The sequence below is a fragment of the Triticum aestivum genome, chromosome 4D (genome assembly GCF_018294505.1).
Source record: "Triticum aestivum cultivar Chinese Spring chromosome 4D, IWGSC CS RefSeq v2.1, whole genome shotgun sequence".
Taxonomy (NCBI): Eukaryota; Viridiplantae; Streptophyta; class Magnoliopsida; order Poales; family Poaceae; genus Triticum; species Triticum aestivum.
In genome coordinates, this window is record NC_057805.1 from 117,131,984 (window position 1) to 117,204,072 (window position 72,089).

At 44.3% G+C, this 72,089-nt stretch overlaps 1 long non-coding RNA gene across 2 annotated transcripts; it reads right to left on the reverse strand.

The window, feature by feature from the left end:
* Window positions 1-30,082: 30,082 nt before the first annotated feature.
* On the reverse strand, window positions 30,083-33,305 carry LOC123096670 (uncharacterized). Of its 2 annotated transcripts, XR_006446688.1 has the most exons (3): window positions 32,804-33,305; window positions 31,776-32,736; window positions 30,083-30,615 (listed from the first exon to the last, which is right to left on the reverse strand). It is a non-coding gene; the product is annotated as an uncharacterized lncRNA (long non-coding RNA). The 2 variants fall into 2 exon arrangements; XR_006446687.1 differs by having other exon boundaries at window positions 31,776-33,305.
* Between the last annotated feature and the right edge of the window lie 38,784 nt (window positions 33,306-72,089).

Below are 72,089 nucleotides of genomic sequence, written 5' to 3' on the forward strand. Positions count from 1 at the left end.
AATAACACAAAGTTATTCTTTCCGTTCGATCTATCCTAGAGTTCGTACTAGAATAACACCTTCAGACACAAATCAAACAAAACCCTAATGTCACCTGGATACTCCAATGTCACCTCAAGTATCCGTGGGTATGATTATACGATATGCATTACACAACCTCAGATTCATCTATTCAAACCAACACAAAGTACTTAAAAGAGTGCCCCAAAGTTTCTACCGGAGAGTCAAGACGAAAACGTGTGCCAACCCCTATGCATAAGTTCACAAGGTTACTGAACCCGCAAGTTGATCACCAAAACATACATCAAGTAGATCACGTGATATCCCATTGTCACCACAGATAAGCACATGCAAGACATACATCAAGTGTTCTCAAATCCTTAAAGACTCAATCTGATAAGATAACTTCAAAGGGAAAACTCAATCCATTACAAGAGAGTAGAGGGGGAGAAACATCATAAGATCCAACTATAATAGCAAAGCTCGCAATACATCAAGATCGTGCCAAATCAAGAACACGAGAGAGAGATCAAACACATAGCTACTGGTACATACCCTCACCCCCGAGGGTGAACTACTCCCTCCTCGTCATGGAGAGCCCCGGGATGATGAAGATGGCCACCGGTGAGGGATCCCCCCTCCGGCAGGGTGCCGGAACAGGCTCCGGATTGGTTTTTGGTGGCTACAGAGGCTTGCGGCGGCGGAACTCCTGATCTAGGTTATGTTCTGGAGGTTTCAGTATTTATAGGAATTTTTGGCGTCAGGAACAAGTCAGGGAGGTGCCCGAGTCGTCCACGAGGTAGGCCGGCACGCCCGGGGTGGGGGGGTGGGCGCGCCCCCCACCCTCGTGGACGGCCCGGGACTCTTCTGGCCCAACTCTTTTACTCCGGGGTATTCTTTTGGTCCATAAAAAATCATCAAAAATTGGCATGTCCATTGGACTCCGTTTGGTATTCCTTTTCTGTAAAACTCAAAAACAAGGAAAAAGCAGAAACTGGCACTGGGCTCTAGGTTAATAGGTTAGTCCCAAAAATCATATAAAATAGCATATAAATGCATATAAAACATCCTAGATGGATAATATAATAGCATGGAACAATCAAAAATTATATATACGTTGGAGACGTATCAGCTACCAGATCCGCCTCGTTCTCATCATCAAGAACCACTGGATGCGCCTCCACCGCTGTGAGACGCAGCCGTTCCATCATCTCTTCAACCCGATCAGCGGATGGCGCGCCGCCCCCTGAAGGCGACGCCCCATCAACCTCCGCCTCTTTCCCCTTGCTGCGCAGCACCGGAACGGGCGTACCACCACTGCCGCCAAGCACATGAGGAGCGCCCAACATGACATTAGACCTAACCCCGTCACACTCTGCCATCAAGAGCCGATGATCCTCAACCAGTCCCTGCCAAGGGTGGGTAGCGGTCCAACCAGCGCCCCTGGATCAGCCCAAACAGTGACAAGATGAGGAAACACCAGACCCCAGATGAGACAGGAGGGATTGGGAGGACAGGGAAGGGAGGATTGGATCTGGGAAGCATGATCACAGACCCATACAGCGATCTAGCCCAAGGAACCGCCCATTGTAGGTGTCAAAACCGGCGGATCTTGGGTAGGGGGTCCCGAACTGTGCGTCTAAGGCTAATGGTAACAGGAGGCGAGGGACACAATGTTTACCCAGGTTCGGGCCCTCTCGATGGAGGTAATACCCTACTTCCTGCTTGATTGATCTTGATGATATGAGTATTACAAGAGTTGATCTACCACAAGATCGTAGAGGCTAAACCCTAGAAGCTAGCCTATGGTTATGATTGTTGTTGTTGTCCTACGGACTAAACCCTCCGATTTATATAGACACCAGAGGGGACTAGGGTTACACAGAGTCGGTTATAGAGAAGGAGATCTACATATCCGAATCGCCAAGCTTGCCTTTCACGCAAAGGCGAGTCCCACCCGGACATGGGACGAAGTCTTCAATCTTGTATCTTCATAGTCCAACAGTCCGACCAAAGTATATAGTCCGGCTGTCCGAGGACCCCTTAATCCAGGACTCCCTCAGTAGCCCCTGAACCAGGCTTCAATGACGATGAGTCCGGCGTGCAGATTGTCTTTGGCATTGCAAGGCGGGTTCCCTCTCCGAATACTCCATAGAAGATTTTGAACACAAGGATTGTGTCCGGCTCTGCAAAACAAATTCCACATACCACCGTAGAGAGTATAATATTCCACAAATCTAGTCTGCTGACACTTTTCATAACGTGACATCCTGCCATGGTCCGATCATTATGAACCGTTTTTCCCAGCCTGCCACTGCACGTGTTGCGAGACGGTTTTATTGGCACGTCTTGTCGAAGCAGAGATCGTGTTCCCCTTATCATGGGATTCTCATCAATACGGGTGTGGGTAACCCAATTGTGCTTGTTAGTATGACTCCTCGATTTTAAGCAAGTTCCAAACGGCCACGCGGAGGACGCTTGATATCCACCCTCTTTATAAAGGGGCCAAGGCCCGTCCTTTTCTTCTCACGCTCGATCCTTCCCTTCCCCCACCTCGAGTTCCAACACCCAAGGTTCAGGCTAAGCGCTTCAGACCTTCAACCATGTACGGATCCAACCTTCAAGGTCAGTGGATGGCCTCCTCTGTCACAGAGGAGGACATCAAGAAGCTAAGGGAAGCCAGGTATCTGACTACCGAAATCCCGCATAGGCTGCCTGCTCAAGGGCAGGTCATCCCCACTCCCGAACCCAACGAGAGTGTCATATTTGTTTCGCACTTCCTCCGGGGGCTAGGCTTCAGCCTTGATCCCTTTGTTAGAGGGCTTATGTTCTAATACGGGCTCGATTTCCATGATCTAGCTCCAGATTCCATCCTTCACATCTCGTCGTTTATCGTCGTGTGTGAGGCCTTCCTCCGCATCACCCCACACTTCGGCTTATGGCTCAAGACCTTAAATGTGAAGCCGAAGACGATCGATGGGCGACACACAGAATGCGGAGGTGCCATAATAAGCAAAGGCGCCGATGCTCTATGGCAAAAGGGTTCCTTCCCGGAGGTGTCCAACTTATGGCAGCGGGAGTGGTTTTACTCCACAGCTCCCCGAGGTACAAAGTGGGCGGCTGCCCCCGCCTTTCGCTCGGGCCCTCCACCGCAACTAGCGTCATGGGTCAACAAGGGGCTGGACTGGGGGCCAGTTAATGACGTGCTGACATTGCAAAGTCGCATCTGAGATCTCCTCAAGAGGGACGTCAGTCTTGTCAAGGTAATGCAAGTTATGCTAGTTCGTCGGGTCCTGCCGTGCCAACGTCGATCTCTCCGTATGTGGGAGTTCAACCCGGAAGGACCGCGAACTATTCAGCAATTCTTCGGCATGACGCACGAAGAGATGTATGGATTGTTCTTCGGATCACGAATAAAGTGTCCGGACACCACCGAGGATGCGGGTCTCAACTGCAACCGTCTAGATACCCACGTAAGTAATTCTGCGGCCGAACATGCTGTCTTTTTATTTGTCACAACATCATTATGAAAAAATCGCTCTCAGCCAGGACTGCATAAGAAAGACGGAGAGGATCAGGTGTTCGGCCCCCCTTCCCGAAGGCTCACCGGATCCTGTACTAGCCAGGATGCTTGAGCACGCACCTTATCAAGTGCCATCATGGGAAGATAAAGGGAGGAATAAAGAAGCCGAAAGCGGGCTTCACACATTACACATCCAAACCGGGGGAATTAGTGTCTCCGCGAAGGAGGATAATCGGGGAGAAGAATCTAGAATCCCCTCTCCCCAAGGAAGGAAAATGACTGCCTCTGAAGACTCGGAAACAAAGGTTTCCAAATGAGGGAAGAAACCTTCGCCAGGGGGCCCTGCCCCGGAGGGAGTCCTTACCGCACAGCGCCCGCAAGGGGGCCAGCTCTCCATCGAGCTGTAAGTGAACAAGAGTACTTTGGTAAATATATCCTGTTGTATCTCCGAGGACAATAACTGAGACATATATCTTGCAGTCCGGCTTGTAGCCCTTCTCGACAGAGTTCGTCTTCGGGGGATCTTCTTCCGGTGATGATGGAGAGCGAAACGCCTCCCCCTGTCTCCCCGCCTCATGGGGCGGACGACCCTGAGGTATCGTCACGGAGGATTTCTCCTGATCCGCCAAGGCCAGAAGGTAACCCTTCGGCCACCCGAAGTCTGGAGTATTCGGCTCCTAAGGAGAGCAACAGAAAGAGTCCGGGACTGTCCGGTGCACAACCGGACGCACTGATGGGTCTTCTGGAGCAAGCGGCTATCTCAGAGGCGCATCGTACTTTAATGGGTACGGTGGTTGAGAGGATTTCATCCGCCAAAAGTGGGTTGCATGAAGCGTTTACGAGCCTACTAAGAGGCTTTGAGGTACACAAAGTAATATATATATATTTTGACGGTACCGCACACGCTAGGTGTGCTCTATACATATAGTAGCCCCTGAGACTCTGGTTGCTGTCCAGAGGCGGCAAACAGAGGATCATAGTCCCAGGTAATGATCGCGTTGCTTTCATGTGCATGCGGCTGAGGGTCCGGTGGCTGGCCGGACTGCTGAGTTTGCCGAATTGAGGCGGCAGCTTGATGCGGCAGATGCTGACATCGCGCTTGTAAAGCGGCTTGACGAGGCACAAGGTATGTATTTTCGGGTGGTCAGCAAATATTAAGAGGAGCATGATGCTAGTATCTATAATATGCTGTGACTGCAGATGGAGCTGCCGCCGTGGAGACCCTTCGGGCAGAACTTGCCCGAGCCAAGGAACAAGCCAGGAGAAGTGATGCGGCCGCCCTAAAGGTGGCCGAAGAGTTAAGAGCCGAACAGGCTGCTCGTCGCCAGAGCGAAGATAAAATAGCCAAGATGGCTGTTGAGCTGAAAGATGCCGCCGGCCGGTATGAGCTTCTTGAAAAGGAAAGCCAAGCGAAAGCGGCTGACCTTAAGAAAGCCATGGAAGCAGCCAAGGAAACCTGCTCTAAAATCAGAGCGGCGAAGGAGGAGCTCCGTCAAACCGGAGATATCATGGCTGGGAAGCCCTTTTTGTTGCGGACGAAGTTCGAAGATCCGAAGTATGCCCCTCTGGATCAATTATGGAGTGCTGCAGACGCGTACTTGGACTTGGCAATGAGTGCCGCTGATGGGACTGAGTTTTTCAAAGATCATGAAGTGGAAGGGTTGTTCTGGTCGCAGTTCAGTGCTCCAACGCGTCCGCTGCTGTTAAATGAACAAATGGCCGAGTGGGCCGAGCTCCATAGGTTGTCCGGACTTGCCATGAGGTCTGTCGTGGATCATCTTTGGCCGAAGGGACCAAGGCCGAATAGTTATTTTGGTTTAGTGCAATGATTCCTTGGTGCTGTGCCGCATATCAACGCTGTAAAGAGGTTGGCGTGCATAGAGGGTGCGCAGATGGCTCTTGCCCATGTTAAGACATACTGGGCAGAGATGGAGGCCACCGCTATTGCAACCCGGGGTCCGGCCGTAGGCCAGGTCTCGGCCGAGCACTATTTTGAAGAAGTCCTAGAAGGCGTTCGTTTAATAGAGGCTCAGTGCTCGAAGAGTATCATGTTCGAGTGACATGTATCCCAATTGTAAAAACAATGCTATTTGGATTATAAAGGCCGTGTTTATACTTTTGCCTGAAAGTATTATGATGCCTCCTGTGTGGCCGTTTATGTATGTATATAACCTGAAGGTTTGTAGTCGTCGGCTTCAGCCCCCACGCATATAATGCGGGGGTGTTCAGAAAAGCGCGTATTCACACTTGATCCAACGTTTTGGTCCATTAAGGAGGTGATAGCGCGGCGAACAAGGCAATCGGACTATATAGCTTTAACACTTTCACTTAGCCATAGGAGTTTGATGGTGGGGCTGCTATATAGCCCCTGGTACTTCCGCGCTCATCCGAATACGGTGCGCGTACATACATGACCGGGAAACCGGTCCTTCATTAATGCGGAGGAATCGCGAAGATTTCGCTGAGTCATCGAGTGGTTGACCAGTCTCGCGCTTTATCATGACAGTCAGTTTTCGGCTTTCTCTACTGAGGTGCTCATCCAGATGAACCAGGGCACAATCGCAGTAGTTCTCCCGGTGCCACCTTAGCCGACAGAGCGGAACATAAGGTAGCAAAACATGGGAGCCGGGCAAACCCAACTATTGACCAAAGACATGATTCGGAGCTGATGCATATAAGGCCAAACTCGCGACGCTGAACACTCCCTAAGGTATTCGTACTTTACAACATATACTGGGCTGAGTAACGCCCTCGATAACAAGCCCTGAATTTCCATGTACGTGCATTAGTCTGACGTGATGAAATGCCAATAACGCCAGCATCCCTCTCGGTTGTGTTGAGTATACAGAGGGTGTGAAGCAACAAGAGAGAGTAAAAAAGGTTTACACATGGTCTTAATCTAAAAAGAAACCTTTGAGAGGGCCCCTGCTACACGTCTGCGCCTGTGTCTCCGTTGTGCTGTATCCTGGAAGGGTGTAGCACGATGATCATCTGTAAAAGAGAAAAACCCAGGTGAAAGTCTTCGTGCGAAAAATTGGTTATTCTTAATGAACCATTAAAATGCAATCTAAATAGGGTCAAGCCGAACTGTAGCCCCTTTTTACATGCGGGAAGCCCCTAGCACCACCTATGGGGTATATCCATCGACCCAATCTCAGGTTTATCGGAGCTGTTACAGCTAGTGGTGCGCCGGACTCGTCTAACCGTGTCCGCGGTCTTGACGACCGATCATTTATTCTGGTTAGAGAGGCCGTTCAGTGTTCGGCTACTAGAGCCGCCACATATTCCTCCGCACGTAAGGAACGCTCTGTGTTTCCGCTAACTATGATGATGCCACGTGGACCGGGCATCTTAAGCTTAAGATAGGTGTAATGCAGTACTGCATTAAAACGAGCGAAGGCCGTTCTTCCGAGTAGTGTGTGATAGCCGCTTCGGAATGGAGCGATTTCGAAGGTTAATTCTTCGCTTCGGAAGTTGTCGGGAGAACCGAATACAACCTCTAGTACTAGAGAGCCCGTGCATCGGGCCTCTGGGCCTGGTATTACTCCTTTAAAGGTAGTATTACTTTGGCTGATTCTTGTCGGGTCTATCCCCATTTTGCGGACAGTGTCCTGATATATCAGATTAAGACTACTGCCGCCGTCCATAAGGACTCGGGTGAAATGGTATCCGTCAATTATTGGGTCTAGCACCAAGGCAGCCGATCCTCCGTGCCGGATACTAGCCGGGTGATCCCTGCGATCAAAAGTGATCGGGCAGGCCGACCAAGGGTTGAACTTGGGGGTGACGGGCTCCACGGCGTATACGTCTCGGAGTGCGCATTTGCGCCTCCTCTTCGGTATGTGAGTTGCGTAAATCATGTTCACTGTTTTGACCTCTGGTGGGAATTTTTCTGTCCCCCAGTGTTCGACTGGCGAGGCTCATCCTCGTCTTCACTTGGTATCTCCCTCCCCTTTTGTTCGGCGTTTAGCTTGCCGGCCTGCTTGAAGACCCAGCATTCTCTGTTGGTGTGATTTGCAGGTTTGTCGGAGGTGCCATGAATCTGACATAATCTGTCTAGAATCTTGTTTAGGCTGGACGGTTCATCTCTGTTGCCTTTAAATGGTTTTTTCCGTTGACCAGGTCGAGAGCCCCTGAATCCGGCGTTTACCGCCGTGTTGTGTGGGCTGTCTTCATTGTCTCGACGCTTGCTTTTATTGCGTCGCGGTTTCCCGTTGCCATCCCTGACTTCGGATGTGCCTGGGTTGCTGGTGCCGCTACGGGCCAGCCAACTGTCTTCGCCCGCGCAAAAGCGGGTCATAAGGCTTGTTAGGGCTGTCATTGTCCTCGGTTTTTCCTGGCCGAGGTGTCTGGCGAGCCATTCGTCCCGGACACTGTGTTTGAAAGCCGCTAAGGCTTCGGCATCCGGGCAGTCGACGATTTGATTCTTCTTCGTGAGAAATTTGTTCCAGAGCTTTCGGGCTGACTCTTCGGGCTGTTGAATTATGTGACTTAAATCGTCTGCATCCGGAGGTCGGACATAGGTCCCTTGAAAATTAGCCCTAAAAGCATCCTCAAGCTCTTCCCAACTTCCAACTGAGTTTTCGGGGAGGCTTTTCAGCCAGTGCCGAGCTGGTCCTTTCAACTTGAGGGGCAGGTATTTGATGGCATGGAGATCATCTCTGCGAGCCATGTGGATGTGAAGGATAAAGTCCTCAATCCAGACCCTAGGGTCTGTCGTTCCGTCGTATGACTCTATGTTCACGGGTTTGAATCCCTCTGAAAATTCATGATCCAGCACCTCATCGGTGAAGCATAGGGGGTGCGCGGCACCCCTGTATTTGGATGTGTCATGGCATTCTTCTGACGGTTGTAGTGTTCGGTTTTGATTCCGAGCTGTTATTCGGTCAGTATAGTCGTTTGGGCGGCCATGATTCTGTGCCGGAGCGCGCTTCCTAGATCCATAGATGGACCTGGCCATACCGGCTTTTTTGTGCAGGTCCTCACGTAAATCGTGCGCTGACTTGTGTGCGACGTCGTTAGCCGCCCTATCGCGGCCACGGGGTGGTCGATCCGGCTGATCGGCCGTTTTATTTTTCGGCTGAATGGGCTCTAAAGCCTCGTCATCGAATTCAGGCAGCAACTTGCGCTTTGGATACCTCTTTGTGTGGCGACTGCCACCGTACTTTTCTTCAGTGTCAAGCACTTTGTTCCATCTGTTGTTGAGCGTACTCTACGCGGCCTTAAGCCTTTGCTTCTGCTTCTTCAGGCTCCTCGTGGTGGCAATAAGCCTTCTATGGAGGTTCTCTTGTTCCAAGTGCCTTTCCGGGATGATGTGTGCATCGTCGTCCGGACTGTTCTCCTCTCCAGAGACAGGTTGATGAGCTTTACCCTCGGCATCGCCGTGATCGGACAGCGGCTCCGTACTATGTTCGCCGTCTGTTGGCTCATCCTGCTCCATTGCTGGGTCCATGTGGTCGTCGTTTCCTTTGGAGTCGACCGGGGTATCATTCTTTCTTGCGCTGTTATTGCTGTTTTTCCTGAGGCGGGATTTGGAGCGGCGCCTACGTCGTCGCTTTGGTTGCTTCTCGAGGGGATTATCCTTCACTGCATCCTTCCGTTCCTCGTCGTTGTTTCCTTTGGGTGTATCCACCATGTATATATCATATGATGAAGTGGCTGTCCAGTGCCCTGTGGGCGGTGGTTCCTGTTCCTCTCCTGCATCGTCGTCCATACCGTCGATGTCTTCGGAGTCGAAATCAAGCATGTCGGTTAAGTCGTCGACAGTGGCTATTAAGTGGGTGGTGGGTGGGGAACGAATTTCTTCGTCGTCCGCTTCCACTCGAGCCGGACATAGTTCGGCCGAGGGTCTCCTGACGAGGAGAGAGACCTCAATGAATCTAGCACGTCACCCAAGGGCGAGTGCTGAAAAATATCCGCGGAGGTAAACTCCATGATCGGTGCCCAATCAGATTGGATAGGCACGGACGCAAGCGGTGCGGAGCCTGTGGCCGGGGACGAATCCAAGGGTCCGATAAGATAGGTCTCATAGGGGGTGAAGTCAGTATTCAGCTCTATCGCCGCTGAGTGTGTGGCCTCCATGGCGGGGTCCATCCACCCGTCCTCGGATGGCATGATCTGCTCCGGATTGAGGGCCGGAGTAGCCGCAGGTGTGATCTCCCGAACACCGTCCGATGGCAGAGCTATGTCTTGTTCGTCGTGACTGTGCAGCGCACCTGACATGAGCTCGAATCCGTCGAAGATCAAGTCTCCGCATATGTGGCAGTATAGTTCAAGCTTCCAAATCTGACCTGATGGCCAGGGGCGTAGCTATCGATCTGCTCCAGATGGCCAAGCGAGTTGGCCCGCAGTACGAAGCCGCCGAGTACGAAGATCTGTCCGGGGAGAAAAACCTCACCCTGAATCGCATCGTTGCCGATGATCGAAGGAGCCATCAAGCCTTACCGTGACTGTATAGTGGAACTCTCAATGAAAGCACCAATGTCGGTGTCAAAACCGGCGGATCTCGGGTAGGGGGTCCCGAACTGTGCGTCTAAGGCTAATGGTAACAGGAGGCGGGGGACACAATGTTTACCCAGGTTCGGGCCCTCTCGATGGAGGTAATACCCTACTTCCTGCTTGATTGATCTTGATGATATGAGTATTACAAGAGTTGATCTACCACGAGATCGTAGAGGCTAAACCCTAGAAGCTAGCCTATGGTTATGATTGTTGTTGTTGTCCTACTGACTAAACCCTCCGGTTTATATAGACACCGGAGGGGGCTAGGGTTACACAGAGTCGGTTACAGAGAAGGAGATCTACATATCCGAATCGCCAAGCTTGCCTTCCACGCAAAGGAGAGTCCCACCCGGACACGGGACAAAGTCTTCAATCTTGTATCTTCATAGTCCAACAGTCCGACCAAAGTATATAGTCCGGCTGTCCGAGGACCCCTTAATCCAGGACTCCCTCACCCGTCGCCAGTGGGTCGCAGGAGCCCTAGGAGAGAGAACATCCCATCAGATGATGGACTTGTGTAGATTGTGTGTTAGGTTTTGTTTTTTCGCTAGCGTTGTATGGTGTGTCGGCTTCAAACATCTCGGTGACATGGTCGACGGCCTTGGGGAGCCAGTGAGTCGGCATTGTCATCGAACATGTGCTCCGATGTTGTGTGATGTCGATTTGGTTGTCGACTTGTTGCCAGCGGTTTCATCTTGTGTGCGGGTTGATACCGTCCATGGACAACCGCGGTTCAGGTTGTTGGTTCCTTCAATGTCGCTAGTGTGACCAATGGCACAGTAGGGACGTAGCCCCCGCCTATTCGGTTTGTTCCCCCAGACCATGTCATACCCGACGGGTGGCTATTGCAACGACATTAATGAGGAGTTTCACTTTATAGGTTTGTTAGTGAGTATGAATATCCACTTAGAAAGAGAAGCGATATGGCTGCTCCTGGACCTGGTTACCAACTCACGTGTGACGATGAGCATCCCACTGACATCACCATGGACCATCTCTAGGTACAAGTGGACTGATGACAAGGGCACATTCAAGAGATGTACAATCTGAGGTGACTTCTTTTCTCTTTGAGCTCCCTATTCATTCATATGAGAACCTGAGACCTTGTGCATAATTAGGTGTGAAGGTAATTGATGGCCTGCAAGACACACATGGTATTGTATCACCTTCGTGTAAGTATCCCAGTAGTAGTCGTCCCAACGAAGAGCAGAGAGAGTGTTTATGAGCGGCGTTTTGGTCGCATACAAGTTGTCACAGGTCTTGTGTGAAGTAACTGTTTGAGAATCTGTAGACAATTTTAGTGTTCCTTCAAACAATATACTAGAGTGGTAAAAAGGAGTGTAGTTATCGCAGCGAGAGTCGTAACAACTTAGAAGTAGAGAACATGAATTAAAAGACTAAAAATAAAAGTGGTTTCTTTTAGTAGAGAGAGTAGGCACGGAGAGACTTCAAATCATGGTGTACATCAGTTGTGCTAGTACAACGATAATATCAGTTACCTTGTATAGAGATTCTGGTATATTGATTGTTTGGTTAGTAGGCGGATCACCGTTCGGTTGTAGAACTCCTCCATGCAGGACTCCATTCTCCTCTATAGTCCCGCTTCGACATCCCCACAGCATGATCGTCTCCACAATTAAGGTTGTTAGATCGGAGCCATGTATTAAGTTACGTGGATCACCGTTATCTCATATTTACTTCGCTCCCCGTAGATATCTCCACCTGTCACCTAGAGGTCACGAATTCACTAAACAATGCGTGTTACCTGCGTAGATCTTTGGATCATGTTGCATGGGCCCCTAAATTAGACAACATGCATTATGTTTATCGTAGGATAACAGCTTACTAAACAATCATACAATTATAACCACAAATGATGACATATAGGATAGGCACAAATGGCTACATGCATCTGTCAGATGCAGAGGCCGGGGATGATCCTCCTTCTCAACAAAAGGATAGGCACAAATGAATTTTTATCAATCACCTACATCTCCCACGGCTATGGATAACTACTCACACATGGGGGAAGAATCACCAAACATCACAAAGACTAAATCAAGGGAAACCATTTTGATAATATCGTGAAGATCCACAATAAGATGAATGATTAAACAAGTCTCAATCTCGGAATGAGTATGAATAGGGTTATACACCCTAATCTTACAACTTGGAATTCCTCTCCCTATGGTGATGATGCGATGAACCAAATGGAAATGGAAAACAAGAAGAAAACACTACTAGAGATAAGCCTAGTAGTGGCGCGGGGTAAATAGCTTGCAATAGCGCAAGGGGGGGCGCTACTACCAGTGCACTGCAACTAACTTTCTAGCAATAGCGCCGGGATACCTGTTGGGAAACGTAGTAGAACACAAAAAAATTCACCCTACGATCACCCAGGAACAATATGAAGATGCATAACGGATTGTGATCAACGATCGTTACCGACTCCGAGAGTGCAACGGAACTAGATGAGTCGGTGTAGATCATACTTGGAGTCCCTCAAACATTGGTGAAGATCCTGCGAACCACCCTCGAACGATCCCCCAAACAGAAGACCGAAAGCACGGCCTCTCTACTTGGTTGCAAGCGTACGGTCTTCACGATCCGGCAGCGCTTTGCCGTCCAGAGCTAATCGTCGCCGAAGAATTAGAGGGAGGAGTTTAGAACCACATGGGGATTCTAATTATGAGGATTAGAGGTGGCTAGGGCTCGCTCTAATTAGTCAACTAGGACCAACTAGAACATGCACTAGATCAACTAGAGGAGGCTCCAAAACTTGTGTCTCAATAGGGAGAAACCCTCTAGTATATATAGGTTAGCAGGGGAGGAGAGGGCAGCCACCAAGGGAGTAAACCTCCCTTGGTGCGCCAGTGATGACCCACAAGTATAGGGGATCAATTGTAGTCTTTTCAATAAGTAAGAGTGTCGAAAGCAACAAGGAGCATAAGGAAATGACAAGTGGTTTTCTGCAAGGTAATGTCTGCAAGTGCTGAAATTGTAAGTAGCGAGTAGTTTGATAGCAAGATAATTTGTAACGAGAAAGTAACGATAATAGTAACAAAAGTGCAGCAAGGTAGCCCAATCCTTTTGAGGCAAAGTACATGCCAAAACGGTCTCTTATAATAAGCAAAGCGTTCTTGAGGGTACACGGGAATTTCATATAGTCGCTTTCATCATGTTGGTTTGATTCATGTTCGCTACTTTGATAATTTGATATGTGGGTGGACCTGTTCTTAGGTGCTGTTCTTACTTGAACAAACCTCCTACTTATGATTAACCCCCTCACAAGCATCCGCAACTACAAGAGAAGTATTAAGAATAAATTCTAACCATAGCATCAAACTTTTGGATCCAATCGGTCCCTTACGGAATAGCGCATAAACTAGGGTTTAAGCTTTTGTCACTCTTGAAACCCATCATCTACTAACTACTCCACAATGCCTTCCCTTAGGCCCAAATAGGGTGAAGTGTCATGTAGTCGTCGTTCACATGACACCACTAAGGGAATCACAACATACATACTATCAAAATATCGAACACATATCAAGTTCACATGATTACTTGCAAGATGATTTCTCCCGTGACCTCAAGAACAAAAGTAACTACTCACAAGTGATAAACATGCTCAAGATCGGAGGGGTATTAAATAGCATAATGGATCTGAGCACATAATCTTCCACCAAATTAACCATATATTCCTCCGTCCGGAAATACTTGTCGCACAAATGGATAAAAATGGACGCATCTAAAACTAAAATTTGACTAGATACATCCATTCCTCCGACAAGTATTTTCGGACGGAGGGAGTAGTAATCAACCACAAGATGTAATCAACACTACTAGTCACCCACAAGCACCAATCTATAGTTCCGGTACAAAGATTGAACACAAGAGATGAACTAGGGTTTCAGAGGAGATGGTGCTGTTGATGTAGATTGCCCTCCCCAAGATGGGAGACTTGTTGGTGATAATGATGACGATGATTTCCCCCTCCGGGAGGAAAGTTCCTCCTGTGGAATCGCTCCGCCGGAGGGCAAAAGTGCTCCTACCCCAGTTCCGCCTCGAGACGGCGGCGCTCCGTCCCAAAAGTCCTCTCGTTATTTTTTCTAGGTCAAAATGACTTATATACTAGAAGATGGGCACCAGAGGTGGGCCGGGCTGAGCACAACCCACCAGGGCGCCCCCCCCTCCGGTAGTTATTTGCTCCAGTATTTCTTATTTATTCCATAAAAAATCCTCGTGAAGTTTCTACGCATTTGGAGTTATGCAGAATAGGTAGCCTGACGTAGCCTTTTCAGGTCCAGATTTCCAGCTGCCGGAATTCTCCCTCTTTGTGTGTACCTTGCATATTATGAGAGAAAAGGCATTAGAATTACTCCAAAAAAATTATTATTGATAAAAACATCATAAATAACAGTAGGTAAACATGATGCAAAATGGACGTATAAGCCAGCCATGGGGGGGGCGTCCAACTCCCACCCCACAATAGGAAAGGGGGGCGCCACCTCCACTTGGGCCTTCATGGCCCAAGTTTCCTTCCACCTCTTTGATGTCGCTTGAAGCTACGTCGGTATTTCCCCAAAGAGGAAGGGATGATGCAGCACAACGACGGTAGGTATTTCCCTCAGATATGAAACCAAGGTTATCGAACCAGTAGGAGAACCAAGCAACACAACGTAAACAGCCCTTGCACACAAATAACAACACCTCGCAACCCGACGTGTTAAAGGGGTTGTCAATCCCTTTTGGGTAACGGCGCCAAAAATTGCGTGTTGACGGGAGAAAGTTGTAATAGATTGAATAAATAGATCACAAATAAAATAAAGTGCAGCAAAGTATTTTTGCATTTTTGGTTTAATAGATCTGAATAAAAAGTGCAAATAAAATAGATCGCAAAGCAAATATATGAGAAAGAAGACCCCGGGGCCGTAGATTTCACTAGTGGTTTCTCTCGAGAAAGATAGCAAACGGTGGGTAAACAAATTACTGTTCAGAAATTGATAGAACTTCAAATAATTATGACGATATCCAGGCAATGATCATTACATAGGCATCACGTCCAAGATTAGTAGACCGACTCCTGCCTACATCTACTACTATTACTCCACACATCGACCGCTATCCAGCATGCATCTAGTGTATTAAGTTCATGGAAAAACGGAGTAACGCAATAAGAACGATGACATGATGTAGACAAGATCCGTTTATCTATGGCGGTAGATATAGATCCCATCTTTTTATCCTTAGTAGCAACAATACATACGTGTCGGTTCCCTTTCTGTCACTGGGATCAAGCACCGTAAGATCGAACCCACTACCGGGCACCTCTTCCCATTGCAAGATAAATAGATCAAGTTGGCCAAACAAAACCCAAATATCGGAGAAGAAATACGAGGCTATAAGAGATCATGCATATAAGAGATCAAAGAAACTCAAATAACTTTCATGGATATAAAAAGATATAACTGATCATGAACTCGAAGTTCATCAGATCCCAACAAACACACCGCAAAAAGAGTTACATCATATGGATCTCTGATAACCCACAAGTATAGGGGATCAATTGTAGCCTCTTTCGATAAGTAAGAGTGTCGAGCCCAACGAGGAGCTAAAGGTAGAACAAATATTCCCTCAAGTTCTATCGACCACCGATACAACTCTACGCACGCTTAACGTTCGCTTTACCTAGAACATGTATGAAACTAGAAGTACTTTGTAGGTGTTTTTGGATAGGTTTGCAAGAATATAAAGAGCGTGTAAATAAAAAGTAGGGGCTGTTTAGACGAAGACACAACTAAGTTAGTTTTAGTAGAGAGCTTTTTGTCACACAAGAAAGTTATTTGTCCCTAGGCAATCGATAACTAGACCGGTAATCATTATTGCAATTTTATTTGAGGGAGAGGCATAAGATAACATACTTTCTCTTCTTGGGTCATATGCACTTATGATTGGAACTCTAGCAAGCATCCGCAACTACTAAAGATCATTAAGGTAAAACCCAACCGTAGCATTTAAGCATCAAGTCCTCTTTATCCCATACGCAACAACCCCCTTACTCGGGTTTATGCTTCTGTCACTCACGCAACCCACCATAAGCGAATCATGAATGTATTGCAACACCCTACAACGGGAATCCCTCACGCTTGTGCGACACGGAGAGCACCATAGGACAACACCTATAATAAAACATGCAACTCAAACCAATCACGATCATTAATTAACCCATAGGACAAAACGGATCTACTCAAACATCATAGGATAGCCATACATCATTGGCAAATAATATATAGCATGGAGCACCATGTTTAAGTAGAGATTACAGCGGGTAAAAGAGGGGTTACACCGCTGCATAGAGGGGGGACGAGTTGGTGATTTTGGCGGTGAAGTTGTTGGTGTAGATGGCGGTGACGATGATGGCCCCGGGGGCACTCCGGTGCCACCAGAAGCGAGGGGGAGAGAGCCCCCCTCCTTCTTCTTCTTCCTTGACCTTGCCCGTAGATGGGAGAAGGGTTTCCCCTCTGGTCCATGGTCTCCATGGCGTGGGAGGGGCGAGAGCCCCTCCGAGATTGGATCTGTCTCTCTGTTTCTCTCTGTTTCTGCCCTTTTACCGTTTCTTAAATTCCCGGAGATCCGTAACTCCGATTGGGCTGAATTTTGGACACGATCTCTATCCGAATATTAGCTTTCTTGCGGTGAAAGAAGGGCACCAACCGCCTTATGGGGTGGCTATGAGGGCCCAGGGCGCGCCCCCTGCCTCGTGGCCCCCTCGGGCATCGTATCGCGTTGATTCTTCTTCCCAAAAATCACATATATTCCAAAAAAAATCTCCGTCAGTTTTTATCCTGTTTGGACTCTGTTTGATATGTATTTTCTGCGAAACAAAAAACATGCAACAAACAGGAACTGACACTGGGCACTGGATCAATATGTTAGTCCCAAAAATAGTATAAAAAGTTGCCAAAAGTATATGAAAGTTGTAGAATATTGGCATGGAACAATCAAAAATTATAGATACGACAGAGACATATCAGCATCCCCAAGCTTAATTCCTGCTCGTCCTCGAGTAGGTAAATGATAAAAAAGATAATTTTTGATGTGGAATGCTACCTAGCATAATCTCTATCATGTATCTATTCATGGCATGAATATTAAGACATGAGTGATTCAAAGCAATAGTCTATCATTTGACATTAAGACAATAATACTTCAAGCATACTAATAAAGCAATCATGTCTTTTAAAAATAACATGGCCAAAGAAAGTTATCCCTACAAAATCATATGGTCTGGCTATGCTCCATCTTCACCACACAAAATATTCACATCATGCACAACCCCGATGACAAGCCAAGCAATTGTTTCATACTTTTGATGTTCTCAAACCTTTTCAACTTTCACGCAATACATGAGCGTTAGCCATGGACATAGCACTATGGGTGGAATAGAATATGATAATGGGGGTTGTGTGGAGAAGACAAAAAGGAGAAAGTCTCACATTGGCGCGGCTAATCAACGGGCTATGGAGATGCCCATAAATTGATGTCAATGCAAGGAGTAGGGATTGCCATGCAACGGATGCACTCGAGCTATAAGTATATGAAAGCTCAAACTGAAAACTAAGTGGGGGTGCATCCAACTTGCTTGCTCATGAAGACCTCGGGCATTTGAGGAAGCCCATCATCGGAATATACAAGCCAAGTTCTATAATGAAAATTCCCACTAGTATATGAAAGTGATAACTCAAGAGACTCTCTATATGAAGAACATGGTGCTACTCTGAAGCACAAGTGTGGTAAAAGGATAGTAACATTGCCCCCTTTTTTTCTTTCTTTTTTTGGCGGGCTTCTTTGGCCCCCCCTTTTTTTATTTAGGCTTCTTTGGCCTCTTTTTTTCTTGGGGCAATGCTCTAATAATGATGATCATCACACTTTTATTTACTTACAACTCAATACTAGAACAAACATATGACTCTATATGAATGCCTCCGGGGGTGTACCGGGATGTGCAATGATCTAGAGTAGCAAAGATATCAAAAAACGGACAAGCCATGCAAACATCATGCTAGCTATCTTACGATCATGCAAAGCAATATGAAAATAAATGCTCAAGTCATGTATATGATGATGATGGAAGTTGCATGGCAATATATCTCAGAATGGCTATGGAAATGCCATGATAGGTGGTGGCTGTTTTGAGGAAGATATAATGAGGCTTATGTGTGATAGAGCGTATCGTATCACGGGGTTTGGATGCACCGGCGAAGTTTGCACCAACTCTCGAGGTGACAAAGGGCAATGCACGGTACCGAAGAGGCTAGCAATGATGGAAGGGTGAGAGTGCGTATAATCCATGGACTCAACATTAGTCATAAAGAACTCACATACCTATTGCAAAAATCTATTAGTCATCGAAACAAAGTACTACGCGCATGCTCCTAGGGGGATAGATTGGTAAGAAAAGACCATTGCTCGTCCCCGACCGCCACTCATAAGGAAGACAATCAATAAATACCTCATGCTGCAACTTCGTTACATAATGCTTCACCATACGTGCATGCTACGGGAATCACAAACTTCAACACAAGTATTTCTACAATCCACAACTACCCACTAGCATGACTGTAATATCACCATCTTTATATCACAAAACTATTGCAAGGAATCAAACATATCATATTCAGTGATCTACAAGTTTTATGTAGGATTTTATGACTAACCATGTGAATGACCAGTTCCTGTCAACTCTCTAAATAGATATAAGTGAAGCAAGCGAGCTTAATTCTTTCTACAAAATATATGCCCACGCTCAAACAAGTATAAGTGAAGCAAAAGAGCATTCTACAAATGGCAGTTTTCTATGTGAATAGAAACAGGCAATCCAAACTTCAAATGATATAAGTGAAGCACATGAAGCATTCTATAAAGCCATACTCAAAAGATATAAGTGAAGTGCAAAGAGCATTCTCTAAATCAACCAAGGACTATCTCATACCAGCATGGTGCATAAAACAAAAGTGAAAACTAAATTCAAAAGACGCTCCAAGATTTGCAGATATCGCATGAACGAAACGAATCCGAAAACATACCGATACTTGTTGAAGAAAGATGGGATGCCTCCGGGGCATCCCCAAGCTTAGACATTTGAGTCTCCTTGAATATTCACTTGGGGTGACTTGGGCATCCCCAAGCTTGAGCTCTTGTCTCTCCTCCTTCTCCTCATATCGAGACCTCCTCGATCTTCGAACACTTCATCCACACAAAACTCAACAGAAAGCTCGGTAAGATCCGTTAGTATAATAAAGCAAATCACTACTCTAAGTACTGCTGCAAACCAATTCATATTTTGTTTTTGCATTATAGATACTGTAATATAACTTTTCCATGGCTTAATCCACTGATAGGAATCGATAGTTTCATCAGAACAAGCAAACTATGCATCAAAAACAGAATCTGTCTTAAACAGGACAGTCTGTAGTAATATGAACATTCACCATACTTATGTTACTCCAAAAATTCTAAAATAATTAGGAAAAATAAAAAATTTGTTTAGAAAGACAGTGCAAAAAAGTTTCAGAACCGTTTGACGTTCCAGTAAAAAATGAAAAATCACGCACTACAGCCAAAGTTTCTGTCCTGCACCGCACAAACCAACAAGCATTGTAAACATCCTAAAGGCAAACCTTGGCACATTATTTTTATTATACAATGGAATTGTACAAGGGGATAATTATTTTTGTTGAAAATTTTCTGTAATCAAGATTCACAAAGTTTCCGTGAGCATGAACAAAGTTCAAGGCTAGCTCCCTCTTTAACAATGCTCGTCTTTCTCACTTTCGTTTTTCTTTTTGAAAAAGTTTTAGGTTCTCCTCTTTATTTGTTTTTGTTTTTAAACTTTATAAAAGCACTCAATAGAAATAAATGACTCTCTAAAACTTCCGGGTTGTCTCCCTGGCAGCGCTTTCTTTAAAGCCATTAAGCTAGGCATATAGTGCTCAAGTAATGAATCCACCCGGATCCCAAGGTATATCAAAGCCAATTTTAATTAACAATGATTTAGCATTTAGTAGTGAGCACAAAGCAACATATATCATGCAACAACAAAGTCTAACTCTCTTCCTATGCATCGGCATGTCATAAAAGAACAATTCATGCACACAAAGTAAAGGCCAATGCATAGTATAAACAGTTTCTTGCAATTTCATCGTGTGGGAAACATAGAGAGGTGGAGATATAGTTCCTCTCTCATAATAATTGCAAGTAGGAGCAGCAAGCACATGCATATTATATCTATCAAAATCATCATGTGTAGTAGTAAAACGCAACCCGTCAATATAATCCTTAATAAGGGCAAACTTCTCCGATATAGTGTAGCCGGGAGAATTTAAAAAGATAATAGGACTATCATGCATGGGTGCAATAGGAACAATTTCATTTTTAACATAGGGAACTATAGCAAGTTAATCTCCATAAGCATAATTCATATTGGCATCTTGGCCACAAGCATAGCAAGCATCATTAAAAAGGGATATTTCAAGAGAATCAACGGGATCATAACAATCATCATAGCAATCATCCTTGGGTAAGCACGAAGGGAAATTAAACAATGTATGAGTTGAAGGGTTACTCTCATTAGAAGGTGGGCACGGGTAGCTAATCCGCTCTTCCTCCTTTTGTTCTTCGCTCTCCTCATCATTTTTTCCATCCAATGAGCTCACAGTGTCATTAGTTTCTTCTTCCATAGACTCCTGCAAAATATTAATCTCTTCTTGGACAGAAGAGACTCTCTCAATAAAATCATCAATATCGGAATTGAATTCAAAATTCTCATAGCAATATTTAAGGATAGCTAAATTTTCAGGTCTATAAACAGCATCATCAAGATTTTCAAACTCTTTAAAGAAAGATTCAATTTCATAAGCACCCATAAAAGCAACAAATTCTTCTATTTGTTCCACATCATAGTAATCATATATACCATTAGCATAAGAAGCCGAGGTTTTATCATCATTAAATTTGCATGAAAAGGGAAGGTGTGGAGCCTTCATCCTAGAGCAACAAGTATAATCATATCTTAAGCATAGTTCCCGAGCATACCAATGCAACATATGAATTTGATCCCATAATAGTTTCCCTTTTTGAGTCAAGCGATGATCGCTAAAGTATTCACGTTGATCCAACGTGTCTCCTATTACTAAGTTGAATGGGGTTTTCTTAGGATTATCAAAGTAGTACATAATATCTTTCACATAATGAGCATCGAGGGTTTTAGGAGGTTCCCCATCTCCATGAGTAGCAAGTACACCTAATTTTTTGGTATTTCGTGTTCCATATCCATAACTAAAGATAGAGAACAACTAAGAACAGCAAATAAAAATTACTTAGTGATAAAGCAAACAAGCACACACGAGAATATTCACCCCACGCTATAACTCCCCGGCAATGGCGCCAGAAAAAGGTCTTGATAACCCACAAGTATAGGGGATCAATTGTAGCCTCTTTCGATAAGTAAGAGTGTCGAGCCCAACGAGGAGCTAAAGGTAGAACAAATATTCCCTCAAGTTCTATCGACCACCGATACAACTCTACGCACGCTTAACGTTCGCTTTACCTAGAACAAGTATGAAACTAGAAGTACTTTGTAGGTGTTTTTGGATAGGTTTGCAAGAATATAAAGAGCGCATAAATAAAAAGTAGGGGTTGTTTAGATGAAGACACAACTAAGTTAGTTTTAGTAGAGAGCTTGTTGTCACACAAGAAAGTTATTTGTCCCTAGGCAATCGATAACTAGACCGGTAATCATTATTGCAATTTTATTTGAGGGAGAGGCATAAGATAACATACTTTCTCTTCTTGGATCATATGCACTTATGATTGGAACTCTAGCAAGCATCCGCAACTACTAAAGATCATTAAGGTAAAACCCAACCATAGCATTAAAGCATCATGTCCTCTTTATCCCATACGCAACAACCCCCTTACTCGGGTTTATGCTTCTGTCACTCACGCAACCCACTATAAGCGAATCATGAACGTATTGCAACACCCTACAGCGGGAATCCCTCATGCTTGCATGACACGGAGAGCACCATAGGATAACACCAATAATAAAACATGCAACTCAAACCAATCACGATCATCAATTAACCCATAGGACAAAACGGATCTACTCAAACATCATAGGATAGCCATACATCATTGGGAAATAATATATAGCGTCGAGCACCATGTTTAAGTAGAGATTACAGCGGGTAAAAGAGGGGTTACACCTCTGCATAGAGGGGGGAAGAGTTGGTGATGATGGCGGTGAAGTTGTTGGTGTAGATGGCAGTGACGATGATGGCCCCAGCGGCACTCCGATGCCACCAGAAGCGAGGGGGAGAGAGCCCCCCTCCTTCTTCTTCTTCCTTGACCTTCTCCCTAGATGGGAGAAGGGTTTCCCCTCTGGTCCATGGTCTCCATGGCGTGGGAGGGGCGAGAGCCCCTCCAAGATTGGATCTGTCTCTCTCTGTTTCTGCCCTTCAAATTCTGCCCTTTCACCGTTTCTTAAATTCCCGGAGATCCGTAACTCCGATTAGGCTGAATTTTAGACACGATCTCTATCTGGATATTAGCTTTCTTGCAGCGAAAGAAGGGCACCAACCACCTTACGGGGTCGCCACGAGGGCCCAGGGCACGCCTGACCCCCTGGGGCGTGCCCCCTACCTCGTGGCCCCCTCGGGCATCGTATCGCGTTGATTCTTCTTCCCAAAAATCACATATATTCCAAAAACAATCTCTGTCAGTTTTTATCTCGTTTGGACTATGTTTGATATGGATTTTCTGTGAAACAAAAAACATGCAACAAACAGGAACTGGCACTGGGCACTAGATCAATATGTTAGTCCCAAAAATAGTATAAAAAGTTGCCAAAAGTATATGAAAGTTGTAGAATATTGGCATGGAACAATAAAAAATTATAGATACGACGGAGACGTATCAATCTCCAAGAGAGAGAAAGCCATTTAACTACTTACTACGGACCCGAAGGTCTACAAAGAACTACTCACGCATCATCGGAGAGGCACCAATGGAGGTGGTGAACCCCTCCGTGATGGTGTCTAGATTGGATCTGGTGGTTCTGGACTCTGCGGTGGCTGGATGAATATTTCGTCGACACCCCTAGGGTTTCTGGAATATTGGGGTATTTATAGAGCAAAGTGGCGGTCCGGGGGGCACCCGAGGTGGGCACAACCCACCAGGGCGCGCCAGGGCCTCCTAGCATGCCCTGGTGGGTTGTCCCCTCCTTGGGACTCCCCCCAGGTGCAACCAGGGCCCAACTTCTTCCTTCTGGCCTATAAAAAATCATCGTGGAGTTTCGTGGCATTTGGACTTCGTCTGATATTGATTTCCTGCGATGTAAAAAACATGGAAAAAAACAGCAACTGGCACTTGGCACTATGTCAATAGTTAGTAGCAAAAAATGATATAAAATGATTATAAAACATCCAAGATTGATAATAAAACACATGGAACAATAAAAAATTATAGATATGTTGGAGACGTATAAGCATCCCCAAGCTTAACTCCTACTCGTCCTCGAGTAGGGAAGTGATAAAAATTAGAATTTTTGATGTGGAGTGCTGTTCATAATGTCATATCATATTCTTTTCTTTATAGCATGGACATTTGGACTTTTATGTGATTCAAAGCAATGGTCTAGTTTTGACATAATAATTTAGATATTCAAGCATATCAACAAGCAACCATGTCTTTCAAAATATCAATGCTAAAATAAGTTATCCCTAGCCCATCATGCTCAAACATTGATCCATTCATGAAACACACTCCAATATTAACTACACCCAATACTTAAGCATGATCATATTGCCTCCTAGTTGTTGCTTTTTGTGAGAGAAGATGGAGACTCAATTTTTTTGCATAAAGTAAAAGAAAGGCCCTTCGTGGAGGGAAGTAGGAATTTGTAGAGGTGCCAGAGCTCAAAGCGAAAAATAGAGATAAAGACATTTTTGGAGGTGTATCCATCCCACCAACGAAAACGACTCAGTGTTCCGAACACTTTCCATGCTAGATATGCCATAGGCGGTTCCCAAACAGAAAATAAAGTTTATTCCTTTTTCCACCATACTTTCACTTTTCATGGCTAACCGTATCCACGGGTGCCCTCCATACCAACACTTTCCAAGGAATTTATTATTTGACAACATAAAGTAAATTCATTTTTGCATTTCGGGACTGGGCATCCCTAAGACCTTTGCCTTACTCTCATGCAATGACAAGTGAATAAACACTCATTGTGAGAATAGCACATCCAGCATGGAAAATATTAGCCACTCGTTACCGTTCCGCGAGCGAAACAAACACACAAAAGAGAAGTTTATTTTGAAAATTAGAGATGGCACATGCAAATTTGCTTAGAACGACAAAAGAATACCGCATATAGGTAGATATAGTGGACTCATGTGGCAAAACTGGTTTAAAGGATTTTGGATGCACAAGTAGAGATCATACTTGGTGCAAAATGAAGGCTAGCAAAAAGATTGAGAAGCGACCAACCAAGAAACGAATAATCTCATAAGCAAGCATTAAGCATAGTTAACACCGAATAATGCACCACAAGTAGGATATAATTTTCATTGCATGATTATTGACTTTCATGCATGCATAGGGAATCACAAACCTTAACACCAATATTCTTACTAGAGCACAATTACTCATCAACATAACTCACATATCACATCATCATATCTCAAAACTATTACTAAGAATCAAGTTTATTTTGTCCAATGATCTTCATGACATTTTCTTTATCCTTCTTGGATATCTATGACTTTGGGACTAATTTTCATGTGTCACTTTTCATAAGCTCAAACAAATATAAGTGAAGATCAAGAGCATAACAATTTTTCTTTCTCTCAAAATAATTTAAGTGAAGCAAGAGAGAGTTTCTTCAAAATTTTACTAACTCTCAAATAAATCTAAGTGAAGCAAGAGAGCATTTCTTCAAAAATACTAAGCACACCGTGCTAAAAAAAGATATAAGTGAAGCACTAGAGCAAGTCCTAGATCATAAAAGATTTAAGTGAAGCACAGAGAGCAATTCTAACAAGTCATGATATAATTTTGGCACTCTCAAATAGGTGTGTCCAGCAAGGACTAATGACTTAAAACACAAAATAAAACAAACAAAGACTCATATCATACAAGACGCTCCAAGCAAAACACATATTATGTGACGAATAAAAATATAGCCTCGAGTAAAATACCGATAGTTGTTGGAAGAAAGCAGGGATGCTACTCGGGGGCATCCCCAAGCTTAGTTGGTTGCTCATTCTTGGATAATAGCTTGGGATGCCGGGGCATCCCCAAGCTTAGGCTCTTACATCATTCCTTCATCCATCGTAAGATAACCCAAAACATGAAAACTTCAATCACACAAAACTCAACAAAACCTTTGTGAGATCCGTTAGTGTAAGAAAAATAAATCACTACTATAAGTGTTGTATCAAACCAATTCATATTTTGTTTTTGTATTATATCTAATGTATTCCAACTTTTCTATGGCAAAAACTCATCAAAGAAAACCATAGAGCCATCAAAATAAGCACACAACACAAAGAAAATAGAATCTGTCAAAACAGAACAGTCTGTAGTAATCTGACTTTTGCGAATACTTCTGGAACTCCAAAAATTTACCTAATTAGGACGACCAGGGTAATTTGTATATTAATCTTCTTCAAAAAGAATCAGGGCAAAAGCTCTTTTCTGTGATTTATGAAAAATTATTTTCGTGAGCACAAAGTTTCTGTATTTTTCAGCAAGATCAAATAACTATCACCCAAGAAGATCCTAAAGGCTTTACTTGGCACAAACACTAATTAAAACATAAAAAACACAATCATACCAGTAGCACAATTGTGTAAACACACAAGAACAGAAAGCAAAAATCAAAAATAAAATTTATTCATTGGGTTGCCTCCCAACAAGCGCTATAGTTTTACGCCCTTAGCTAGGCATAAAGCAAGGATCTAAGTTTTGTCCTCTTTTTTCTTCTTAATTTTCTTGGGGGTATTTTAATCAGGAGGTTTTGTAAACACAACATAAAACATATTATCCATACAAACTTTAGCATTCCTTAGTTGGTTTTCATCATAAACCCTTTTATTTCCCGCAACAATCCAAGAATAGTGTTGATTAACATTATTAAAAACTTGTTGGATTATTTCTAGAACGGGGACCTCCTTTTTAAGATTCTCATCAAAGACCTTATTATCCCCAAGCAAATGCCTTAGTGCATAGTCAATATTGTAAATAATTTCATCTATCACGGGTTTTTCACGATTCATACCATAAAAGTCAAAGATTTCCCTAGCTTCACGAATTATGTAGTCAAACTCATTCATAAGAATGAGAGTGGCCAGCCCTAGGATTCTTTATGTCGGGAAGCTCAAAAAACAATCTTTGCAAAGTAGGATGGGTATGAATAAATTTACTTTCAAGTTTCAGAACTAGTGCTGAAATAGCATCCGCAGAAGATCTAGTAGTTTTAAGTATAAGAGCATCATCAAGGCTCAGATTTCCAACACAATTGAAAAAATCTTGGATACGTTCTTTTCCCATAATGTTCCCTTGCCCCAAGATAAAAGTTTTAGCATCCAGATTGCCTGTATGTCCAATCTTAGGAGTCAGACCATCATCTGTTGGTGCCATACCGAAATCACTCATGATTGCAAGCAAAGAATAGATCTGACGAGAAAATGGCGAACGGAAAAGACAGGCGAATAAAACGACAAATTTTTGTGAAGTGGGGGAGAGGAAAACGAGAGGCAAATGGAAAATAATGTAAATTGCAAGGAGATGAGATTTGTGATTAGGAACTTGGTTATGTTGAAGATCCTCCCCGGCAACAGCGCCAGAAATTCCTTTTGATGTCGCTTGAAGCTACATCGGTATTTCCCCAAAGAGGAAGGGATGATGCAGCACATCGGCGGTAGGTATTTCCCTCAGATATGAAACCAAGGTTATCAAACCAGTAGGTTATAAAAAGTGCAAATAAAATAGATCGCAAATCAAATTTATGAGAAAGAAGACCCGGGGGCCGTAGATTTCACTAGTGGCTTCTCTCGAGAAAGATAGCAAACGGTGGGTAAACAAATTACTGTTGGGAAATTGATAGAACTTCAAATAATTATGATGATATCCAGGCAATGATCATTACATAGGCATCACGTCCAAGATTAGTAGACCGACTCCTGCCTGCATCTACTACTTTTACTCCACACATCGACCGCTATCCAGCATGCATCTAGTGTATTAAGTTCATGGAAAAACAGAGTAATGCAATAAGAACAATGACATGATGTAGACAAGATCCGTTTATCTATAGCAGTAGATATAGATCCCATCTTTTTATCCTTAGTAGCAATGATACATACGTGCCAGTTCCCTTTCTGTCACTGGGATCAAGCACCGTAAGATTGAGCCCACTACCGGGCACCTCTTCCCATTGCAAGATAAATAGATCAAGTTGGACAAATAAAACCCAAATATCTGAGAAGAAATACGAGGCTATAAGAGATCATGCATATAAGAGATCAAAGAAACTCAAACAACTTTCATGGATATAAGAATATATAACTGATCATAAACTCGAAGTTCATTAGATCCCAACAAACACACCGCAAAAAGAGTTACGTCATATGGATCTCCAAGAGACCATTGTATTGAGAATTCAGCGAGAGAGAGAAAGACATCTAGCTACTAACTACAGACCTGAAGGTCTACAAAGAACTACTCACGCATCATCGGAGAGGCACCAATGGAGGTGGTGAACCCCTCCGTGATGGTGTCTAGATTGGATCTGGTGGTTCTGGACTCTGCGGTGGCTGGATGAATATTTCGTCGACACCCCTAGGGTTTCTGGAATATTGGGGTATTTATAGAGCAAAGAGGCGGTCCGGGGGGCACCCGAGGTGGGCACAACCCACCAGGGCGCGCCAGGGCCTCCTGGCGCACCCTGGTGGGTTGTCCCCTCCTCGGAACTCCCCCAGGTGCAACCAGGGCCCAACTTCTTCCTTCTGGCACATAAAAAATCATCGTGGAGTTTCATGGCATTTGGACTTCGTCTGATATTGATTTCCTGGGATGTAAAAAACATGGAAAAAATAGTAACTAGCACTTGGCACTATATCAATAGGTTAGTACCAAAAAATGATATAAAATGACTATAAAATGATTATAAAACATCCAATATTGATAATAAAACAGCATGGAACAATAAAAAATTATAGATACGTTGGAGACGTATCACTCTTGCCTTATTAGGCCCATTGATATTAAATTAAATGTATATTTGTTCTAAACATTTCCAGACCGTTATATATATAATTTAACATCCCCGGAAATATTTTCCACCTATATATGTATATATAATCGGTAATACCCGGTATTACCCGATATTCACCGAACCCTTCCGGTGACCCCGAAACGTTTCCGGAACATCTCGGAACTATTTTTGATATCAATGAAACAATTCCATAAATATATTCTCATCACTCCCGTCTTACTAACACCCAGCAGATCGTGATTACCTTAAGCTTGTCACCCCATAGGTTCGGTAACCCATAGACATGAACGAAACCCCTTTGTTCAATGACCGATAGCGGAACCATGGACATCCATATTGGTCCCTATGATTACACGAATGATATTTGAGTGAACCTTTGGTTATCATGTAATGTTCCCTTTGCTTCGCGATACTTTACAAAACCCGGTGTGCATCGGTATCCTCCTGAGTCATCACCATGCTCACTATGTCGTTGCTCCCATTACCGGTTTTGTTCTTCTTTCTCGTTGACGTGTTCCGGCATCCCCGTGACGTAGTCACCTGTGTGGACAGACGATGATGGATGTCGTCACACCGAGAGGGCCCTAAGAATATCTCTCCATCATCGGAGGAGCAAATCCCACTCTCGAGATGTCCGGTCACTTGTCAAACTTTCCGGTGTGCCTGAAAGTTGTCGTTATGCACCTTGTTACACATGATGTTTGAGCAACCCCAAAGCCCACCTTATGGTAGGAAGTGACCGAGACACTCTCATGGTCCGAGGAAATAAAACACATGCTAACACTTCTGTTATAACAGATGATTTCAAACGATATAATCACATAGTATAACAGCAAGTATTGGGTCGATTCAATATAATTGTTCTTCTAACGTCATACCCTCAATGTTGTTTTAGGACTATCGTTACACTTAACGATATCCTAAGATCCGGAAAATGTGATCACCATCAACACTTGAGCCAGCCTTAGAGGCGAGACCGGTAACCTATTTTATTCCATTTATCATTCCACACGTGCATATGAGTTTTCCACTGAATCGCATGTTCCAGGATCATAGCAGTTATGGCATGGAATATAAACTCTTAACTATGAATATGGAAATATAATAATACAATATTATTGCCTCTAGGGCATATTTCCAACAGACTCCCACTTGCACTAGAGTCAATAATCTAGTTGCATGGTTTTACAAACACCTGTGGATAATCTGATGTTGCTCATGCTTTGCTTGTGGTAGAGCCTTTGTCATTTGTTTTGACATATTCAACACTTAGTAATACTAGCTGAGTGCCCGTGCGTTGCCACGGAATAATAGAAGGTAGCAATCAAACAACCGTTTTGGTTCAAAAAAATGTGTCAAACATGATAACATTTAGTATGCATTCATATATGGCAAGTGGTTCCCTCTCTTGCACCTCTCGCTTTTGGCGTAGCAGGCCTCCCTTTGGGAGGCCCGCGCGACGGGCTATTAGCTAAGTGGTAGAGCGCGCCCCTGATAATTGCGTCATTGTGCCTGGGCTGTGAGGGCTCTCAGCCACATGGATAGTTCAATGTGCTCCTCATCAGATCTCCTTCCCCTTAACATTGATTCTCATCAATGTGTTTAATCACTCCTTTCAAATTCTTATTTTTCAACAGTGTATATTTTCGTCAACTGAAAAGTTCTTCTAATCTATTTTTTCGCAAACAATGAATTGAATGAATAGAGAGGAATAATTTCATTGTCTGTAAAGATTGGCACTGACTTGGCACAAATTTGATCAATAATTGTATCAATAAGTTGTGATTCAAGTGCTGCCCGCCCTGAGTTCCTGTTTACTTGCTCAATGATTGCCAGCTTCGGTGAGAAGAGCACCATGATGATGTCCATCAGCCACTCACAGATGCTTTCTATGTGTACTACAAGAAGCCTATTATGTGTACTGGGTTTGAATGGAGTTGTCTCAGCCTTCCTCCAAATCAACCAAAGGCGGATCAGGATCTTACACCAAATCAACCCCAAAGAAGATTAGCAACCTTATCTTTCTTTTTTTGTTGAGTTCGGATATGGGGTGGATGGGATTCAAAATTATATTTCATCATCAATGCCTTTAAATAACCCACACGCTCCACAAGCACACACACCCATGGCCCACGAAAGCACATGTACAACTCTCATAGCATTCTGATTCTGACATCGAAAACACATTGGTCTACCCCATCTGCTCCTCGTCTTTTTCAGTATGCACTTCCTCAGGCCTGACAGTGACCTGCAGACAAAAGCAAAACGAATCAGAATTTATACTATAGGTACAAGAATGAAGAAGAAATGATATAGTATAACTATTTCACACAACATGACCCAGCAAAAAAAGGTGAAACATGTGAAATGATATAAGAGAAAAGACAACTATTCAAATTAAAGGACATCAATTGTGTTCGTAGAATACAAAAGTTAATTATGCAAGAAGAAATACATCCTGGATTGAGCTAAATCTGGCGTATGGAATTGAAAACAAAGCAAAACATAGGGCTCTCGATGAACATTTGATATTATTTTAACAGGAAGACTAAAATGACTTCAGTAACACAAACTGTCATTGCAGTCACTGTTCAGTGCTTACGGCTTCAGAGAATATCTACAGAATAAAATGGCCAGGTCTAACAATTACTCACAACTGAAACCTTAGAGTGAAGAAGGAATTTATCTAGTTTATTCTCCCGAAAGAAGTGCCCTAGAGAGTGGTCGAAATTGAAACCCTGAACTGCCACCCATTTAATAATGTAAATAGATAACCCAAACATGCACTAACTTGGCTTGTCCACTCACCAAAGACCCGGTCAATAGCTATGTGGAGCTCACTCAAAGCCTTCTCGACCTAATCAAGCCTCAGTGGTGTACTGCGGTCACATCGTGGTTTAGGTATAAAGAGGCAGCGTGACTGCGGAGAGAATCTCATGCAAGCAGGTGGCGCTGAGCTCGAGTAACTGGAGCAACCATGGGCAGCACCTTTGCGAAATGTGAAGCAGGATGTCCATCAGGAAGCTTTGCTCAAGAAATAGTTTAAGTTGTCGCAATATGCATGGAACCAAACTCTGTCCCTTGATGCGCATTCAAGCAGAACAGAACAGAGATTGCATGAAGAAAAATTTAAAGTACAGTAAACACAACTCTGATGTATTCATTTAAAATAGGATGATAACAATCTAAAGAAAATGACGAACATCAAAGATGATGTCTCGCCTTTAAACACCCTGCTGAAATGCAATTTGTTCTAAAATATATAACTAAAACATAAAATATTCAAAACATTCGGTAATGTGGTGTGCTATTTTTCTTCACAAATGAACAAGATCATGAAGCAATGTGGACAAACAAATATCATGTTTTCCTTTTCTTTCTTTCAATTCACTAATGAAAAGTACATACCTGGAGTTATGCGTGCCTTGCCCGCACCAAGGAAAAGGCATGTCCGTGGGCTCTGTCATTGGATGATGTTCATGGTCCAAGATTTTGAGTTATGCGTGCAACTTTACAATAGTTTTGCTAGAACTGAATGTCATTGTCCAAATGTAGTAGTAGGATACAAGTGGGCGAGGCCAACTTGCACAAAATGATCCATCTTGACCAGCGAGAGGCCATAGCCGTTAAGCGACATGAGTGATTTGACAAGGCCTTGCAGCTTGTGGTGCAACCAAGAGCTCCCTAATGGTGGCCGGGAGGTTTTCCTGTTCAGCGCTGCTAGAGGACATAAAAAAAGAGCAAAATTTCAGTTTCAGTACTAATGAAAAAAAAAACGGAAGAAATCTTTTCACCTAAAATCACAATGTTGGTCCTTATTGGAGCAAGAATACTTTTCACAGATAATCAGAACAGAGATCCACATTAGATCACAGAAACTTTCCACCTAGTCAATATCAGTACTGATATGAACCACTTTATAAGATTCAAAATCAAGAAACTGTAGTATTTAATAGAGATTAAATGTGCAAACTCTAGCAGTGAACTACATGGATGCTAATAAAATAAATGGATTCGATTAAACTGGAATTTCAAATAAATATACAGAGGCACCATGATTGCTTTACAACATATTCATATTTGCATAATCCAAGAAAAAAATAGCTCTCCTCCACCTCATCAGAAACCTTGTAGGTAGAGAGGTCAGTGAAGACACAGATTGAGTAGGGCGTGGCTGGGATCCACGCAATGATGTAGCAACAAGGTCGCCCTATGAGTGAATATGCGTACAAGTGAGGATGTGCCCACCACCACTCTTCTCCACCACCTCATCATCATCATCTTCTTCTTCCCTACTCTCATCTTCTTCATCAAGCAATGGGCTAATGCCATCTTTTTTTCATTGATGTTGGTTGTCACGGGCCGGAGGCTATTAAGCTAACACTCAATCAGACATTTAAATATTAGGTGCAGAGAAGAGAACGAGATACACATACCTCGCCCTTGCTCACGGATCAACTGTAGATGTAGTTATATATCCTCCATCCAATACTGCATGCCTCCGATCCAAAGCGTCATGACAATCTCGCTCGGCCCAGCGGGTGGCTGTGTCAGGGTAGACGGACGACTGAAGGAGTCAACCAAAGGGAGACGACTGTGCCTGCGAATATGCAGCGGACTCGGGTGGTGGCTGGCCGCAGCAACGCGTATGGCTCGTGCGGCGGGATGGCGATCCAATCTTGCAGCTGCTGGGGGTGCGGACAGGCGACACCGGGCTGCGAGGTAGGGCAATGAGAGGAGGAGGAGATGGTAGGTGTTCCACAGGTGTCGCGGCCGGTGCGGTGCTTGCTGCGGGAGAGAGGGGCCGCCATTGGGGGGGTGTCGGTTTGGGAGAGGGAGATCTGTAGATGGAGATTGGTCGTGGGAGAAGGTGGAGGACGTGGGTTCTTTCCCAGTTTTTGCGTTGGTTTGGGCTCACGAGATTTTTTCGGTGTGCTATCGTACGAGGGTGGGGGTAGCGAACGTGGTGGGAGGGGGATCGAAGAGGTGGGGTATCGAAGGAGGTCGAACCATGATGACGTTCGATCCCTCTTTAATAGTAGAGATTTGTGTCAGTCTTGCCCGTTTTCAGGATCTTGATCCATTTTGCTTTGAGCTATAAAATTTTATTCAAAATAAAATATCATTTAAACTCATTGCATTTAGAATCACATCAACTATATCAAGACTCTCTTGACTATATATTGTAATCATATTTCGGATTCACCCATTCATATCAAGATTTTTCTTGACCGGTCATATCCATAAAACAATGCTTATGGGTTTATTACAACTTTTGTAATATGCAATTATATCAAGACATTTCTTGATTATTGGATCAAGACTCTTCTTTTTGTTTGACAGAAAGACTGTAAGGGAATCCCTTACAGTATAATTGGTGCAACAAATCCAAATTGCAAGTACCATGCCTTGAACCTGGGTGGGTGGGAAGGCATCAGCCCCTTCCCACCACTAGGCTATGCCTTAGTCTGCAATCAAGACTCTTCTTGATTGTCCATAATGTTTATGGGTTTCTTACAAGTTTTGTAGTATCCAATTATATTAAGACATTTTTTATTATTGGATCTTTACCCATTTATATCAAGACTCTTCTTGATTGTCTATAGTCATAATATAATGTTAATGGGTTTCTTACAACTTTTGTAATATCCAATTATAACAAGACACTTCTTGATTCAGACAACATCGAAACATCTAGTGTTTTCAAAACACAAATTATCGTTTGTCGGGGTTCTGGGATCGGGGGTACCCAGACCTGCCTGCTTGCGGCCCACGGCGTGGCCCACTCGACGGCCTAGTGCGGCCTTGCGAGGAGGACAACATCAAAACCTATAGAGGGAGCGGCCTCCCCAGGTCGCCTCCTGAGGAGCGGAGATTTCTATGCAGGTACCCAGCCTCACGAGGTTGCGATGACGTGAGCCATGACAACCAAGGCTAGGCGGGCGCCAGCTGGCGCAGAGGAGGCAGTTTCCTCTTTGGTGCTAAAGAGGCCAGGACGTATGCGGGTTCCCAAGGAATCCCCCAAAGCTTTCCCTTTCGGTGCAACAAGACCAAGACCACAAACTCGGCAGGACGGGTGTCACAGTCGAGCCCACCTCCGCGTCACGACCAGAAGCTCTGCAGGCAAAGAGCACCTTTTGTTAGGATAGGATGTACCTCTTGTCCCCTTTCAAAATGGTCGTTGTGGGATCCCTTCCTGCCTAAGTTAAGACGGAAGAGGACCAAGGCCACTATAATATAGGCTAGCCACCACCGTAGAAGGGGCTGCTACCTCTTGAGCTTGCGTTGTTTTTTCCCTTGAAGAGGAAAGGGTGATGCAGCAAACTAGAGTAAGTATTTCCCTCAGCTTTTGAGAACCAAGGTATCAATCTAGTAGGAGACAACGCGCAAGCCACTGAATACCTGCACAAACAAACACCAACTTGCACCCAACGCGACAAAGGGGTTGTCAATCCCTTCACTGTTATTTGCAAAGTGAGATATGATAGAGATGGATAAATGGTAAAGTAATATTTTTGGTATTTTTGGTTTATGGAACAGAAAGTAAAATATTGCAAAGAAAGTAAATAGGAAACTAAAATTGTAGATTGGAAACTCATATGATGGAAAATAGACCCGGGGTCCATAGGTTTCACTAGAGGCTTCTCTCAAGATAGAAATTATTACGGTGGGTGAACAAATTACTGCCGTGTAATTGATAGAAAAGCGCAAAGTTATGACGATATCTAAGGCAATGCTCATGAATATAGGCATCACGTTCGTGTCAAGTAGACCGAAACAATTCTGCATCTAATACTATTACTCCACACATCGACCAACTCCTGCCTGCATCTAGAGTATTAAGTTCATAAGAATAGAGTAACGCATTAAGTAAGATGACATGATGTAGCGGGATTAACTCAAGCAACATGATGAAAACTGAAGGAAATATGCCCTAGAGACAATAATAAAGTTGTTATTTATATTTCCTTATATTATGATAAATGTTTATTATTCATGCTAGAATTTTATTAACCGGAAACTTAGTACATGTGTGAACACATATACAAAACAGAGTGTCCCTAGTATGCCTCTACTTGACTAGCTCGTTAATCAAAGATGGTTAAGTTTCCTGACCATAGACATGTGTTGTCATTTGATGAACGGGATCACATCATTAGAGAATGATGTGATGGACAAGACCCATCCGTTAGCTTAGCATTATGATCATTTAGTTTTATTGCTATTGCTTTCTTCATGACTTATACATATTCCTATGACTATGAGATTATGCAACTCCCGAATACCAGAGGAACACCTTGTGTGCTATCAAACGTCACAAGGTAACTGGGTGATTATAAAGATGCTCTACAGGTGTCTCTGAATGTGTTTGTTGTGTTGGCTGAAGGAAATATGCCCTAGAGGCAATAATAAAGTAATTATTTATTTCCTTATATCATAAAAATGTTTATTATTCATACTAGAATTGTATTAACCGGAAACATAATACTTGTGTGAATACATAGACAAACAGAGTGTCACTAGTATGCCTCTACTTGACTAGCTCGTTGATCAAAGATGGTTATGTTTCCTAGCCATAGACATGAGTTGTCATTTGATTAACGGATCACATCATTAGGAGAATGATGTGATTGACTTGACCCATTCCGTTAGCTTAGCACTTGATCGTTTAGTATTCTGCTATTGCTTTCTTCGTGACTTATACATGTTCCTATGACTATGAGATTATGCAACTCCCGTTTACCGGAGGAACACTTTGTGTGCTACCAAACGTCACAACGTAACTGGGTGATTATAAAGGTGCTCTACAGGTGTCTCCAAAGGTACTTGTTGGGTTGGCGTATTTTGAGATTAGGATTTGTCACTCCGATTGTCGAAGAGGTATCTCTGGGCCCTCTCAGTAATGCACATCACTATAAGCCTTGCAAGCAATGTGACTAATGAGTTAGTTGCAGGATGATGTATTACGGAACGAGGAAAGAGACTTGCCGGTAACGAAATTGAACTAGGTATTGAGATACCGACCATGGAATCTCGGGCAAGTAACATACCGATGACAAAGGGAACAACGTATGTTGTTATGCGGTTTGACCGATAAAGATCTTCGTAGAATATGTAGGAGCCAATATGAGCATCCAGGTTCCGCTATTGGTTATTGACCGGAGACTTGTCTCGGTCATGTCTACATAGTTCTCGAACCCGTAGGGTCCGCACGCTTAAAGTTAGATGACGATCGGTATTATGAGTTTTGTGTTTTGATGCACCGAAGGTAGTTCGGAGTCCTGGATGTGATCACGGACATGACGAGGAGTCTCGAAATGGTCGAGACGTTAAGATTGATATATTGGAATGTTATATTCGGACACCGGATGAGTTCCGGGGGTTATCGGATATATATCGGAGAAACCGGGAGGTTACCGGAACCCCCCGGGGGTTATTGGGCCTCATGGGCCCAAGTGGTTGAAGAGGAGAGGCGGCCAGCTAGGGGCGCGCGGCTCCCTAGCCCAAACCGATTTGGACTTGGGGGCCGGCCCCCCTTTCCTTCTTCTTCTCCTCCCCTTCCTTCCCCTCTCCTACTTGGACTAGGAAAGAGGGGGGAATCCTACTTGGAGTAGGATTGCCCCCCTTGGGCGCGCCTCCTCCCCTTGGCCGGCCCTCTCCTCCTCCTCCCTTTATATACGGAGGAGGGAGGCACCCCATAGACACAACAATTGATCTCTTGATCTCTTAGCCATGTGCGGTGCCCCCTCCACCATATTCCACCTCGATCATATCGTAGCGGTGCTTAGGCGAAGCCCTGCGTCGGTAGCATCATCATCACCGTCACCACGCCATCGTGCTGACGACACTCTCCCTCAAAGCTCGGCTGGATCGGAGTTCGAGGGACGTCATCGAGCTGAACGTGTGCTGAACTCGGAGGTGCCGTACGTTCGGTACTTGGATCGGACGGATCGTGAAGACGTACGACTACATCAACCGTGTTGTGCTAATGCTTCTGCTTTCGGTCTACGAGGGTACGTGGACAACACTCTCCCCTCTCGTTGCTATGCATCACCATGATCCTGAGTGTGCGTAGGAATTTTTTTGAAATTACTACGTTGCCCAACAGTGGTATCAGAGCCGGGTTTTATGCGTAGATGTTATATGCACGAGTAGAACACAAGTGAGTTGTGGGCGATACAAGTCATACTGCTTACCAGCATGTCATACTTTGGTTCGGCGGTATTGTTGGATGAAGCGGCTCGGACCGACATTACTCGTACGCTTACGCGAGACTGGTTCTACCAATGTGATTTGCACACAGGTGGCAGGCGGGTGTCAGTTTCTCCAACTTTAGTTGAACCGAGTGTGGCTACGCCCGGTCCTTGAGAAGGTTAAAACATCACTAACTTGATGAACTATCGTTGTGGTTTTGATGCGTAGGTAAGAACGGTTCTTGCTCAGCCCGTAGCAGCCACGTAAAACTTGCAACAACAAAGTAAAGGACTTCTAACTTGTTTTTGCAGGGCATGTTGTGATGTGATATGGTCAAGACATGATGCTATATTTTATTGTATGAGATGATCATGTTTTGTAACCGAGTTATCGGCAACTGGCAGGAGCCATATGGTTGTCGCTTTATTGTATGCAATGCAATCGCCCTGTAATGCTTTACTTTATCACTAAGCGGTAGCGATAGTCGTAGAAGCATAAGTTGGCGAAACGACAACGATGCTACGATGGGGATCAAGGTGTCGCGCCGGTGAAGATGGTGATCATGACGGTGCTTCGGAGATGGATATCACAAGCACAAGATGATGATGGCCATATCATATCACTTATATTGATTGCATGTGATGTTTATCTTTTATGCATCTTATCTTGCTTTGATTGACGGTAGCATTATAAGATGATCTCTCACTAAATTTCAAGGTATAAGTGTTCTCCCTGAGTATGCACCGTTGCGAAAGTTCTTCGTGCTGAGACACCACGTGATGATCGGGTGTGATAGGCTCTACGTTCAAATACAACGGGTGCAAAACAGTTGCACACGCGGAATACTCAGGTTAAACATGACGAGCCTAGCATATGCAGATATGGCCTCGGAACACTGAGACCGAAAGGTCGAGCGTGAGTCATATAGTAGATATGATCAACATAGTGATGTTCACCATTGAAACTACTCCATCTCACGTGATGATCGGACATGGTTTAGTTGATTTGGATCACGTGATCACTTAGATGATTAGAGGGATGTCTATCTAAGTGGGAGTTCTTAAGTAATATGATTAATTGAACTTAAATTTATCATGAACTTAGTACCTGATAGTATTTTGCTTGTCTATGTTGATTGTAAATAGATGGCCGGTTCTGTTGTTCCGTTGAATTTTAATGCGTTCCTTGAGAAAGCAAAGTTGAAAGATGATGGTAGCAATTACACGGACTGGGTCCGTAACTTGAGGATTATCCTCATTGCTGCACAGAAGAATTACGTCCTGGAAGCACCGCTAGGTGCCAGACCTGCTGCAGGAGCAACACCAGATGTTATGAACGTCCGATAGTTCAGTGTGCCATGTTTTACGGCTTAGAACTGGGACTTCAACGACGTTTTGAATGTCATGGAGCATATGAGATGTTTCAGGAGTTGAAGTTAATATTTCAAGCAAATGCCCGGATTGAGAGATATGAAATCTCCAATAAGTTCTACAGCTCCAAGATGGAGGAGAATAGTTCTGTCAGTGAGCATATACTCAGAATGTCTGGGTATAACAATCACTTGATTCAACTGGGAGTTAATCTTCCGGATGATAGTGTCATTGACAGAATTCTTCAATCACTGCCACCAAGCTACAAGAGCTTCGTGATGAACTATAATATGCAAGGGATGGATAAGACAATTCCCGAGCTCTTCGCAATGCTAAAATCTGCGGAGGTAGAAATCAAGAAGGAGCATCAAGTGTTGATGGTCAACAAGACCACCAGTTTCAAGAAAAGGGCAAAGGGAAGAAGAAGGGGAACTTCAAAAAGAACAGCAAACAAGTTGCTGCTCAAGAGAAGAAACCCAAGTATGGACCTAAGCCTGAAACTGAGTGCTTCTACTGCAAGCACACTGGTCACCGGAAGCGGAACTGCCCCAAGTACTTGGCGGATAAGAAGGATGGCAAGGTGAACAAAGGTATATGTGATATACATGTTATTGATGTGTACCTTACTAATGCTCGCAGTAGCACCTTGGTATTTGATACTGGTTCTGTTGCTAATATTTGCAACTCGAAACAGGGACTACAGATTAAGTGAAGATTGGCTAAGGACAAGGTGACGATGCACGTGGGAAATGGTTCCAAAGTCGATGTGATCGCAGCCGGCACGCTACCTCTACATCTACCTTCAGGATAAGTTTTAGACCTAAATAATTGTTATTTGGTGCCAGCGTTGAGCATGAACATTATATCTGGATCTTGTTTGATGCGAGACGGTTATTCATTTAAATCTGAGAATAATGGTTGTTCTATTTATATGAGTAATGTCTTTTATGGTCATGCACCCTTGAAGAGTGGTCTATTTTTGTTAAATCTCGATAGTAGTGATACACATATTCATAATGTTGAAGCCAAAAGATGCAGAGTTGATAATGATAGTGCAACTTATTTGTGGCACTGCCGTTTGGGTCATATTGGTGTAAAGCGCATGAAGAAACTCCATACTGATGGACTTTTGGAATCACTTGGTACTTGCGAACCGTGCCTCATGGGCAAGATGACTAAAACGCCATTCTCCGGAACTATGGAGCGAGCAACTGATTTGTTGGAGATCATACATACTGATGTATGTGGTCCAATGAATGTTGAGGCTCGCGGCGGGTATCGTTATTTTCTCACCTTCACAGATGATATAAGCAGATATGGGTATATCTACTTAATGAAACATAAGTCTGAAACATTTGAAAAGTTCAAAGAATTTCAGAGTGAAGTGGAAAATCATCGTAACAAGAAAATAAAGTTTCTACGATCTAATCGTGGAGGAGAATATTTGAGTTACGAGTTTGGTCTACATTTGAAACAATGCGGAATAGTTTCACAACTCACGCCACCCAGAACACCACAGCGTAATGGTGTGTCCGAACGTCGTAATCGTACTTTACTAGATATGGTGCGATCTATGATGTCTCTTACTGATTTACCGCTATCGTTTTGGGGTTATGCTTTAGAGACGGCTGCATTCACATTAAATAGGGCACCATCGAAATCCGTTGAGACGATGCCTTATGAACTGTGGTTTGGCAAGAAACCAAAGTTGTCGTTTCTTAAAGTTTGGGGCTGCGATGCTTATGTGAAAAAGCTTCAACCTGATCAGCTCGAACCCAAATCGGAGAAATGTGTCTTCATAGGATACCCAAAGGAAACTGTTGGGTACACCTTCTATCACAGATCTGAAGGCAAGATTTTTGTTGCTAAATTTGGGTCCTTTCTAGAGAAGGAGTTTCTCTCGAAAGAAGTGAGTGGGAGGAAAGTAGAACTTGATGAGGTAACGGTACCTACTCCCTTATTGGAAAATAGTTCATCACAAAAACCGGTTCCTGTGACGTCTATACCAATTAGTGAGGAAGCTAATGATGATGATCATGAAACTTCATATCAAGTTGCTACTAAACCTCGTAGGTCAACCAGAGTAAGATCCGCACCTGAGTGGTACGTCAATCCTGTTCTGGAGGTTATGTTACTAGACCATGACGAACCTACGAACTATGAAGAAGCGATGGTGAGCCCAGATTCCGCAAAATGGCTAGATGCCATGAAATCTGAGATGGTATCCATGTATGAGAACAAAGTGTGGACTTTGGTTGACTTGCCCGATGATCGGCAAGCAATTGAGAATAAATGGATCTTCAAGAAGAAGACTGACGCTGACGGTAATGTTACTGTCTATAAAGCTTGACTTGTTGCGAAAGGTTTTTGACAAGTTCAAGGGATTGACTATGATGAGACTTTCTCACTCGTAGCGATGCTTAAGTCTGTCCGAATCATGTTAGCAATTGCCGCATTTTATGATTATGAAATTTGGCAAATGGATGTCAAAACTGCATTCCTGAATGGAATTCTGGAAGAAGAGTTGTATATGATGCAACCAGAAGGTTTTGCCGATCCAAAGGGAGCTAGCAAAGTGTGCAAGCTCCAGCGATCCATTTATGGACTGGTGCAAGCCTCTCGGAGTTGGAATAAACGTTTTGATAGTGTGATCAAAGCATATGGATTTTACAGACTTTTGGAGAAGCCTGTATTTACAAGAAAGTGAGTGGGAGCTCTGTAGCATTTCTGATATTATATGTGGATGACATATTGTTGATCGGAAATGATATAGAATTTCTGGATAGTATAAAGGGATATTTGAACAAGAGTTTTTCAATGAAGGACCTCGGTGAAGCTGCTTATATATTGGGCATCAAGATCTATAGAGATAGATCAAGATGCTTAATTGGACTTTCACAAAGGACATACCTTGATAAAATTTTGAAGAAGTTCAAAATGGATCAGGCAAAGAAAGGGTTTTTGCCTGTGTTGCAAGGTGTGAAGTTGAGTTAGACTCATTGCCCGACCACGACAAAAGATAGAGAGAAAATGAAAGATGTTCCCTATGCTTCAGCCATAGGCTCTATCATGTATGCAATGATGTGTACCAGACCTGATGTGTGCCTTGCTATAAGTTTAGCAGGGAGGTACCAAAGTAATCCAGGAGTGGATCACTGGATAGCGGTCAAGAACATCCTGAAATACCTGAAAAGGACTAAGGATATGTTTCTCTTTTATGGAGGTGACAAAGAGCTTGTCGTAAATAGTTACGTCGATGCAAGCTTTGACACTGATCCGGATGACTCTAAGTCGCAAACTGGATACGTATTTATATTGAACGGTGGAGCTGTCTGTTGGTGCAGTTCCAAGCAGAGCGTCGTGGCGGGATCTACGTGTGAAGCGGAGTACATAGCTGCTTCAGAAGCAGCAAATGAAGGAGTCTGGATGAAGGAGTTCATATCCGATCTAGGTGTAATACCTAGTGCATCGGGTCCAATGAAAATCTTTTGTGACAATACTGGTGCAATTGCCTTGGCAAAGGAATCCAGATTTCACAAGAGAACCAAGCACATCAAGAGACGCTTCAACTCCATCCGGGATCAAGTCCAGGTGGGAGACATAGAAATTTGCAAGATACATACGGATCTGAATGTTGCAGACCCATTGACTAAGCCTCTTCCACGAGCAAAACATGATCAGCACCAAGGCTCCATGGGTGTTAGAATCATTACTGTGTAATCTAGATTATTGACTCTAGTGCAAGTGGGAGACTGAAGGAAATATGCCCTATAGGCAATAATAAAGTTATTATTTATTTCCTTATATCATGATAAATGTTTATTATTCATGCTAGAATTGTATTAACCTGAAACATAATACTTGTGTGAATACATAGACAAACATAGTGTCACTAGTATGCCTGTACTTGACTAGCTCGTTGATCAAAGATGGTTATGTTTCCTAGCCATAGGCATGAGTTGTCATTTGATTAACGGGATCACATCATTAGGAGAGTGATGTGATTGACTTGACCCATTCCGTTAGCTTAGCACTTGATCGTTTAGTATTCTGCTATTGCTTTCTTCATGACTTATACATGTTCCTATGACTATGAGATTATGCAACTCCCGTCTACCGGAGGAACACTTTGTGTGCTACCAAACGTCACAACGTAACTGGGTGATTATAAAGGTGCTCTATAGGTGTCTCCAAAGGTACTTGTTGGGTTGGCGTATTTCGAGATTAGGATTTGTCACTCCGATTGTCGGAGAGGTATCTCTGGGCCCTCTCGGTAATTCACATCACTATAAGCCTTGCAAGCAATGTGACTAATGAGTTAGTTACGGGATGATGCATTATGGAACGAGTAAAGAGACTTGCCGATAACGAGATTGAACTAGGTATGATGATACTGACGATCGAATCTCGGGCAAGTAACATACCGATGACAAAGGGAATGACGTATGTTGTTATGCGGTTTGACCGATAAAGATCTTCATAGAATATGTAGGAGCCAATATGAGCATCCAGGTTTCGCTATTGGTTATTGACCGGAGATGTGTCTCGATCATGTCTACATAGTTCTCGAACCCGTAGGGTCCGCACGCTTAACATTCATTGACGATTTATATTATGGGTTGTGTGTTTTGGTGACCGAAGTTTGTTCGGAGTCCCGGATGAGATCACAGACATGACGAGGAGTCTCGAAATGGCCGAGAGGTAAAGATTCATATAATGGAAGGTTGTATTCGGACATCGGAATGGTTCTGAGTGATTCGGGTATTTTACCGGAGTACCGAGGGGTTACCGGAACCCCCCGGGGGAAATATTGGGCCTTAGTGGAGAGAGAGGAGGGCCGCAAGGGGTGGTCGCGCGCCCCCATGGCAGTCCGAATTGGACTAGTGGAGGGGGCGGCGCCCCCCTTTCCCTCTCCCTCTCCCTCTCCTTCCTTTTCCCTCCGGTGGAGAAAGGAAAAGGGGGAGGGGGATCCTACTTGGACTAGGAGTCCAAGTAGGACTCCCCCCATGGCGCGCCCCTCCTGGCTGCCGGCCTCCTCCTCCCCTCCTTTATATACGGGGGCGGGGGGCACCCCAAAGGCACATCATTTGTTCTCTTAGCCGTGTGCGGTGCCCCCCTCCACAGTTTACTCCTCCGGTCATAGCGTCGTAGTGCTTAGGCGAAGCCCTACGCGGATCACATCACCGACACCGTCACCATGCCGTCGTGCTGACTGAATTCTCCCTCGACCCTCTACTGGATCAAGAGTTCGAGGGACGTCATCGAGCTGAACGTGTGCTGAACACGGAGGTGCCATACGTTCGGTACTTGGATCGGTTGGATCGTGAAGACGTTTGACTACATCAACCGCGTTAACCTAACGTATCTGCTTTCGGCCTACGAGGGTACATGGGCACACTCTCCCCCTCTCATTGCTATGCATCTCCTAGATAGATCTTGCGTGATAGTAGGAATTTTTTTGAAATTGCATGCTACGTTCCCCATCAGTGGCATCCGAGCCAGGTCTATGCATAGATGATATGCACGAGTAGAACACAAAGAGTTGTGGGTGATAATAGTCGTACTGCTTACCACCAACGTCTTACTTTGATTCAGCGGTATGGTTCGATGAAGCGGCCCGGACCGACATTACATGACCGCGTTCATGAGACTGGTTCTACCGACGTGCTTTGCATAAAGGTGGCTGGCGGGTGTCTGTTTCTCCAACTTTAGTTGAATCGAGTTTGACTATGGCCGGTCCTTGTTGAAGGTTAAAACAGCACACTTGACGAGAAATCGTTGTGGTTTTGATGCGTAGGTAAGAACGGTTCTTGCTAGAAGCCTGTAGCAGCCACGTAAAACTTGCAACAACAAAGTAGAGGACGTCTAACTAGTTTTTGCAGGGCATGTTGTGATGTGATATGGTCAAGACATTGAAGGAAATATGCCCTAGAGGCAATAATAAAGTTGTTATTTTATATTTCCTTATATCACGATAAATATTTATTATTCATGCTAGAATTGTTTTAACCGGAAACTTGATACATGTGTGGATACATAGACAAAACACCGTGTCCCTAGTAAGCCTCTACTAGACTAGCTCGTTAATCAAAGATGGTTAAGTTTCCTAACCATATACATGTGTTGTCATTTGATGAACGGGATCACATCAATAGGAGAAAATGATGTGATGGACAAGACCCATCCATTAGCTTAGCATAATGATCGTTCAGTTTTATTGCTATAGCTTTCTTCATGTCATATACATATTCCTTTAACTATGAGATTATGCAACTCCTGGATACCAGAGGAATACCTTGTGTGCTATCAAACGTCACAACATAACTGGGTGATTACAAAGATGCTCTACAGGTATCTCCGAAGGTGTTTGTTGGGTTGGCATAGATCGAGACTAGGATTTGTCACTCTGAGTATCGGAGAGGTATCTCTGGGCCCTCTCGGTAATGCACATCATAACAAGCCTTGAAAGCAATGTGACTAATGAGTTAGTTGCGGGATGATGTATTACAGAACGAGTAAAGAGACTTGCCGGTAACAAGATTGAACTAGGTATGAAGATACCGACGATCGAATCTCGGGCAAGTAACATACCGATGACAAAGGGAATGACATATGTTGTTATGTGCTTTGACCGATAAAGATCTTCGTAGAATATGTAGGAGCCAATATGAGCATCCAGGTTCCGCTATTGGTTATTGACCGGAGATGTGTCTCGTTCATGTCTACATAGTTCTCGAACCCGTAGGGTCTGCATGCTTAACGATCGATGGCGATTTGTATTATGAGTTGTGTGTTTTGGTGACCGAAGATTGTTCAGAGTCCCAGATGAGATCACGAACATGACGAGGAGTCTCGAAATGGTAGAAAGGTAAAGATTCATATACTGGAAGGTTATATTCGGACATCGGAATGGTTCTGAGTGATTCAGGTATTTTTCCGTTGTACCGAGGGGTTACCGGAACCCCCAGGGGAAGTGTTCGGCCAACATGGGCCTAAGGGAGAGAGAGGGAAGCCCGTAGGGGGTGGCCGTGTGACCACTCCTAGGGAGTCCGCATAGGACAAGGAGGAGGGGGCGGCGCCCCTAATGTCTACTACGCAACTTTGTTCTTGTAGACACGTGTTGGGCCTCCAAGCGCAGAGTTTTGTAGGACAGTAGCAATTTTCCCTCAAGTGGATGACCTAAGGTTTATCAATCCTTGAGAGGTGTAGGATGAAGATGGTCTCTCTCAAACGACCCTGCAACCAAATACAAGAAATCTCTTGTGTCCCCAACACACCCAATACAATGGCAAATTGTATAGGTGCACTAGTTCGGCGAAGAGATGGTGATAAAAGTGTAATATGGATGGTAGAAATATATTTTTATAATCTGAATAAATAAAAACAGCAAGGTACCAAATAGTAAACGGGCACAAAAAAGGTATTGCAATGCTTGAAAATGAGGCCTAGGGTCCGTACTTTCACTAGTGCAACCTCTCAACAATGCTAATATAATTGGATCATATAACTGTCCCTCAACATGCAACGAAGAATCACTCCAAAGTTCCTATCTAGCAAAGAACATAAGACGGAATTGTTTGTAGGGTACGAAACCACCTCAAAGCTATTCTTTCCGATCAATCTATCCTAGAGTTCGTACTAAAATAACACGAGGCTATTCTTTCCGATCGATCTAACCAAGAGTTCGTACTAAAATAACACCAAAGCGAATTCAAATTCATAATATTCAATTCAACACAAAGAACTTCAAAGTGTTCCCTGAGATTTCTACCAGAGAATCAAAGACAAGAACGTGCATCAACCCCTATGCATAGATTACCCCACTGTCACCTCGGGAATCCGCGAGTTGAGTGCCAAAACATATATCAAGTGAATCAATACGATACCCCATTGTCACCACGAGTATTCAATTGCAAGACATATATCAAGTGTTCTCAAATCCATAAAAGTATTCAATCTAATAACAACGAAATCTCGAAGGGAAAAACTCAATTCATCACAACAAGATAGAGAGGGGAAAACACCATATGATCCGACTATATTAACAAAGCCCGCAATACATCAAGATTGTGACATCTCAAGAACACAAGAGAGAGATTAAACACATAGCTACTGGTAGTACAAACCCTCAGCCCCGAGGGTGGACTACTCCCTCCTCATCATGGTGGCCATCGGGATGATGAAGATGGCCACCGGTGATGATTCCCCCCTCCGGCAGGGTGCGAGAACGGGGTCTAGATTGGTTTTCATGGATACACAGGCCTTGCGGCTGCTGAACTTCTGATCTAGGGTAACCCCGAAAGCTTTCAGAATATTTGGGAATTTATAGTGCAAAGAGGGGGTACGGGAGGCCACCGAGGTGAGCACAACCCACCTGGGCACGCCTGGGCCCCCAGGCGTGCCCTGGTGGGTTGTGCCCCCTCGGGGCACCCCTCAGGTGCTGCTCTGGTCCATTGGGTGTCTTCTGGTCCATAAAAAATCCACAAAAAGTTCGCGGTGTTTGGACTCCATTTGATATTGAATTCCTGCGATGTAAAAAACAAGCAAAAAACAGCAACTGGCACTGGGTCCATAGGTTAGTCCCAAAAAATGATATAAAGTTGCTATAAAATGATTGTAAAACATCCAAGAATGATAGAATAACATCATGGATCCTTCATAAATTATAGATACGTTGGAGACGTATCAGCATCCCCAAGCTTAATTCCTACTCGTCCTCGAGTAGGTAAATAGTTTATTATGCAAAAAGTTTCAACATTTTTTCACATTCTGACTTTCCTCGGGAATTTTTGCAACATCGATAAACTTTCTGTTTGCAAACAACAACATGTAGACTTGCAAAATAAGCATGGTGAGGGCTATCCATGACATTTTTATTGAAATGAAAGATGCAAAACTTTATTATAAGTAACAGCAAGCAAGTCCTAACAAAATAAAATGACGCTCCAAGTAAAACACATAGCATGTGACGAATGCAAACATAGCTCCAAGTGGGGTTACCGGTAACGTTGGAGATGAATGAGGGTATGCCTTCCGGGGCATCCCCAAGCTTAGAAGCTTGGATCTTCCTTGAATATTTCCTTGGGATGCCTTGGGCATCCCCAAGCTTAGGGTCTTGTCACTCCTTATTCTCCTCACATCGATATCTCACCCAAAACTTGAGAAACTTCAATCACACAAAACTTAACGAAACTTCGTGAGGTAAGTTAGTATGATAAAGAGCAAACCATTTCACTTTTGGTACTGTCAAAGAGATGATTCATAATTGTTCTCACACAATGCCTACTGTAGCATAACATTTCCACAACTTATATTGAGCAATATAAGCCATAGAAACTTGAAAACAAGCAAACTATGCATTGAAAACAGAATCTTCAAAAACAGAACAGTCTGTAGTAATCTGTACTCAAACCATACTTCTGCTACTCCAAAAATTATGAAAAAAATGGACCACGTGAGAAATTTGTATATTAAACTTCTGCAAAATAATCAACTCAAAAACACTCTTCTGTTAAAAATGAGACTTATTTTCGTGAGCGCAAAAGTTTCTGTTTTTCAGCAGGGTCAAATCAACTATCACCCAACATGATCCTAAAGGCTTTACTTGGCACTTTATTGAAACAAAAGCAATAAAACATGATTACTACAGTAGCTTAATCGTGTTAACACATAAAAACAGTAGGTAAAAGTGTTGTGTTGTCTCCCAACAAGCGCTTTTCTTTAATGCCTTTTAAGCTAGGCATGATGATTTCAATGATGCTCGCATAAAAGATAAGAATTGAAACATAAAGAGAGCCTCATGAAGCATATGACTAGCACATTTAGGTCTAACCCACTTCCTATGCATAGGGATTTTGTGATTAAACAACTTATGGGAGCAAGAATCAACTAGCATAGGAAGGCAAAACAAGTGCAACTTCAAAACAATCAACACATAGAGAAGAAACTTGATATTATTGAGATATGTAAGAGCATAAGTTCCTTCCTCATAATAATTTTCAGAAACATCATGAATGGATTCAATTATATAACCATCACATACAACACCCTTTTCATGATGCACAAGCATAGAAGATTTATCACTCTTTATGGCATACATGTCATCATAATAATCATCATAGATAGCAACTTCATTGTCATAATCAATTGAAACCTCTTCCAAAATAGTTGATGTATCACTAAATAAAGTCATGACCTCTCCAAATCAACTTTCATCAATATTGTAATAAGATTCAACACCCTCCAAAATAGTGGGATCACTACTACCTAGAGTTGACACTCTTCCAAACCCACTTTTATCAATGTAATCATCATAAATAGGAGGCATGCTATCATCATAATAAATTTTATTATCGAAAGCAGAAGGAATCAAAGGATCATATTCATTAAGCAAAGCATCCCCAAGCTTAGGACAGGCATTATTTCCAGCAAATAAGTCTTCAAACATGTCATACTCATTAAACATAGCATCCCCAAGCTTGTGGTTTTGCATATCATCGCAATCATTCTTATCAATAGCATGAATGGCACCAATAGTATAGCAAACATTATTATCATATTCTTCCAAGCAAGTGCTAAAAAGATTTTCAAGATCATAAGGGATATTGTTGTCCTCCCAATCATAATCATTACAAAAGGTAGTACGTATCACAAAATCATACTCAATATCATCATCCTCCATCAACATATTTGATTCACTTTCATGAGGCACAACGGTGATAGGAGCAACATTATTTAGGATAGATACCTTATTACCTTTATTCTTTCTTCTTTTCTTCTTCTTCACCACATCATGTGTGGGTTTAATTAATTTTTTCAAGCCTCTTGTTGAAGAGATTTATTGGATAGGAAGCTCCTCCTCGTTACCTGATTCATCATAATAAACACTAGAAGGGTATTGCGAAACATTTTCCCTTTCATTAGTACTCTCTTCATATTCCATTTGTTTTCTTGTCTTTAGGTAGTTGGCAATATAAGGATTCTCAATGCAATTTACTGCACAAAACATATAAATTTATTCTAGATCAAAATCAAGAAATCTCTCGAGATTAAATTTTGGAATACCCTTAGTTATACGTTTCATTTCTTCATACCCCAAAAGAAAACTAAGCTCTTTATGATGCTCAAGGGTAATCAAGTTATCACAATTTTTGGACACGATTTGATCATAAAAGAATTTGCATTTGAGATTTAAATGACTATGTTCATTGCAAAGTTCACAAGGATGGCAAACAAATTAAATCTTTCAGCACAATCATCTAGCCTCTCTTGCAACTTTTTCGTTTCTAAATATTTATGCTTCTTACAAAGCCTATCTTCCCTTTTTGGTGTGCAAAGGCACTCCCAATTCACTTCGCAAAAAGTGACATGCTTATAAGAAACATTTTTGTCATGACTAGTGCAATCATCATTAGCATTTTTGATATTAAAATATTCATACTAACAACATTACAATCATGCTTATCATTCAAATATTTTGTGCCAAGCATTTTATTGACTTCTTCTTCTAACAATTGAGAACAATTTTTCGAACCATCATTTTCAAGAAAGATATTATAAACATGACCAATAATATGATGCAACCTAAATTCCATTTTTATGTAGATTTCTTTAATAAACCAAACTAGTGATAAAAAAAGAAACTAAAAGATTCAATTGCAAGATCTAAAGATATACCTTCAAGCACTCACCTCCCCGGCAACGGCGCCAGAAAAGAGCTTGATGTCTACTACGCAACTTTATTCTTGTAGACACTGTTGGGCCTCCAAGCGCAGAGTTTTGTAGGACAATAGCAATTTTCCCTCAAGTGGATGACCTAAGGCTTATCAATCCGTGAGAGGTGTAGGATGAAGATGGTCTCTCTTAAACAACCCTGCAACCAAATACAAGAAATCTCTTGTGTCCCCAACACACCCAATACAATGGCAAATTGTATAGGTGCACTAGTTCGGCGAAGAGATGGTGATAAAAGTGTAATATGGATGGCAGAAATATATTTTTATAATCTGAATAAATAAAAACAGCAATGTACCAAATAGTAAACGGGCACAAAAACGGTATTGCAATGCTTGAAAATGAGGCCTAGGGTCCGTACTTTCACTAGTGCAACCTCTCAACAATGCTAATATAATTGGATCATATAACCGTCCCTCAACGTGCAAGGAAGAATCACTCCAAAGTCCCTATCTAGCGGAGAACATAAGACGGGATTGTTTGTAGGGTACGAAACCACCTCAAAGCTATTCTTTCCGATCAATCTATCCTAGAGTTCGTACTAAAATAACACGAGGCTATTCTTTCCGATCGATCTAACCAAGAGTTTGTACTAAAATAACACCAAAGCAAATTCAGATTCATAATATTCAATCCAACACAAAGAACTTCAAAGAGTGCCCCAAGATTTCTACCGGAGAAACAAAGACAAGAACGTGCATCAACCCCTATGCATAGATTACCCCAATGTCACCTCGGGAATCCGCGAGTTGAGTGCCAAAACATATATCAAGTGAATCAATACGATACCCCATTGTCACCACGAGCATTCAGTTGCAAGACATATATCAAGTGCTCTCAAATCCATAAAAGTATTCAATCCGATAACAACGAAATCTCAAAGGGAAAAACTCAGTTCATCACAACAAGATAGAGAGGGGAAAACACCATATGATCCGACTTATTAACAAAGCCCGCAATACATCAAGATCATGACATCTCAAGAACACAAGAGAGAGAGAGAGATTAAACACATAGTTACTGGTACAAACCCTCAGCCCCGAGGGTGGACTACTCCCTCATCATGGTGGCCGCCGGGATGTTGAAGATGGCCACCGGTGATGACTCCCCCTCCGGCAGGGTGCCAGAACGGGGTCTAGATTGATTTTCATGGATACAGAGGCCTTACGGCGGCACAAATTCTGATCTAGGGCAACCTTGAAAGGTTTCAGAATATTTGGGAATTTATAGTGCAAAGAGGGGGTGCGGGAGGCCATCGAGGTGGGCACAACCCACTTGGGCACGCCTGGGCCCCCCAGGCGTGCCCTGGTGGGTTGTGCCCCCCTCAGGGTATCCCCCAGGTGCTGCTCTAGTCCATTGGGTGTGTTCTGGTCCATTAAAAATCCACAAAAAGTTTCGCGGTGTTTGGACTCCATTTGATATTGATTTCTTGCAATGTAAAAAACAAGAAAAAAACAACAACTGGCACCGGGCACTGGGTCAATAGGTTAGTCCCAAAAAATGATATAAAGTTGCTATAAAATGATTGTAAAACATCCAAGAATGATAGAATAACAACATGAATACTTCATAAATTATAGATACGTTGGAGGCGTATCACCCCCTTCCCTTTCCCTCTCCCTCTCCTTCCTATTCCCTCCGGTGGAGAAAGGAAAAGGGGGGGGGGAATCCTACTTGGACTAGGAGTCCAAGTAGGACTCCCCACATGGCGCGTCCCTCCTGGCCGCTGGCCTCTCTCCCCCCTCCTTTATATACATGGGCAGGGGGCACCCCAAAGGCACAAAAAGAATCCTCTTAGCCATGTGCAGTGCCCCCCTCTACAGTTTACTCCTCCGATCATCGCCTCATAGTGCTTAGGCGAAGCCCTGCACGGATCACATCACCGACACCGTCGCCGCTCAATCGTGCTGACGGAACTCTCCCTCGACCCTCTACTGGATCAGGAGCTCGAGGGACGTCATCGAGCTGAACGTGTGCTGAAAACGGAGGTGCCGTACGTTCGGTACTTGAATCGTGAATACGTTTGACTACATCAACCGCGTTAAACTAACGCTTCCGCTTTCGGTCTACGAGGATACATGGACACACTCTCCCCCTCTCGTTGCTATGCATCTCCTAGATAGATTTTGCGTGAGCGTAGGATTTTTTTTGAAATTGCATGCTACGTTTCCCAATAGTGGCATCCGAGCCAGGTCTATGCGTATATGATATGCACGAGTAGAACACAAAGAGTTGTGGGCAGTGATCGTCGTACTTCTTACCACCAATGTCTTGTTTTGATTCGGCGGTATTGTTGGATGAAGCGGCCCGGACCAACCTTACATGACCACGTTCATGAGATCGGTTCTACCGACAGACATGCAACTAGGTTTGCATAAAGATGGCTGGCGGGTTGCTGTTTCTCCAACTTTAGTTGAATCGAATTTGACTGCGGCCGGTCCTTGTTGAAGGTTAAAACAACAAACTTGACGAAACACCGTTGTGGTTTTGATGCGTAAGTAAGAACGGTTCTTACTAGAAGCTCATAGCAGCCACGTAAAACTTGGAACAACAAAGTAGAGGGCGTCTAGCATGTTTTTGCAGGGCATGTTGTGACGTGATATAGTCAAGACATGGTGTGATATACGTTGTTGTATGAGATGATCATGTTTTGTAAAAGTTATCGGCTACTGGCAGGAGCCTTATGGTTGTCGCTTTATTGTATGAAATGAAAATGCCATGTAATTGCTTTACTTTATCACTATGCGTTAGCGATAGTTGTAGAAGCAATAGTTGGTGAGACAACAACGGCGCTACGATGGAGATCAAGGTGTCAAGCCGGTGACGATGGAGATCATGACGGTGCTTTGGAGATGGAGATCAAAGGCACAAGATGATGATGGCCATATCATGTAACATATTTTGATTGCATGTGATGTTTATCCTTTATGAATCTTATTTTGCTTAGTATGGCGGTAGCATTATAAGATGATCCCTCACTGAATTTCAAGGTATAAGTGTTCTCCCTGAGTATGCACCGTTGCTACAGTTCGTCGTGCCGAGACACCACGTGATGATCAGGTGTGATAAGCTCTACGTTCACATACAACAGGTGCAAGCCAGTTTTGCACGTGTAGAATACTCGGGTTAAACTTGACGAGCCTAGCATATGCAGATATGGCCTCGGAACACTAAGACCGAAAGGTCGAACGTGAATCATATAGTAGATATGATCAACATAGAGATGTTCACCATTGAAAACTACTCCATCTCACTTGATGATCGGACATGGTTTAGTTGATATGGATCACGTGATCTTTTAGATGACTAGAGGGATGTCTATCTAAGTGGGAGTTTGTAAGTAATATGATTAATTGAACTTTAATTTATCATGAACTTAGTACCTGATAGTTTTTGCATATCTATGTTGTTGTAGATCAATGGCCCGTGCTACCGTTCCCTTGAATTTTATTGCGTTCCTAGAGAAAGCTAAGTTGAAAGATGATGGTAGCAACTACACGGACTGGGTCCGTCACTTGAGGAATATCCTCATTGCTGCACAGAAGAATTACGTCCAGGAAGCACCGCTAGGTGCAAGGCCCACTGCAGGAGCAACTCCGGACGTTATGAACGTCTGGCAGAGCAAAACTGATGACTACTTGATAGTTCAGTGTACCATGATTTATGGCTTAGAATCGGGACTTCAAAGACATTTTGAACTTCATGGATCATATGCGACGTTCCAGGAGTTGAAGTTAATATTTCAAGCAAATGCCCGAGTTGAGAGATATGAGGTCTTCAACAAGTTCTATAGCTGCAAGATGGAGGAGAACAGTTCTGTTAGTGAACACATACTCAGAATGTCTGGGTAGCATAACCACTTGACTCAGCTGGGAGTTAATCTTCCTGATGATAGTGTCATTGACAGAGTTCTTAAATCACTGCCACCAAGCTATAAAGGCTTCGTGATGAACTATAATATGCAAGGGATGGATAAGACAATTCCCGAGCTCTTCGCAATGCTAAAGGTTGCGGAGGTAGAAATCAAGGAGCATCAAGTGTTGATGGTTAACAAGACCACTAGTTTGAAGAAAAAGGGGAAAGGGAAGAAGGGGAACTTCAAGAAGAACGACAAGCAAGTTATTGCTCTCGGGAAGAGGCCCAAGTCTGGACCTAAGCCTGAAACTGAGTGCTTCTACTGCAAAGGGACTGGTCACTGGCAACGGAACTGCCCCACGTATTTGGCGGATAAGAATGATGGCAAAGTGAAAGGTATATTTGATATACATGTTATTGATGTGTACCTTACTAATGCTCGTAATAGCGCCTGGGTATTTGATACTGGTTCTGTTGCTCATATTTGCAACTTGAAATAGGGGCCACGGATTAAACAAGATTGGCAAAGGATGAGGTCATGATGCGCGTGGGAAATGGTTCCTAAGTCGATGTGATCGCCGTCGGCACGCTACCTCTACATCTACCTTCGGGATTAGTTTTAGACCTAAATAATTGTTATTTGGTGCCAGCGTTGAGCATGAACATTATATCTGGATCTTGTTTGATGCGAGAAGGTTATTCATTTAAATCAGAGAATAATGGTTGTTCTATTTATATGAGTAATACATTTTATGGTCATGCACCCTTGATGAGTGGTCTATTTTTGTTGTATCTCGATTGTAGTGATACACATATTCATAATATTGAAGCCAAAAGATGCAAAGTTAATAATGATAGTGCAACTTATTTGTGGCACTGCCGTTTAGGTCATATTGGTGTAAAGCGCATGAAGAAACTCCATGCTGATGGGCTTTTGGAATCACTTGATGCTTGCGAACCATGCCTCATGGGCAAGATGACTAAGATTCCGTTCTCCGGAACAATGGGCCGAGCAACTGACTTATTGGAAATAATACATACTGATGTATGCGGTCCAATGAGTGTTGAGGCTCGCGGTGGGTATCATTATTTTCTGACCTTCACAGATGATTTGAGCAGATATGGGTATATCTCACTACAAAAAATATACACTTCCGTGATGATACGGGTTTGTCACAGTAGGTTATGTTTTCTGTCATGCATGTACATCCATGACGATTTTATGACAGAATCAAGATAGTCATACCTGTGCTGTCGTAGAAGTGTTCCATGACGTTACCAAAATTATCATCACGGAAGTGTCCACTTCCACGACGATAAATCACACATCATAGAAGTGATTTTGTCAAGGGTGACCGACACGTGGCATCCACCGTAATGGATCGCCGTTAAGCTATCGGGTTCCGGTTTGGATCCGATAACCCATTAACAGCCCGGACTAATGGGGATTTTCCATGTGTAAAATTCTCATTGGCCGGAGGAACCACGTGTCGGCTCACCGTTGGGACAGATGTCATCCACTCATTGGACATGAGGCGCCTATGATAGGTCGACACGTGGCACGGCCCAACAGTGGCCCATTCCGGTGAAAAAGGCCGGCCCAGTAAGAATTAGCAGGCCGGCCCATATAAGGCCTACTTGTGTCAGGTCCATTTAAGCCCACGGCCCATACGAGATGTGCCAACTCGGCCCGTCAACAGCCCGTTAACGATTTGACACCATTGCAGCCCATCGTCAGTTCGAGCCCGTTAACAGCCCGCTATATATTTGGGCTTAATATTGGCCCGATGTGGTTTCGTCCTGTTAACGGCCCATTCAAGGGATGGGCCAATTTTCAGGATGTACATCTTTCGGCCTTTTAGCGACCCATTTAAGTGTTGGGCCAATTTCCGTCCCGGTGTGTCTTTCAGGGCCCATAAATGAGTTGGGCCATTTGCAGTCGGACCTGAGTTTTGGCCTTTTAACGGCCCATGCTCTTCATGGTCCAATACAAGCCCGGTTTCTCTTTCGGCCTGCTAAAGGCCCAAAACACATTTGGGCCATTTACAGTACGACCTGACTTTCGGCCTCTAAGCGGCCCATGCTCTTCATGGTCCAGTACGAGCCTGCTGTCTCGTTCGGCCTGCTAAAGGCCCACAGTATAGTTGGGCCATATGTAGCCCGACCTTAGTGTCGGCCTGTTAACGGCCCGTGAACTCAAATGGGCCCACCTGTTGCCCGCTTCGATCTCGGCCTGTTAACGACCCGAGAGGTAAGAGGGCCGACCATTAACTTTCGGCCTGGTAACAGCCCATTACCTTAATGGGCTCACTAAAGTTCATACATGTCTTTAGGCCCAATTAGATAATTTGAGCCCATTACGACGAGCAATTATGCACAGGACCAAAACCGATCAAGCAAAGGTACGGCATACAGGAAAAAACGTTGCACATCCAACAAATATTATAGGAAATTACATCCACTAGGCAATCAAAGATTGATGCCAGTGCAAATAAATGAACAGAACCGAACAATCTACAACGTCACAATCCGCAACCTCAGCGCGGATGACGCCCATAAGCATGTGGGCAAGTTCTTGCTGCTTTGCTACACTATCTCTGAAATCATTGATCAGTTGTTGTTGCGCACGAATGTGCACCTCTGATTCCTCCACCATTTCCATCACTGCTTCAGCCATTAATTGGTTCAGAAACATACATTTTTTCTGTTGCATTCGAGACAGAGGAAACTGAACAGATTCAGATGGCGATTTTGGCAGGCTTGTATTATTGATAGTGGAGAGTGCCTCGACCACTGCATCATAACATAAATTAGGAGGGAACCGAACAAATTAATCAAGAGTTATTGCCATATTACCTGACCTATATTTATTGGAAGGAAACAATGGGGTTGCCTTGCTGTTTTCAGAGTTTGTCTTCTTATCTTCAGCAGCCTGCACCAAATTAACACACTAGCATTGTGATCATTGGCCAGGTCAGATAATAGGAAAGCAACATTGACACAACGTATGTTTGGGCAACCAGACCACACCAGCCTACACCAAATTAAAACAATATGGCACGACTATCATCAGCTAGGTAAGGTAATACGAAAGCAACATTGACACAATGAATGAATGGGCAACCAGAGCAACACTACAATTCAGTAATGTGCATGATATGAGATAGTACACTCATGCAGCTCAGTATGCAAAACTACCAGGCAGTTTTCCTTACAAAAATCAACATTGTCGCCTTTAACATTTTATTACAACTAATTTTAGATCAGATAAAGGTTGGATTCACACCGATTAACAAAATACTTGCTGATGTAAAAATATAGTGATATACAACAGGTACTTACATCAGCATTAGAGCATAGAGAATTCCCGCAAGATACTTTTCTCGAATACGATCCCAATGGAATTCTATTGTTTAACCTTATTTTCTAAAAGAGAGATGGGTAAGAAAAATGTTGAAAATATGATCAGAATGCTATAAAATTTATGATGCGAGGATACGCACTCGCTTCTTAGAATGGAGTTGACATATTTTTGCTGGACTGGAGTGGACTAGTTCTTTGGCCACTGGAATCTGCTTATTATCAGTGGGAGTTGGATTTCTCTGTGCTAGAGCAATATCTATGAAAACTGGAGTTGGTTTATTATCTCCAGGCATTTGGATCTTTTGCAAAGACCTGGTTTGGAACCCTTCGGATTCTAACATAGCTATCTTCCCCTTGCATGCCTTATATAGAAGAATGGTGCTTCAATTTAAAACATGCTACAACAGAGATGGAATAGGTACTGAAGAATAGAAAGGCATGACATATTGACATGTATTCCCTCCATCCGGAAATAAATGGATGGGTCTAGGCGTATTTCAGTTCTAGATATATCCAGTTTTATCCATTCCTACGACATGTAATCCAGACGGAGGGAGTATGATGTAAGAGCTAGGGATACGACAGGACAACTGTGTAAAAAAATGCTACTTGAATGTAAAACTGTATGATAGCGGAATACATATAGAAAATCACTAAGGCAACATATGCGTGTATGATTGGGAAACTAAGATGGCATTGCAAGAGACCACTGGAACAACACTTCAATGTAAGAAAAAAGAACATGGTATGGTAGGTAGATGAAGTACATACTGATGAATAACAATGCATAAGATATTCAGAAGCATGATGTCCAAACTAAGCATATGGCATTGCGTAGAGTAGAATGACAATACTTGAATTTGAGACATGTTATCATGAATGGAATAGGTACTTAAAAACAGGAAGGCATGCCATATTTACATGCATGATCAGCAGGCTAAGCACAAGGCATTGCAACAGAGTAGATGCACTCCAGGACATTATATGCATGTTGTACCCATATCAAGGGCCAAGTTAGAGCAAGGACCTTGTGGGGTGAATAGGATTCATCATCTTTCTGCAAGTCTTGTGAAGAACTGCCTTTACATGTTCCATCATATTGGGTATCATTGACATCAAGTTTGTTGGCCGTTACATTGCTCCGTGAGGTTCTTGTGGATAAATCAGTGTGTGCAATTATATCTGACATGCATGGAAGACAACTAGTAGTTACACTTATGTAATGAGTGCCTGTAGGAGACGACATAAATAGTAGGACTGGGGTCAACTAGCAGCAACAGGTCTACAAAAACTAAAGGGAGAACACAGATGAAAGCTACAGAATATGTATCGTTTGTACTCGAGATTAACTAGATGGCAAACAAAAGTATTAAAGAACAACATAGGTAATACTAGAAGTGGTATAATACTATAATCACCAGCCTGTGGGATAGCATTGGCTGATGGATGATAACTATGGAACATCGTTACCTAAAGAACAAGTCTCTTAGCTGAACTATGGAACAACGTTAACTCCTGAACAAGACCCGTAAGAGATCAACATGAATATACAGTGAAATGTGATAATCTATTTTCCATGCTTTGATGAATAACAAAGCCATAAATGTTGCACACAAGTAAGATGAGGATACAACCTATCTGGCCGCCATCCGTAGGAGTGAGCATCATGTGTTGACTTGTCGATGGCCCTACAGTTGTTGTGGCTGTCCATGTCGGGCACGCGCATTCGATGCAGGGAACTGTTGAGTGGGGACTATAGCTCCCTTCTGGTGTATGCTTCCCTTTTTGGAGCAGCTGCGGTGAGTCAGAAGACGGTGTGGCTGAAGATGCATAAAACGCATAATGTTAAGAACGACACATCTCTCTGATCTGAAGAAATACCCTAAAAGATCAACAGCAAGGTACGAGAGTGGTCACACGTCTGTTGACTGAAGACTAAATTTGGGTCACACGATTTTATTTTATTTTGGTACTGTCCGATCTACGCCGGATGGCTTGATGGCCGTCTTGTGCCTCCCGGCTGACACTCTTCAGAATCTTCCCCGAAGAGCCAACGACCACCGGTAGAGCAACCTGCCTCCCCCGTCCATGGCCCCGACCAAAACCTCGCTCCCCGCCCCACCGCACTGCCGTGGTTGCGCCGCCCCCGGGCCAATCCACAAAGACTCGCTGTCATCCAGATCCAGCGGTGGTAGTACCTTCAACCCATGAAACTCTAATATAGCCATCTAAGCCCTGCTTCCACGGTGAACTTTTGCCCCCGCACCCTTACGTTAGACACCAGCCAACCGGCAGCCTAGGAGCTCCGCCTCCTCGAGGGGTGATGCTTACCATTGGGAATCAATTGGCCCAGAATAAAAATTCAGACAACGGATGCCTAAATAAAGTGATTTGAGATGAGGGTGCGACCTATCTGGCGGCCCGGTGAAGTAGGCAGCTCCAGCTGCCGAGTCGGTGAGGCCGGCGCGGTTGCGGTGGCTACCGGCGGCAGGGAAGCAGAGATGTCAAGACGGTCGACGACTATGGGGAAGCAGCGCCGGGGCTCTGGACGGATCCAAAGTTGGAGCCACTCCGGCGCCATGAACAACGGTGGGGGTGAATCGGCTCTGGTACGGTTCACGCGGCCGTTGTCGAGGCAGCTCTAGCAGCACAGTGTAAGAGGCACACGACCCAGTGCACGACGACAAATGGACAGCATCTCCGGCATTAGGGAGGAGGGCGGCTGTGAATTTGGTGCGGTGGGGGCGCCATGGAGGAGGGTCTGAGGTTTCACGGCTCGGAAGAAGGGAGATTCCGGGGAGAAGGTGATTTGGCGCCCACAAGGTATGAATGGGGAATTGGGAGGGGAGTGGAACCATGTCTTACGGACGCATTTGTGTGAAATGTGTGTGTGGGGGGGGGGGAGTTACAGTTCTCCCCCTGCCTTTAGGCTTCTCGGCTTGGGTCTGTGTACTGAGGGTCGGGGATAGTAGAGTAACTTTGCTTCTCCCAAATAGTGGGCGCGAGCGATTTCGGGCGAGGAGGGCGTTTTTGAAATATAGTGGGCGCGAGCGATTTCGGGCGAGGAGGGCGTGTTTTGAAATATAGTGGGCGCGAGCGATTTCGGGCGAGGAGCGCGTGTTTTGAAATAGTTGGCGCGAGCTATTTCGGGCGAGGAGAGGGTGTTTTGCCGACCATGGTTTATGAATTATTCGGCACATGCCATTTCGGCCGAGGAGAAGGCGCGCTTGGATGAAGTTACGAACCTACCCTCGATGTACAATGGGCCAATTGATGCGTGTCCTACATAGGCCGGTAATTTCGCGTCTCCCATATATTTGCTCGGGCGAATTCCACCGAGCAGGGGGTGTTTAACGGTTCGTTCAAATTTTGGGAGAACGAGCATCCACGTCTACCTTACCAAGTCGATTCGAATCAAATTTTGAAATATTAGCTTGCCACTTCTTTTTTAGATGGAGAGATGATGCTTGGGAGTAATGTGTTTTTACATGCCCGTTGGTAACAATTTACTATATGACAAATAGTTGACCCACTCAAAAACGGGAATCAAACCCAAAATGAAATATCTCGATTCAATGAAATAGCTCGTTCACCAGGTCAAAATAGTGAACTAAATCCAAAATTGAACACCTCAATCGAGTAGCATGTTGTACAGTATTATAGTACTCCATGAACATGTTGAAAGTCAAATTAATGAACTTGTTTGATATACTCATATCTCCATTCATGTGTGGATTGCAGACAACCTGTTCTCCAATTTAAATATCTGAATGCAAGTTTATATCGAAACATGGTTTATATCAGTCTTTGATGCATAAAACGCGACCTCCCCCTCTCACGGACTCCTGCTCTCTCTCTCTCGCCAACAATCTTCAATTCTGTCACACGCATCCAACACACAAACCTTGTTGGTCCCTCTCCCTCTCTCTCCATCTCTCTCTCTTTGTGTGTGTGTGTGGGGGGGGGTCTTTCTAGTTCGCATGCATATATACTCCACCTATAGGTCTCTCTCGCACACTATGTATGATTCTCTAGTACAAGCTAAATATCTTGGGTGCAATCATCGTACGCACATAAATTCCTTGGCTCGTTGCCCGTAACTCTCTCACGCACCACTCTGTTGTCTCGGAGCTCTTCCCTCTCTCTCTCAAACTCTCCATCTCGCTGGGTCACACATACACATGCATATCTCACTCGCACTCGATAGACCCATCTATAACTCTATCTCTCTCTCCCTCGTTCTCTCTCCATCTCACACGCACACACACACAATCTCATGCCTAGCCAAGTATGATGGTCTCTCACTCAATTGTAGGCACACACAGTCCCCCCTATATGTATATGACTAGCTAATCTTAGTCTTCATCACAAACATGTGCATGGTCTATCTCGATTTCTCTCGGGGCATCTTTCTATCATGCACGCACCTCCCTCGATCTCCCACCCATATAGTCCCCTCACGATCTCGAGGGGATCTCTCTATCACAAACACACCCTCTCTCCCTCCCCATGCGTCCATGTTCTCCATGCGTCCCTCTCGACCTTTGTTCCTTGTTGGCCAGACCTCTATTGGACATGTGCTATAGGGGTGTCTCTCTCCGTTGCAAACAATCACGCACTAGCTATCTTCGTGTATCTCCTCACCTCGCTTTTCTATCTCGGAGATGCATGCGTGATATGTTTGCATAAGAAACGAAAAACACACACTCTCTTCTAATTTATCATTTGTTGTCCCTTTCTCTTTCACACACATACTCTTTTTGCACACTCACTCATTCTCCTTCACACACACTTGATCTCTCTCGACTTAGGCACTCTCTTCGGTCCATAGCATATAGATTTATTGAAAAGTCAAACATCACAAAGTTTGACCATGTACGTGGAGAAAAACATTTACATCTAGAACGGCAAACATATACCATTAGATTCATCATGAGATGTAGTTTCATAATATGTATCTTTGGTATTGTAGATATAAATAACATTTGCATAAACCTGGTCAAAGTTTCCAAAGTTCGACTCCTAAAAAATTTACATGCACTGCATTATCAAGTGGATGGAATATCTCTTTCCCCCTCTCAGCTATCTGACGCACCACTCAGCCTTATCGGGGCTCCTCTATCTCTCTCAAACTTTATATCTCCCTGGTTCACACATACACATGTCTCGCTCGCGCTACATAGACCCATCTAACACTCTCCGCCCTTGTTCTCTCTCTATGTGACAGGCACTCCCCTAAGTACCATAATCCCTCACTCCATCATAGGCGCACGCACTCCCCCCTAAGTATGATTATCTCTCACTAGCCATCAGGAACACACGTATTGTCTCCTTCCATCCATACGTCTATCTCGATATCTCTCGGGGTATCTTCTATCGCGCACACACCTTGTCACTCGATCTCCCACCCATGTAGTCCCATCACGATCTCCAGGGGATCTCTCTATGACAAACATACACTCTCTCCTCCCCATGTCTGCATTTTCTCCGTACGTCTCTCTCGACCTCTCTCCCTTGTTTGTCAGACCCCTCTTGGCCACGTGCTAGGGGTCTTTCTCTCTCGGTTGCAAACAACCACACACTATCTCCTCACCTTGCTTCCGCTGTCGAAGATGCATGTGTGATATGTTTGCATAAGACACACACGCTTTTTCTCTACTTTTATCGTGTGTTGTCCATGTCTCTTTCACACACGCACACACACATTTTCAGTCACTCTTTCTATTTCACACACACTCTCTCTAGTTAGGTACTCTCTCACGTCCATAAGCATATGGATGTTTTGAAAAGTCAAACCTTAGAAAAGTTAGACCAGGTATATGTGGAGAAAAACATTTACATCTGGAACGATCATTAGATTCATCACAACATGTACTTACTTCATACTATCATTTATCTTTGGTATTGTAGATATAAGTAATTTCTTTATAAACTTGGTCAAAGTTTCAAAAGTTTGACTCTAAAAAAATGTTGGCACTACATTATCGAACGGAGGGAGTAGCTCTTTCTCTCTCTCTGCTATCTCTCACGGGCCTCCCCTCTCACTCGAACTCTCTATATCGACGGATTATACGGTCACTGTGTCAGCGTATAGCTCCGCATATTGTTTAGTTGACCGGTCAACTAGACCACATGCTGCCTTGTCAGCTCGTGTTCTCTATCTTCGTGTGCTGGCCCATGTGGCAGTGGGTGAAAATAAGTAAACTAGAGGCCCATCTGACACGCGGTGAAGTAAACAGAGTTGAAACCACTCGGGGTAGCACCCCGCACGCTAGTAAATTGAGGGCACACTTCTTCCGCGTGAAGGACACACTCGCGCACACTTCACCACTGCGCGGCGGCATGCACTCACACACACCCAGCACAGAACACACACCAGCACACGTGTACACCGGCATTGCTGCCGGCTGAGATGGACGGCGAGGCAGCCAACAAGCGGAGGCGGCTCGAGCCAAAACCGCATCCGGCGAGCCTGGACTTCATCAGCAGCCTCCCCGACAACATGCTGCTCGTCATTATCGGCCTCTTCCCCACTAAATCTGCCGTACGGACCACCCTGCTCTCCCGGCGGTGGCGCCCCCTCTGGCGCCGCGTCCCCCTCAACCTCACTATCGACAGCTGCCTCTGCGGCGGGGATTGCAAACACATGGCCGCAATCTCCAAGTTCCTTTCATCGCACCCTGGGCCAGCCAGACGCCTTGACATCTGCATGTTCAGTACCAACTGCAAGGTCCAAGTCAAGTTCGACGAGTGGTTCTTATCCCCCGCCCTAGATCAGCCCGAGGAGCTCAGCTTTGAAGCTAGACGAAGTCGCTCTCTGCCGCCATCCGCGCTCCGCCTCACGCCAACGCTGCGTCGCGCCAGCTTCAGCTCCTGCTATCTTCCCCAAATTAATGTCGTGCCCGCCCTTCTTCTCCCTCAACTCAAGCAGCTCAACCTCTTCGACATTGTCATCTCAAGAAGGCTATGGAGCACCTGCTCCGCAGCTGTACTGCGCTCGAGTACCTTCGTCTTCAGCAGATCCACGGGTTCATTAGCCTCCACATCGCCGCGACGAATCTCCGATGGATTTATGTGTCTTGCTGGCCTCGCAACAAGACATCAATTGAGAAGAGATCACTCCAGCCATTCCACGTTATGGTCATTGAGAATGCGCCTTTCCTTGAGAGATTGCTTGTATCTGATCTAGATGGTCCAACAAAAATCAGGGTCATTGACGCGCCAAAATTGGCAGCGTTGGTGTACCCGTCTGCCAAATTCTCCGAACTCTTTATTGGATTTGTAATCGTTCAGGTACAACACTCATATTCTTCTCCGTCTTCTTGAAATTCACATTTTTCAATTTCTTCTTGATGTATTTACGACCGTCTTCCAGAAAATGATTCCCACAAGCTTGACCCAGTCTATGCGCACAGTGAAGATCTGGGCAATAAAATTTATCGGCCCCAATCTGGATCAAGTTGTTGGATTCGTTACATGCTTTCCGTGCACGGAGAAGCTACTCATCGAGGTGAAGCCTCTTTCCTATTAGTAAACGGTAATCACAACATAGCTCAATTTTTTTTTGTAATTTTTCCCAAATTACAATGACAAGTGTAGTGTTCAAAATCGCATCTACGCACTGCATCGAAAGAAATGTTTTTAGTATTTTTTCTCACATGATCACCTGCATCATTTTGTTGTTGTACTACTATAGTAGCCTAGGCTAGTCATAGTGGAAAGTAACTTAGACTAGTAACCCTAAGAGCAAGTACTACCTCCGTCCTGGTTTACTCTTCCTATTTTGTAGTATCAAAATTTGACCATAGATTTAACTGACAAAATGTTAATGCATGTCACTAAAAATTATATCGTTGGATTCGTATTTGAACATAATTTCAAATGGTATAATTTTTGGTGACATGCATTGGCATTTTCTTAGGTAAATCTATGGTCAAAATTTTACACTAAATACGAGGTAGTACAAAAGTGGGCTATCACGGCCCTCCACTATGTAGGCCAAAACACGTGCCAAATTCACTTGTGATGCATTTGGCATCGATGCCCCTCCATTGCTCACCTGGTGCCCCAATCTGGATCACCTACTTTGCTCCGGTGCCAAATTAACTCACGCAATGAAAAAACACTTGCGTGGGAGAGGAGAGGACTGAGGCAATAAAAAACACTTGTTTGGGAGAGTGAGAGGCTGGTGTAGTTGGTTTGATTGATTTGTTTATACATGTGGGTCTGTGTGCACAGCGGTGCCAACTCTCTCACATCGCGAGAGCGGTGCCAAAATCTTTTGATTTGACATCGATGCGTATTATGTGGCATACTTTTGAGAAATATGGCATCGGCCACATAGTGGAAGGCAACAAATGCCCAAGCTCTTCACGTGCTCCTAGGTAAATGAGAGGAAAGAGAAGAGAGAGAGAGTGAAAAAATATCACTAGCCAGCCAACCCTATCGTATGAGCGAATGATATTGGTACCTCTTGATGACACGGCAATCTTATACAGCCAGCTGCTCTAATATGTTCTCTTCTTTTGCAGATAAAAAAGACCCGAAAGTGAAAAATGTGCTGCACTATAACAATCTCATCGAATGCCTTGATCTCCATCTTACAGAAATTGATTTGATCGACTACCGAGGCAGCACATCTGAGATTAAATTGGCCAGGTTCTTTGTTCTGGAGGCAAGTGTGCTCAAGGTAATGAGGTTTGGCGTTCTCTGGCGCAACAATGAATGGCGTGCTGATCACCGCAAGCGTCTAAGCCTAAATGACAAAGTCTCCGCAGAAGCTGAATTTGTTTTTGAAACATCAAGTGGCCAGAGACTCGAAAATTTATTTGCCCATTAGTGACTTGTCAGGGCGGTGGATTTTAGTTTGTACGATAATGCTGCATCCACCTAAAGTAACGAAAGTTCTTACGTAAACTTCCTAGTAATTCCCTCTTCGTAGGTGCAGCATTACTCCTAACATTTGTAATATCAGTTTGAAACTTGTAATATTGCCGTGTCCTATTCCTGCGTTTTCAAAATCCTGCGAATCAAAGAGGTCCTGAGTTGGTGATGATGTTGTGCCTGCCATCTTTCACCAATAGCCGTCGGATCTAGATCTGACGCATACAAACCAAACTTCTCCAGTTTTGCAAAAAGATGCCCGCACTTGTTCCCTATTTACAAACAACTCCTTGTCTCTCACAATCAGCCTTATCTCCTCCCCACCACATCTAGAAGGCCATGGAAAAATCTGGCGCGATGGCCGCTGCCGGCGCCGTCCACCCCCAATCTTGGTGTTCCGTGCAATGCACGGGCATCTACGCACGGGAAATTATGTCGAACACGGCTAGTTGTAAGCAGGCTAGCTCTACAGCCATGATGATAGTGACTACAGACGGTGAGGCTAACTATTGTATGCCAAAAACGGCGCCTATACTCAGGTGTCATCTCCGGCGCAGGGTCTTGTCACTTCACTGTGAGGAGCAGCACGTAATAATTTGACCAACGGGTAGTACAGTACTACTACATTGGTAGTACTACTACTAGTACTAGCACCACCGTCTGGATTTAGTAGTACTACCACGTCCATCTGGATTTAGTATTTGACTAGCAATATCTAGTAATGCATGCCACAAAAAATGTACTACTCCCTCTGTAAATAAATACATGTCGTATCGTTTTATTCCTTCCGGTAGATGGCTCAAAACTGAAGTTTCATCAATCAGACTACTATTGTACTCACCGAGCGCTCAGCTTTGTAAGCTACCAACAAAAAATTGCAATCAAAGACTACTATTGTACTCCCTCCGTACTGGTGCATTAGTCACGTTACGAAAACCAAATAGTAATCCCAAAACTTTTAGGCGCGGTGCATTAACTACCCACCTCGTTCCCTGTTTTTTGCCACGAAAAAAGAAATCACCCAATACGAGACGTGGGGTGCGTATGCATCCAATGACTTGAGACTACTCCCTCCGTCTAGGTGTATAAGTCATCTTAGAGCAAGTGAAAAAGAGGAGTGGGCTCTCATGCAAGAGCCTAGCTATATGCGGATTCCTAGGCTGATACAATAAATATGAAGAAAGAGAGAGAGAAGATGAGAAAAAGTAGTACTCTTATAGCCAGCCTTATAGCTAACCTTATTGTATGAGTGGCTACAAGTGATGGCTCTATATGACATGGCAACATCATATAGCCAGCAGCTGGCTATACTATTAACCACGCTCTTAGGTTGTGCACCGTGACCAAGAGGAAGGGGAATGCGAGAGAACTTAATGTCTTTTTGCTAATTAATAGCATTACATGCAATGAACTAACCACAGCATGTCATGTTTGGTAGTCTCAAGTCATTGAAAGCATGCACGGCCCACATCTCTCATTGGTTGATATGTCACGAAATAAGAAACGAGGAGGGAGTTAATGTACCGTGCCTAAGTGTTTTGGGATTATTTGGTTTTCGTAAGGTGACTTACACAACATTTTTGGTTACATGCATTAACATTTTATTAGTTAAATCAAAGGTCAAAACTTGGCGCAAAATGCAAAGGGGACCAATAAACCAGTAAACATCAAAGTTCTCTCGTTTGGCCCCAACTAGAGGTCCGGTGAGATGACTATACTGCACCGGCACGGAGGGGGACGCAGCTTCATTGACTTACTGCACCTGCCTTTGGGTGTATGACACGTGGGCCCAACAGGTGGCTGGCCCACCTGTCATACAACCAAAGGCAGGCGCAGTAGAGGGCCGAGGAGTAGATGGCCAACACACACGTGAATGCAAAGCAGTCTGCACTTCTCATATAAAGGCTCCCCGCCAGTCCAATCTACGAAATCGTACGCACCTACGCACCCTAACCAAGGGCAAGAGTGATCACTCCAATCGCAAGATCAGTTGACTAGAAGCTAGACCCATGGAGGCGATGAGCGCGAGCATCAGCCGGCTGTGCCAGATGGTCCACGACGCCGGCCTGCGGCCCGGCACGGAGGAACGTCTCCAGGTCGTGCTTGAGGCCGCCAGGGCGAGGGGCCGCTTGGACGAAAACTTCATCTCCTTGTTCGACGAGGTCCTCGTCGGCTGTCTCGACAAGTTCACCGTCGTCAAGAAGCTCGCAGACGACCTTGACGTACGCCTCCGGCCCACGCGCCCAGGCTCTGCGATGCCCGCCACCCTCAACGGCCTCTATGGTGACAACCTCTTCGACGCACTGGTGGCCCTGCGACTGCCCGCCGTCGCGCCGGAGAATGTCCACCTCAAGGTCGCGCTCGCCGCGCAGCGCCTGGCGCAGCAAGACACCATCGACATAATCACCCACGTCTACGCGCAAATCGTCCACAAGGACTACTACGTGCCAGAGGAGGACGATAGGTCGCTGGCCTTCTTGGACCGCAGGGCAACCTTGGATGGCATTGTTCAGAAGCATGTTGAGCTCGCCGCCAACACTGCTGCTCCTCACATGTCGGTTGGTGACCCGGCGCACTAGGGCGTGAGGATGTCGTTGATGGATCCGTATGTATCTTTATCTTTCCGTCAAATCCATGTAGTAGTATATGGTACTACTAGTAATTATCTTACCTTTCGCATCAACTTCATAATTTTCGTACGTACTCCATGCATGAACCGCGCCAGAACCAAACTTCTCATTACTCTAGGGAAAATCGTTATTTCTATCTATCGGTCGCGCCATGGAGCAGAACCAAATTTTACAAGTTACAAGTTCAAAAGGAAAAGCCTGCCGTGTTCGCGTCGCACCCCCACACGGTTGGTCCGGCACGCCGCTCAAGGGGAATGCGTGCTGTGTTGCATTTTCACTTACAAGTGGGACCGCAGTTGAGCAAACCGACTATCGGCAAACCCCCACCCCGCCCACCGCGCGATGGCTGAGAAAACAGGAGGGAGAAGAGATGGCTGTAGCACGGGCTTCAAGAAAATTGGTGTCGGATGGGACTCGTGTGGGTGGCGTGTGCCGTACTGCTAGACGTGAATGCTAGTTATGGCCCATGCCACCCCACTATATCGAGCCTATATCGAGGTGCTGGTTACGTAGAACAAATTTCCTGGAGTCCGTGCTCAGCCCTCCTCTATCTCTCTTCTCAGCCAGCCAGCAGACGCGCGGAGCCCATCGTCTGTTTACTCACATGCGGTCCCACATGTCAGTGAAAACACAAGAGGACCCACTGAACCTGCACATATTTCACCTTGGCGTGCTGGTGATGAAAAACAAATCCAATAAAGATCTTCGATGGCCGCTTTTGGAGTTACTCAGGAGTAGTAAGATTCTATTTACAGTTTAACCCAAGATGCACATCACGTGGCTTCAACTACCACTCCATTTTCTTGCATGACACGACCTGGATGCTGGATGTCCCACGTGTCGGCAAAAGGAGGAAGAACTCGACCAAATCTTCTCCACATTTAGACCGGGGGAGTAGGAAACACAGCAAGCCCTGTGCCTACATCATACTATGTACAAGCCCACCTCACGCAGTCACGCTATCACCATATTTCTCGGCCCCCTTTCCCTCGACGCCCCGGAGCTACCCAACCGCAGCTACGTGTTTTGCGCACCCGGCACCCGGAGGAGAGGATCGGTCAGGCTTGAGCTTGCCCGGCTGTGGGAGGCCGCGCCGCGCCATGGACTAGCCGGGCACTGGGTCAGAAGGCCCCGACAAGGCCGCATGCAGGTACTGAGTCCACCTCTAGCCGCTCGGATCTACACCACCGGCGGTCCGCCGACAGATACATGAATGGTGGTCGGCCGGGCTCGGTGCTGGCCCAAAAGCTCGTGGCGCACCGTTGCCACTCATTACGTGCTACGACTGCCCAAAGAAGGTCTTGCTCCACGTGTCTACAACACCGGAACATCCCGATGGGTGTTCATCAAGTGCTCAATCGATGGGGTATGTGCTACTTTAGCTTCGGTTGTGCTCTCGGATTAGACTAGTTGTGCTAACTTAAAATTTTATTGTGTAGAATGGTTGCAAGTGGTATTGGGAAGAAGAGTACGTCGATATATTGATAGAGCGCAATTTAGTAGATGTTCTAGCACTTTTAGCTAGCATAGAGGCTACAGATGGGACTAGTGCACTTGTTGATAGAATAGAGGCTAGACATGAGACTAGATGCGAGGAAGCAACATCTACTTCTTTACACTCGAAGAAGAAAGAAGCACGCAAGTTCGAGCCTCCGCAGATCAACAGTGAATGCATCGAGAAGGCACTAATCCAACTGACAGGGGCAGTTATGGAAGTTGGATATCTTCTAAAATGTATTCGTGTGGTTCTTGTTTTCTTTGGTCTTGCTTTTCTAGTCAAACACTACTAGGGAAAATCCTAGTAGCAGCGCGGGTTCTAGGTATATCAGTAGCGCGGGGACTGGCACTACTAATAAGGCGCTACAGCTAACCCGTAGCAGCAGCGCATGCACGCCCGCGCTCCTGCTATACAAGTGTAGCAGCAGCGTGCTGCGTGGAAGCTCGCTACTGCTAATAGCTCTAGCGCACTTTGGCTGGACGCGCTACTGCTACTATCACGCTGCTGCTAACTTTTCTCCACTCGCTACTGCTAATTTTAGTAGTTTTTGATTTTTTTTTCTGCATATTTGTTTTTTATTTGAACAAGCTTTATACAAGAATCTTTTGCAGATACAAATGTCATCATGATACACATACAAATGGCTGCGAGACCACAAATGTAATCATAGCATATACATACAAATAGTCTCATCATAATCATCATCCAACACAAAGTGGTATCTCGTCATCATCTCGAAAATAGTGATACATGCAAGTCTCGAATACTTGCAAGTACAACGTCATCCATCTAAACAATGATATACGCGAGAAGAGCTATCACTATGAGTGAGAGCGGAACTATGCAGTACATGAGGCGGCGGTTACGAGTCCTCTCTCGCTCTAGCGTGAACCTCAAGTAACTAGCTTCTCCTTCTTGTTTGCTTTTGAAGCCTTTATGGCTGGCGCCCGAGACCCCATTCACTTGCGCCTGACACTCAGGCCACTCGTTGTACACCCCCGGAACCTTCCCTTTGTACAAGACATAGCACTGCCATCTCGCCATCAAGAAACTAGGTACCTGTTAGAGATGCATCTTCATCAAGAGGATGTACAATCATATGCAACAAAATATACTAGAGCAACACGAAAAACAAAGGGTTAGCAACTAGATGCAACATACAGTATGCAAACTAATTAGCTAGAGGTGTGCAGGT